The sequence below is a fragment of the Peromyscus leucopus genome, chromosome 1 (assembly GCF_004664715.2).
Source record: "Peromyscus leucopus breed LL Stock chromosome 1, UCI_PerLeu_2.1, whole genome shotgun sequence".
NCBI lineage: Eukaryota > Metazoa > Chordata > Mammalia > Rodentia > Cricetidae > Peromyscus > Peromyscus leucopus.
The window spans coordinates 26,734,355-26,795,302 of NC_051063.1; the positions used below are offsets into that span (position 1 = coordinate 26,734,355).

The 60,948-nt window shown below is 38.8% G+C and overlaps 1 protein-coding gene across 5 annotated transcripts; it reads left to right on the forward strand.

Moving 5' to 3' along the window:
- The first annotated feature begins 18,545 nt into the window (after positions 1–18,545).
- On the forward strand, positions 18,546–51,510 carry Fam204a (family with sequence similarity 204 member A). Of its 5 annotated transcripts, XM_037205680.1 has the most exons (9): positions 18,571–18,620; positions 18,806–19,073; positions 24,417–24,667; positions 25,105–25,192; positions 25,314–25,344; positions 25,534–25,633; positions 32,867–32,956; positions 46,676–46,782; positions 47,255–51,510. In XM_037205680.1, the coding sequence occupies exons 3-9, from the start codon at positions 24,425–24,427 to the stop codon at positions 47,304–47,306; spliced, it is 711 nt and encodes a 236-aa protein (XP_037061575.1). In that variant the 5' UTR covers positions 18,571–18,620; positions 18,806–19,073; positions 24,417–24,424; the 3' UTR covers positions 47,307–51,510. The 5 variants fall into 5 exon arrangements, with proteins under 5 accessions (XP_028736840.1, XP_037061575.1, XP_028736844.1 ...); XM_028881007.2 differs by lacking the exon at positions 18,806–19,073 and having other exon boundaries at positions 18,546–18,620; XM_028881011.2 differs by lacking the exon at positions 18,571–18,620 and having other exon boundaries at positions 18,691–19,073.
- The last annotated feature ends 9,438 nt before the right edge of the window (positions 51,511–60,948 follow it).

Consider the following 60,948-nt stretch of genomic DNA (forward strand, 5'->3'; position numbering starts at 1 on the left):
TACTTAGAAGTCAAAACAACTTATGGGAATGAGAATTTTTTAAAATAATTTTTTGTCCATGGTTAAGAAAATGAATCCCCAGATTAACTTCACTAAAGATCAAACTTGAGAGAAGCATGCTGAGAACCTGCCCCAGACTTCCTGAATCTTCTCCTCATGCCTCCAGGTTACTCGTGGTGTTACATACCCACACAATTAAGATAGAAATACATATGATAAATTATAGCCTGGGAGTAGCATCCAATTAGAGGAACTGTTTAATGTGCCATCTTAACTATGAAACCATCATGCAGATGATAGATGGAGCAGCTGCAATTAACCTGAGTTAATATTTGGCAGAGCCAGATGGACAACTCTTAACACATAATCTCCCTCAAAGTATGATATGCTTTTAAGGAAGGATTACATGTACTTCACTGTAGCATCTTCTCTGGAACACAGTGTGTCTGTCTCATTGTTTCATTTCCACTTATGAGTCCCAAGTGTTTGATTTTTCTCTCACAAAACTAAGCTCAGAAGAATGCAAAGTAGGCAGGGTAGGCTTTCCATACACCAACCATTCTCAGGTCTGTCTCCTTATCTCTCTTCCAGTCAAGCCTGCCTCTTCTCCAGTGCCCTGTGGCCCATTAGTCCTCCATTACTTCATGAAAACTACTTTCCTGAAACAAGTTGGTCATTCAAGCACATTGTCATACAATTAACTAATAAATCTTAGTGTGCTTTCATCCCCAGCAATATTTTCATTCTGACATGGATTAAATCCTAGAGCCAATGTTTGTGAGCCAAGAAAATATTCATATTGACCACCAAATGCCTTGACTCAGCTCAAAGTTCTTAAGCAATTAGGGACATTGTAGAAGTGTTGAATGGCATGTGGAAGACTGGCTTGTTTTCTTGGTCCATGTTGCAACTTAAATTTCAGCCTGGTCTACTCATATAGAAAATAGGGATAATTAAAAAGCTCCCTCCTATGGTTGCTATGAGGATTAAATCAGTGTGTGTGTATAAACACACTTAGAATAGTGCTGACATTTCAGAGGAACTCAGTCCATTTTGTAGTCTTCTTCCCTTTGTACTTCTTCCTCATTCTTTGAGGAAGATGGTGTGGTATGGAGGAACTTACATGGGCTTAGGAACCAGGTGTTCTGGGTGTAGATCTGGACCATGTGATGGAGAGCATATAATGTTCATGAACTCTCATTTCCTTCAGAGATGGTTGAAATATGTCATGGTTTGTCACGAAAATTGAGAGGATAGTGTCTACTTAGTAATATGCTATATACCCAGTGGGTACATATTAATGAATTATGGTTATTGATTCCAACAAAGGCAAAATGCAGATATTTAGGTTCAAAAGTACAATTTTCTAAATGTAAAACTGTCTCTGATAATTATGTAACCAAATATAGGTGTTAGATTGTTGACATTTAAATAGTTAAGTTCCTAGGTTTCTGAGCCAGAATGCCATTTCCTTTACACAAATATTTTCCTGCAATCCAAGACAAATAGACAAATAAAAACTACAATGGTGTTATTTGGGAAAAGTATTCTGGGAATGTTCTAACAAGATGCTGGTGAATGAACTATCACAATAAAGAAAGGTTGAGTATTTGAAGTATATGCTGAAAGACTTCAGTAAACAAAAAAGTCATAAAAAGAAAATATACAAATTCTATCATTAAGCACAATTATAAACAATTTCATTTTTATGTGTGCATAGTTGATTTTAAAAATTATTTTTTATGACAGGCAGTGGTGGTGCACACCTTTAATCTCAGCACTTGGGAGAGTATCTCTGTGAGTTCAAGGCCTACAAAGTGAGTTCCAAGAAAGCCAGAGCTGTTACACAGAGAAACTCTGTCTCAAACAAACAAACAAACAAACAACCCAAAATTACATAATAAAATGTTTAATATTATCATATAATAGTAATTATTAGTGAATATATTATATATCTTAGTATATACATATATATGCTGGCAAAACACAAATAAAATTAAAGTAAATCTTTCTTATTAAATTTATTCATTTATTTTACATCCCACCCCAAGTTTCCCCTTCCTCCTCTCCTTCTATTCCCTCCCCTGACCTCCCCTCTGCCCACCCTGAATCCACTCCTCCTCTGTTTCTGTTGAAAGGGGCAGGCCTCCCATGGGTGTCAACAAAGCATGGCATATCAGGTTGAGGCAAGACTAAGCTCCTCCCCTCATATTAAGTCCTGGGTAAGGCAACCCAGTATGAGGAATAAGTTTCCAAAAGCCTGCCAAAGAGTCAGGGACAGGCCCCACTCCCACTTCTAGGAGTCCTGCAAGTAGATGAAGCTATACAACTGACTGATATATGTAGAGGGCCTAGGTCAGTCCATGCAGGCTCCTTAGCTGTCCGCCCCATGTCTGTGAGCTCCTATGAGCCCAGGTTAGTTGTTTCTGTGGGTTCTGTTGTAATGACCTTGACCCTTCTGGCTTGTACAATCCTTCCTCCCTCTTTTCAACAAAAGTCCCAGAAGTAATCCACCATATAAACAAGCTGAAAGAAAAACAAATCTTTTAAAAACAAAATTCCTTGTGAGAGGTTTAGGAAGATGGCTCTGTCAGCAGTGTTTGTCATCCAAGCAGGAAGACATGCGTTTGTATCCCGAGTAACCACATAAAAATAGATGTGGCACACACACACACAGTATGTGCCTCTAATCCCAGTGCTGGGCAATCAGAGGAGGATTCCTGTGACTTACTGAATGAATCAGGGCTCTCCAGGCTCAACGATAGACTGTCTCTTATATTTTTAGTTGTGAGCCTAGCCTTTAATGGCTGAGCCATATCTCCAGCTTTGGATTGTCCCAAAAAATAAAGGGGAGAGAGGGATTGAGGAAGACTCATGATGTTCACTTCTGACACACACCCCCACAACTCCATGAGAATTGCATGGAAAGATATGCATCTGCATGCACTAGACAACATTTCTACTTGTCATACCCAAATAAGCAGCTTTCTGACCAACATTTGTTCAGATAACACATGTACACTCTGGAAAAAGCAAAATAACTATGTGACAACATCGGTATTGGGGGACAAAATAAAAGCAGGCATATACTGGAAAGGTCAGACACTTTGATGGAGAGGACAGTAAGGTGTAAATTCATTGTTATTTCTAGGCTTTATTCTGAAGGCAAGCTGAAACCAGCATGTTGTAGGGGAATTAGAAAGTGAATAGAATGCTGGTTTTTCTTGGGAAAGAGTTTGGTCCAATAACTATTGGTAGAAAGCACAGGAAAAAAGAGAATGTGATTGTAAATTTTACTTATAAGCCATGGCCTAATCTCTGAACTGACTATGTACTAAGCAAGCAAAGGGCAGACCTTTGAGGAATCCACCTATGCAAAAACAGCAGAACTTAAATCTACACTGCCTCCTATTTCTGAAGAGAGAGCTTACATTTGGTTCAGCCAAGTTAACTCCCTGGATTAAATAGCCAGTCAACTTCTCTTTTGGAAGAACATACTTTAATCCAGAGTTTCTATGACACATCATTCACAATTTCCAGGATAGAATTCAAAATCATTTGCAGTGATAGAGTGTATAGAAAGACACCTTGGAGATTATTAAAACACATCTCTGGGTATATCTGTGAGGGTCTCTCCAGAGAAGATCAACTAACTAAAGGAGGGAGACAGCTGCTGTGGTGCTCTGAATAAAAAATGCCCCCAGAAATGCATGTATTTGAACACTTGTTCCCAGAACCTTAAAGAGATTCAGCCTTGCTGGAGGAAGTACATCATGAGGGTTTATAGCCTCATTCTACGTACGTCCTGCTCTCTCTGTCTCTTTCTCTCTGTCTCTGTCTGTCTGTCTGTCTGTCTGTCTGTCTCTTTCCCTTCCTGTATGTGGATGAAAATTTAGCCAGCCAGCTTCCTATCCCTGCTGCCTTATACACCATTATGGGCATCTCTGAACCATAAGCTAAAATGAACTTCCTTCCTAAGTTGCTTCTGGTATTTTGTAACAGCAAATGCAGGTAGTATCAGCTCATCACAGGTTGCAGATAGGATGAAGGAGGAGAAAGGAGAAAGCCTGTTAGTGCAGGAGTCATTCCTAGCTCTGCTTCCTGGCCACCATAATGTGACCTGCCACATCCTCCTCACCACGGTGAGCTGAAACCTCTGAAATTATAAGCAAAATAAAAATTTTCTTCTAAGGTGTATCTGTCTTGTATTGACAGAAAAACTAGCATACTTATTAAACAGAGATATAAGAGAACATGAATGATTCTTTTTTTTCCTTTTTAAATTGTGTGTGTGCGTACATGCACACGAGAGAGTGTGTGTTTGTGTGTGTGTGCATATGCTCATGTGCACACATGTGCCATGGTATGCATGTGGAAGTCAGAGAACAACTTGTAAGAGTAATTTCTCTCTTTCTAACATGTGGGTTCAAAGGAATGAACTCAGGTTATCAGGCTTACTTGACAGTAAGTATCTTACCTTGATGAGCCATCTTGCTGGAACAAACCATTTTAAACATAAAAATCAATGAATAGTAATCCTGAGATTATCCAATGTTTGAATAAAAAATGAGAACTTTAAAATAATTGTGTTTTAGGGTGGAAAGAAAAATAAAACAATGAAAATATAAGAAACTCTGGAAAGGGACATTCAGGCCCGGCGGCAGCCGGCAGAGACATACAGGCCCAGCGGCGGTCCACAGAGGTAGACAGACCTGGCGGCAGACACAAGCAGACGCAGGTAGGCCCGTGGCAGCGGCCTACAGAGGTAGACGGCCCCGGTGGCAGCAGCCAACAGGGACATTCAGGCCCGGCGGCAGCCGGCAGAGACAAACAGGCCCAGCGGCAGTCCACAGAGGTAGACAGGCCTGGCGGCGAAGACAAGCAGATGCAGGTAGGTCTGCGGCGGCGGCCGACAGGGACATACAGGCCTGGCAGGCCCGCAGAGGCAGACAGACCCAGCAGCAGCTGCCAGGGACATACAGACCTGCAGCGGACCGCAGCGGTAGACAGGCCCGGTGACGGAGACAAGCAGACACAGCGTGGAACAGGGACGCACCTAACCCCAACACCCGGGGAGGAAAAAGCTATCTCCGTGGGATGGAACCAGAACGAATCTGAACACCCCGTCTGAGGACAACCCAGGGCCCAGCTGCTGATCCTGCAAAAACCCAACAACTTGGAGGTGTTGGTGAGACTATCCCGCTCAGCTGAAACCCATCTGGGAGAGAATTCAGATGCCTACAGTTTGAAGTCTGAAGAAACAAGATCAGCTGAGGAGTTGACGAATGAACAAAACGTGACCTGGGAACACAGAAGAAGGCGCTGCCCAGCCACCAAACCAGATCACCAGAATCATAAGTATATACTTCACTGACTGAGATCAGCTGTCCCTGAAGAAACAGCCCAATAGCACCAATTTAACCAAGAACTCCTACTAAACCAAGACTAAAAATTAGAACAAGAGAGGCACTCTCAGACACAGACACCACCTGCACTGAGCAGAGGAAGAGATGAGTAGACGCCAGTGCAAAAGTACAGACAACAACATAAAGACCTATATGGCAACATTAGAATGTAGTGATTCTACACCTGCAAGACCTGAACATACCAAGACAGAAGAAACAGAAGAAATCAACCCTAAAAATGACTTTAAGAAGATGATAGAGGCCCTTAAAGAAGAAATAAAACATTCCCTCAAAGAGGAAATAAAAACTTCCCTTAAAGAGGAAATGAAAAACTCCCTTAAAGAGGAAATAAAAACTTCCCTTAAAGAGGAAATGAAAAACTCCCTTAAAGAGGAAATAAAAACTTCCCTTAAAGAGGAAATGAAAAATTCCATTAAAGAGGAAATAAAAAACACCCTTAAAGAAATGGAAGAAAAAACGAACAAAAAAATGGGAAGAAATCAAAAAAAGCCAAGAAAAAGCAATTAAACAGATGAAAGAAACATTCCAAAATCTGAAAAATGAATTTGAGACAATAAAGAAAACACATGCTGAGGGAATGCTGGAAATAGAAATCCTGACTAAACGAACAGGAACTACAGAAACAAGCATAACCAACCGATTGCAAGAGATGGAACAGAGAATCTCTGACACTGAAGACACAATAGAGAAAATAGATTCGTCAGTCAAGGAAAACACTAAAGACAAAGAAGTCATAACACAAAACGTCCAGGAAATTTGGGACACCATGAAAAGACCAAACCTAAGAATAATAGGGATAGAAGAAGGAGAAGAATACCAACTCAAAGGCACAGAAAATATATTCAACAAAATAATAGAAGAAAACTTTCCTAACCTAAAGAAAGAAATACCTATGAAGATACAAGAAGCTTACAGAACACCAAATAGGCTGGATCCAAAAAAAAAAAGTCCCCACGCCACATAATAATCAAAACACTAAACACACAGAACAAAGAAAAAATATTAAGAGCCGCAAAGGAAAAAGACCAAGTAACATATAAAGGCAAACCCATCAGAATAACACCAGACTACTCAATAGAGACTATAAAAGCTAGAAGATCATGGACAAATCTCATGCAGACTCTAAGAGACCCACGGATGCCAACCTAGACTATTATACCCAGCAAAACTCTCAATCACCATAGGCGGAGTAAACAAAATATTCCAGGATAAAACCAGATTTAATCAATACCTGTCCACAAACCCAGCCCTACAGAAAGCACTAGAAGGGAAAATCCAACCCAAAGAAGCTAAACACATCCATGAAAAATCAAGCAATAGATAATCCCACACCAACATACACCACAGAAGGACAACACAACACAACCACAAAAAATAACAGGAATTAACAATCACTGGTCATTAATATCCATCAATATCAACGGTCTCAACTCACCTATAAAAAGATACAGGCTAACAGAATGGATAAGAAAACAGGACCCATCTATCTGCTGCATACAAGAAACACACCTTAACTTCAAAGACAGACACTACCTCTGAGTAAAGGACTGGGAAAAGGCTTTCCAAGCAAATGGACCTAAGAAACAAGCTGGTGTAGCTATCCTAATATCTAATAAAATAGACTTCAAACTAAAATCAATCAAAAGAGATCAGAATGGACATTACATATTTATCGCGGGAAAAATCCACCAAGATGAAGTCTCGATTCTAAACATTTATGCTCCAAATACAAAAGTACCCACATTCATAAAAGAAACACTACTAAAGTTTAAAACACACATCAAACCCCACACATTAGTAGTGGGAGATTTTAAGACACCACTCTCACCAAAAGACAGATCTACCAGACTGAAACTTAACAAAGAAATAAAGGACCTAACAGATGTTATGACTCAAATGGACCTAGTAGATATCTACAGAACATTCCATCCTAACACAAAAGAATATACCTTCTTCTCAGTACCCCATAGAACCTTCTCAAAAATTGACCACATGCTTGGACACAAAACAAATCTCAACAGATACAAAAAAACTGGAATAACCTCCTGTATCTTATCAGACCACCATGCCTTTAAGTTAGACCTCAACAACAACAAAAATTATAGAAAACCCACAAACTCATGGAAACTGAATAATGCCCACCTGAAACATCAATGGGTCAAGGAAGAAATAAAGAAAGAAATTAAAGAGTTCCTAGAATTCAATGAAAATGAAAGTACAACATACCCAAACTTATGGGACACTATGAAAGCAGTGCTAAGAGGAAAATTCATAGCTCTAAATGCACACATAAAGAAGATGGAGCATCCCATACCAATGAATTAACAGCACAACTGAAGGCTCTAGAACAAAAAGAAACAAACTCACCCAGGAGAAATAGACACCAGGAAATAATCAAATTGAGGGCTGAAATCAACGAAATAGAAAGCAAGAGAACAATACAAAAATCAATGAAACAAAGAGTTGGTTCTTTGAAAAAATCAACAAGATAGACAAACCCCTAGCCAAATTAACCAAAAGGCAAAGAGAGAGCTTCCACATTCACAAAACCAGAAATGAAAAGGGAGACATAACAACAGACAACGAGGAAATCCAGAGAATCGTCAGATCATACCTCAAAAACCTGTACTCCACAAAAATGGAAAACCAGGAAGAAATGGACAATTTTCTGGATAAATACCACATACCAAAATTAAATCAAGACCAGATAAACCATTTAAATAGACCAATAACCCCTAAAGAAATAGAAACAGTCATCAAAAGTCTCCCAACCAAAAAAAGCCCAGGACCAGATGGTTTCAGTGCAGAATTCTACCAGACTTTCAAAGAAGAACTAATACCAATCCTCTTCAAAGTGTTCCACATAATAGAAACAGAAGGAACACTACTAAACTCTTTTTATGAGGCTACAATTTCCCTGATACCCAAACCACAGAAAGATGCAACAAAGAAAGAGAACTACAGACCAATCTCCCTCATGAACATTGATGCAAAAATACTCAACAAAATATTGGCAAACAGAATCCAAGAATACATCAAAACAATCATCCATCACGACCAAGTAGGATTCATCCCAGGGATGCAAGGATGGTTCAACATACGAAAATCAGTCAATATAATACACCATATAAACAAACTGAAAGAAAAAAACCACATGATCATCTCCTTAGATGCTGAAAAAGCCTTTGACAAAATCCAACACCCCTTCATGATAAAGGTCTCAGAAAGATCAGGCATACAAGGAACATTTCTAAACATAATAAAAGCAATTTATAGCAAGCCAACAGCAAACATCAAATTAAATGGAGAGAAACTCAAAGCGATATCACTAAATTCAGGAACAAGACAAGGCTGTCCACTCTCCCCATATTTATTCAATATAGTACTAGAAGTTCTAGCTAGAGCAATAAGACAACAAAAGGAGATCAAAGGGATACAAATTGGCAAGGAAGAAGTCAAACTTTCACTATTTGCAGATGATATGATAGTATACATAAGTGACCCCAAAAACTCTACCAGGGAACTCCTACAGCTGATAAACTCCTTCAGTAAAGTGGCAGGATACAAGATCAACTCAAAAAAATCAGTAGTAGCTCTCCTATACACAAATGATAAAAGGGCTGAGAAAGAAGTCAGAGAAACATCACCCTTTACAATAGCCACAAATAATATAAAATACCTTGGGATAACACTAACTAAACAAGTGAAGGACCTTTTTGATAAGAACTTTAAATCTCTAAAGGATGAAATTGAAGATGATATCAGAAAATGGAAGGATCTCCCATGCTCATGGATAGGTAGGATTAACATAGTAAAAATGGCAATCTTACCAAAAGCAATCTACAGATTCAATGCAATCCCCATCAAAACCCCAACAAAATTCTTCACAGACTTGGAAAGAAAAATACTCAACTTCATATGGAAAAACAAAAGACCCAGGATAGCTAAAAGAATCCTATATGATAAAGCAACCTTTGGAGGCATCACCATCCCTGACCTCAAACTCTACTATAGAGCTATAGTAATAAAAACAGCTTGGTACTGGTATAAAAACCGACATACGGCCAATGGAATCGAATTGAAGACCCTGACATTAATCCATGCACATATGAACACCTGGTTTTTGACAAAGGAGTCAAAACTATACAATGGAAAAAAGAAAGTATCTTCAACAAATGGTGCTGGCATAACTGGATGTCAATATGTAAAAGATTACAAATAGATCCATACCTGTCACCATGCACAAAACTCAAGTCCAAGTGGATCAAACACCTGAACATAAATCCAGTTACACTAAACTTAATAGAAAAGAAATTAGGAAGCACTCTTGAACGCATTGGCACCGGAGACCATTTCCTAAATAAAACACCAACAGCACAGACCCTGAGCACAACAATTAATAAATGGGACCTCTTGAAACTGAGAAGCTTTTGCAGGGCAAAAGACACATTCAATAAGACAAAAAAGACAGCCAACAGAATGGGAAAAGATCTTCACCAACCCCACATCTGACAGAGGATTGATCTCCACAGTATATAAAGAACTCAAGAAACTAGACATCAAAATACTGAACAGTCCAATTAAAAAATGGGCTAAAGAGCTAAACAGAGAATTCACAAAACAAGAACTACAAATGGTTGAAAGACATTTAAAGAAATGCTCAACATCCTTAATCATCAGAGAAATGCAAATCAAAACGACTCTGAGATACCACCTTACACCTGTCAGAATGGCTACGATCAAAAACACCAATGACAGCTGATGTTGGAGAGGATGTGGAGCAAAGGGAACACTCCTCCACTGTTGGTGGGAATGTAAGCTTGTACAACCACTGTGGAAATCAGTATGGCAATTTCTCAGAAAATTAGGAATCAAACTACCTCAAGACCCAGCCATCCCACTCTTGGGCATATATACCCAAGGAATGCTGATTCATACCATAAAGATACATGCTCAGCTATGTTCATAGCAGCACTATTTGTAATAGCCAGAACCTAGAAACAACCAAGATGCCCATCAACGGAAGAATGGATGAAAAAAAATGTGGTACATATACACAATGGAGTACTACTCAGCAGAGAAAAACAATGAAAGCATGAAATTTGCAGGCAAATGGATGGAACTAGAAAAAATCATCCTGAGTGAGGTAACCCAAACCCAGAAAGACAGTCATGGTATGTACTCACTCATAAGTGGATTCTAGATATAAAATAAAGAACAATCAGACCACAGCCCATAGAACCATAGAGGCTATATATATATAGTATGGAGGTCCCTAGGACGACTGTGACTTATAATAAATGTCGGTTCTACTCAATTATTGAAAAAAATAGCCAAATGAATGGAAACACATGAACTATGAACCAAAGGCTGAGGGGCTCCCAGCTGGATCAGGCCCTCTGAATAGGTGAGACAGTTGATTGGCTTGATCAGTTTGGGAGGCAACTAGGCAGTGGGACCAAGTCCTGTGCTCATTGCATGAGTTGGCTGTTTGAAACCTGGAGCTTATGCAGGGACACTTGGCTCAGTCTGGGAGGAAGGGACTGGACCTGCCTAGACTGAGTCTACTAGGTTGATTGCAGTCCTTGGGGGAGGATTTGCCCTGGAGGAGGTGGGAATGGGGGGTAGGCTGGGGGTAAGGGGAGGGTGTGGGAGTGGTGAGAATAGGGGAACCTGTGGCTGATATGTAGAACTGAATGGTATTGTAAAATAAAATTAAAAAAAAGAAGAAACTCCAGTTGAGAAATATAAAGAATAAAAAAACAAACAAACTAAAGAAAATACCAGTTCAGCAATATTGGTATCAATTCTCCCCAAACTATAGATTTAATGTATACCCAACCAAATTCTCCTAAGTAGTTGTTGTAGAAATTAAAAATTCTTCAATTTGTATAAAAGAAGCAAGCAAATTAAGATAATCAAAACTATTTTGAAACAACAATAACAAATGGATGTAAGGTTCATATTACCATGCTTAAAGGTATTATAATGCCACTGTAATTAAGGTGGTGTAACATTGGAGGAGAGGCAGACCAATAGAAGAGAATCCAGGATCTAGAATATATATTCACATCTATATTATCAACTTGAGTTTCAATTAAGGTACACAGTGACTTGAATGAAGGAGTTTAAAGTAGTATTGCTGGGACAGCTGGACAGCTGGGTGCCCAAAATGAACCTTGATTTCTACTTGGCACCATATATAGAACTGACCCAAATAGATTATAGACCTAAAATCTAACAGTATAAAAAGTCTATAAATAAAACAGAAAATACCCTTTGACCTTAAATAAGGTAAAAACTTTTTAACGCACACACATGCACACACACAAAGGCACATGCACACACAGAAACACACCTAACCCCACAAAAGAAAAAAATCAGTAAATTGAAATTCATGAAAAGAAAATCCACTCTTTGAAATTGAGTGTGAAGAAAATCAAAATCTAACCATAGAAGCCATAAAAGAATTGATATTAAAATTAATATCCTACTTATACATATCAACATATTTCTGTAAACAGGTCCAACTGTTTCTGCCTGTCCACAAACCATAAAGCAACATGAGCTCTTGTACATTGTTGATTGCTGATGGGAATGTACAGTGGAATGGTCACTTAACAAATGCTTGACAGTTCCTTAACTAGTTAAGCTTACTGTACAACCCAACAACCACCTATGCAGGGATATTTACCCAAGAGAAATTGAAATCTTTATCCACACACAATCTATGTAGAGTATTTCTTAGCATTTTTCACTGTTATTGCTAAAACTCAAAAACAGTCCAAATAGCCTCCAACTAGTGAACAAACTATATGGTCACTACTCAGGGAATGCTACTTAGCAACAAAAGGTACAAACTTCTGATACATGTGGCAACTTTGATGATCCTTTCCCATGTTATGCTAAATAAAACAAGCCAGACCAAATAATCTACCTACTATTCAATTTTATTTATATGAATCCATTCAGGAAATGCCAAACTACAAAATATTTCAGCTGTTTATAGGAGCTGGAGGGTAGGAGTTCTTCAGAGAGAGTTTCAGAGAGAATCATTACTCATGTGCTGATTATTATGGTGTTTATGTGATTACATATATTTTTTAAATCTCACAGTGTACAGTATAAGGTGTGTGTGTGTGTGTGTGTGTGTGTGTGTGTGTGCAAATTATATCACAGTGTTGAAACTGAGAAAAATAAGGTAAAATAAAAACATTTTCAGATAATAGAAAAGTCAAGAAAATCTAGTGTTCACAGACTTACTATTACATGACAAGCTGAAAGAAATTCTTTAGAATAAAGATAATTGAAAACAGATATAAACATTTGTCTAGGGGATGAGCATAGATGGCTGCAAATAATATATATAAATATATATAATGTAAAAGATTATTTTTCTTCTTTACTCCTGTGAAAACATATATGAATTAAAGAAAAAGAAGTGACCTCGTCATGAGTTCCACAAAGTATGTAGATATAATAAGTAGGACATCTTCTAGGATGGGTCCAAAGCATCATGTAGACTTGCACAGTTCCAAGATTTCTATATTTTACATGAACTGTTAAACAAGTCCTCTAAGTAGTATGTGGTTACCATACCTTTGGTCAAAACATGCTTGCAGGGGAAAACAAGCTCAGACTCTCTGACCTTGAGTCAAGATGAAAACAAGCCACAAGCTAGGGTCTCTGTGGGCCCTCACAGGAGACTCAGAGAATATTTTCAGATCTTTTCTTCTTTCTATAGCAAAAGGGAATATGTTGGCTCAGTCCCCAAAAGTACTACCAAGAGACTATGTGCATGGTCATTAGTCATCTGACATAGCTTTATTGTGGTTTAGAACAAACCAGGAATATGGTACTGTGGGGAGCCAGTGTAGCCCTAAGTAAATTTACAAAGAGTGGATGAAGTCCTGAGTGAATGTGTAGTGTTTGACATGGGCACAGCCATATCAAAAACCAAGTTTAAGACCCATGGAAAATTGGCAAAGTCATACTGGGGTCCAAGTACAAGTGTCTCTGAATAACTGTCCAGTGTGTGCAAGTACAAATATTTATGATTGACCAATATGTGCCAAACTAGCAACTGCAACTTCCTCTTCCTAAGATTGTTGTCTACAGAGATTCCCTATCAAGACTAGCCAAGTCCTCCCCTCTGTGTTATAGAAAGTGAACATGCTCAGGAGGTTGGTACCACTTCATGAGAGTGCATATGGACTACCTGACCCCAGCTATTCTGTGTCCCTGTGTCTGTTATTTCTTTAATGTCTGTCATTTCTCATCCACCATTACCCTTAGTCAGGTACAGACACCAAGCCATGCAGGTTATCATACGGTACAGAAGGTAGAAAGCAGCTCAGATCTGGTGAACAACTTATGGTAGAGGGTGTTTGAAAGTCACATTTAACTAATGATGTTTTATAGGCATTTATAGTAAAGGAGGTAGCCCCTGTGGCTAGACTAAATTCGTAAAACTGAAACAGCATGAATAGAAGAAAGAAGTGCTCAATTATGATGAAATGCAAAGAAGAATGGAAGGCAATAAAAAATGAATGGGAAAATATTTAATTTGATGTTCAATTGCCCCTTACCCTCTATTCCCATTGACTTGTCTAGATGCTAATCATTCTTCTATAATGATCTTCTAGCTATGCATGTTGCTTCACACCACTCCAAGTTTACCTTCCAAATGCACAAGACTATTCAACATTCATCTCCCTTGAGCTCCTAAATCATTATGTTGTTTTCTTGACCAGAATCCTGTAAATTCTTCCACTGGATCAACTAGAGTATCAGAATTTGTCTTAGGAAATGCTCCAAGTCTGGTCCAAGAACATTTTTTGAGATAGGGTCTCAACTATTCATCCCAAGATGATCCTGAACTTGCAATATTTCTCCCTCCCCCTTCCAGGTTCTAGGGTTACAGGTGTGTATTACCATCCTAGTTCTAAGCTGATTTCTTGTTTTTGCTATATCATGCTATTCCTGGTACTCACTGCTTGTTCATGTGATGTTCCTAAGCCACAGCCCCCGTTTCTCTTTATATAATTCATTTTCATCTTCACCCCTGCCAAGCTTCTTAACGAGCCTGTTTATGTACTTCTGCATCTTCACACCTTAGACAGAGATGGCACTGGACATATAATAAAGATCGGAAAAGTGCTGACAGTGTAATCCAGTCATCTGTCAACCTTCATGAGCACCTTGGTTTTTATACTTCAGAAAACTACTTATTGACAACTTCTCAATTACCAGGCTTTGTATTAAACTAATATGTGTTGCTTTATCTAAAGAGGTGAAGTAAGTGTTAAAAAGAGAAGGGAAAGACTAACAGATTTCAGTGCATCAAGCCAGGAATGACCGGAGGCTTTCTGATAGGATGTGACCACTAACTATAGGGTGATAGGAAAGGAGGGAGAAAAGACACCCAAATCTCTTTTTTCATGAGATCCCACTGGTTATGCCGTTACACTAGTCATCACAGATGTCTACACTTTTGACTGTTCTGCCCTGGGATTATTAAGGAACCTCCCCTTATGAGGCAATATGGAACAGTGAGGGAAAGCAGTAACTCAGCATCCTGCATATCACTGGATGTGTGGCATTAGACAAGTTGCTTCAATTACTATCTATAAAGATGATGCATCCATACTACTTCATAGGAGTACATGAGATACTAGAGGCAAAAGATAAACATATACAAATACTCCTTAAATGTCCCTCTTCTGTTGTCTTTCCCCATTAGACCTAAAGAATTTGAAAGTACTAGACAAGGACAATAAGCAAAAGGTGTTCCTCTTCAGCAATCCCGTATATTATGGAAAATGTCTTTCCTCAAATGTCAATTCTTGCTGATATTACAGTGTTAATTGTTAGTTGTTAAGTATATCCTTGGAAAACTTGACATTATTTATAGATGTTTTACTCTGAAAAATGTGAAAAAGGTTCATATAAATTATAATTTCTCAATAATGATGGATAGCAACACAATTATGAAATTCAAAACTCTCTGGTTTCAATTTTTCTACCTAAGTCACTAGACCATATTTTTGCAATTTTGAAAAAGAAGTACATTGTATAGAAGGAAATTAATTATTCTTTCTCAGTTTCAGCAAGAAGTACATTTATTACATGTTCAACAAAGTTGTATTCACTTTATCCAAATGAGAAATAGTTGAGGGACTTCATTATATTTGGAGAACATTTCCATCAATCAGAGATTTAGCAGCCACCAAAAAGAATTAATCTTTTATATCATGGGTGTGACTTATAATCTCTACACTAAAAATATTAAATATGAGAGCAAACTGTTCATAAACTTTAATGTTCCTCAGCAAAGAAAAACTGCTTTGTGTTTTTGAAGATATGAAGAATTTAAATGAAACTTACATGCTTGAAATTATTGCCAGATGCAATAAAATTCCAGCACAATTCACTAGCTGCATGGTATATTTCACTATGATTTACTAAAAAGTATTCAACAATTCTATGTTTCACTGAAATCTCAAAAATACAAGTATTTCATTCACAAAACACATGGTTTGGCAGGTTTCCAGAGTGGGAATTTTCTGGAGGGAAGATAAATTTATTGATTAAAATAAATCAAATAACTGACATTTTCTTTAGAAAACTTGCAAAACATAAAAATGCAGAAATTGACAGTCTCACAATTTGAAGCAGAACAAAACTCTTGAGATATGACTTGTTTATTATCAGACTTCATTAGTATCATAAGTAGATATTTAAGAATTTCATATTAACTTTGGGGAAAATATGCATGTAATTATATACATATACATATGCAAATGATTATAAATCTTTGGAGTTTTTAACCCATTTCCACCCAATGTACAGTAATATGCAGTAAACAATGAGCATTCATGAATGGAATATATGTAGAAGTAATTCAGACACTTAAGTATGCTGACATAATTTCTTTTTACCCCATGCTATGGCTTTTCTCCCTGTCCTCTCACTATTCTGGCCACACTTCTACCTTTAACAATTTGTTATGGGCTGGACAGTTGTGTGCTTTCCCCCAATTCATGTTGAAGCCTAGAGCCACAACACAGTTGTATCTGGAGATGGGGCCTCTAACAAAATAAGTTAAGTAAAATAAGATCAAAAGGATGGGTCCCTGACTTGTGACCATTAGTGTCCTTATGAGGACTCCAAAGAGCTCTCCTAAACTGCGTTCCAAAGAGGTCACATTAGCACACAGAGATTGTAGCTGCCTACAATCCAAGAGACGAGACCTTGCTAGCAGACTTTACAGTATCCAGAGCAGGAGAAATGCATTAATTATTTAAGCTATTCAGCCTATAATATTTTGTTAGGTAAATTTACAGCAGACTAACACAACAATTAAACTAACTCAATGCTGACAACTATAAAACCAGTTTCATATACTTCCTTGATCTTAACATTTTAGGGATTTGAGTAGAAGTAAATCCCATTTAAAAGCTGGACAGTCTTGTCATTGGAGATTTTCACACGAATCCTTGAATTATTTAGCTTAGCTTTTCTCTAAATCAGGGAATGCTTGAGGGGGAACCTCAGTCATGCAAACTTATCAAATTAGGACATATCACTACATCACAAACTTGGCCTATCTTCCAGAAGATATTAGAGGATGGATGCATGGGTGTACTAGGTGTTTAAGTAGTAGGATTAACTACCTAATAATGCTAAATCCATTCATATTATTAAATACAGACAAACATTTTGTACATCAGAATATTTTTAAAAAGGCGTTTGTTGATAATGTTAATAAGTGAAAATTGTGGGTTAAGCAATGTGTACGTTGTTTGGCCTACAATGAACTCCTTGCTTTAAATAACTAAATACCTTCTATTCAGCCTAATTTAAGAGTATTTTAGTATTCTTATGTGTTGCCAAGTCTTAGTCAAATCATAGTAGCTGACTTTCAGCCTAGTCAGTGTGACAGCTGATCAGACCATGTTTATATAAGATAAATGCCCAGATATGACCAACCACACTATTATATCAGTTTCTTTTCCTTTCCTTAATCTGGAAAGATTGTTTGCTCACTGGTGGACCTCTCTGAATTTTGACTGGATCATAACACTACTTCATTCATGAAACAGCTGTTAGTTCAAATAAATTCTTCAAAGTTTAATTTGTCATAGGCTTTTTAAACTTGTTAAAGGCTTTGTATTTTGTGGGTGCATGTGCCCACACACATGATCCAGTACACGTATATAGAGTCCAGGAGACAATTCCCAAGCAAAATTCCTCAGGGGATATTCACATGTCTTTTCTGCTCGCTGGCCTGGAGCTTGCCTAGTAGGCTAGTGCGGTTGGACAAGGAGTCCCAAGAGTCTGCCTGTCTGCCTCCTCAGAGCTGGGGTTACACGCACGGGGCACGACCCCTGGCTTTTTAAATATGAATTCTGGGGATGGAATGAACGCAGGTCCTCCCACTTGCTCGGTATACTTTTCAGTGACTGAGTTATCTCCCTAGCCCTGAATTTTCTCATGTAACCACTACAAGAAAAATAGGAACATATACTCAATCTTACTACGGAACATTACTTCAGAAAATGGACGCAGTTCTGAATTAGTCCTATATTCGTCTCTGTCTCCTTGTCTGTTTTTATTGTCTTCACACGGTGAAGTTTTCTGACCTTTTCATCATTTCATGCCTCCAAGGCCCTCATCAGGACCTATACACTGTGCCAACCTAGTAAACGGAGGAACAGGAATCGGATTGAGAATTTCATGAAGCCTGGAACACAGTGAGCACTCAAATATACACAGGAAGAAAGAAAGAAGAAAGGAATGCGGAAGCGAAGGAAAGAAGAGGGATTGATGAATGAAAACATTCCCCGAAGAGGGCATCCACAACAATTCTAAGCGTGGAAGTGAGCACTTTCCTCAGCCAGACGCACCAGCACAGGCAAAGAGTTAGGAAAGAACAAAGCTTTGAAAAACAAACAAAAAACCCAAACCCGCTGGGTCAAAGGAGAAAGACAGCGAGAAAAAGGAGGAAAAAGCAAACAAACAAAAAACAGCCCCTGTCAAGGGAGATAGGAGATCCTAGGCAAGTCAGGCTGTTGCTTTGGCGACCTCAGAGCCAGAATGGCCGTAGCCTATTGGCTGAGCCGCTTGAGCCAATGAGAAGGCACGATGTTGACGGGGTTCTAAGATGGCTGCTGCGCCGCTGCTTCCTGGCCGGTAAGTTCGGCTTCGCGCTGCTCGAGTTGGCGGCGGGCTTCGTGGCGGGCCTGTCGGGCTTGGGTTCCGGGCAGGGAGGGCAGCGGAGGAGTCTGGGCGGCCGGGCGTCACAGCGCCTCCCCGGGGTCGCCGGAGCGGGCTAGGAAAACTCGGCCGTGGCTGGCCCCGTCTCCGTCCCGTTCCAGGCCGAGCGAGGAGGGGCCGGGCCGCCTGGAGCGCCGCAGGCTCGTGGGTGCTCTTGCCGTTTCGGGGAAAGCGACTGCGGCCAATGGGAGCGAGGCTAGACCTTCGGCGTCCCGGCCGGCGTTCCGGCCGGCGTTCCGTGGGGGATTCTGACGCGGCTTGAGATCCGGAGGTGGCGCGGCCCCCAAACACCCAGAGCCGCAGAGTTCCAGGTTGTCAGCGGGAAGAGGTGTACCTTTTTAGAGCTACCCTGTCGCAGTCTTGAACTTCGTAAGTATTTGCACAATGGCGTGGACTGCATAATTTGTACATCATTCCATACAAGGTAGAGAGGCTCTGGGGGGGAAGTAGTTTCCGGGCTGTGGCTGTAAACAAACATTGTTTTAATTCACACTCACCCACTCTTGCAAAGAAAAAAACAAAAGGAAATCCCGCTAAGTAAATAGTTTATGTGAAATAAATCCGAACTCAGGCCTGTGATCCCCTTGTGTTTTCTGTGCTGTTTTGAAAAAAAAAAAAAAGGAACACATTTTCTAACAATAAATAAGACATTTACGTTAATGTTGATATGTTAATCCGAAAAAGTACATTAACTAATTCCAACGTTCATGAATTAATTAAATACTTTATTGTGATCTTATAGGGTAGAGGCTGATGGTTATAATTATTTTACAAATAAGATTAAATTTAGATGACTGTGATTACTTAAAATTGAATACAAAATTTATGATAAAATATAGCCATTTGATAAAAACAGTTTAAATTCTGGCATGTTGAGACAGGAAATGCTTATCTGTTGAGATGCTCAGATTTTTATCTTTTGGATATAGCTTGTAAGCAGTTGGGAGGTCTAGAAAACACATTTCTTGGAGTACATGTGACTCAGTATGTTACTTAGTGTAATATCTTGCCTGATTTTTTTCACATGCAAAAAGTACTCAAAAATTATTACTAAATTTTTTTAGTAACTTAGTAAAAATTATTACTGAATTACTAATTTTAGCAATCTTATAAAATTACAGCCTAGAATCATTGTTTTGGTCCTTCTCCCAAATCTTTGTCTCCAAGAATGCATCACCAACTTGATGCTCTAAAAGGACATAACTGAAAGCCATCAGGCTCTGCTTTTGTAAAATAAGTGGATCACAATGAGTTAGGTCCCTTGTAAAATGGGTTGATGTTAATTTCTAATCAGTATTGTGATGAGGATTGATGCCTGCCTCTTGGCTTGTGTGCCATGGCCTGCTTTGTTTTTTCCCCTACTGCCTTTGTGTCTTTTGTTGTAACTTCATTTCCTGTCCTTTTTCAGTGGCCTGGGTGCAGAGTGTATTCTTGACTGGGTTGTGAGGTAGAGGAGAGAAACTGCATTTCCTGAACTTTCATCAAGATTTCATGATTGAGTGAGAATAGTATAATACATCAAAGAGTGAGGCAGTTTTGGGCATTTGAGGCACTGGCAACATTAAGATTATAAACATTTTAAAGGTGTGAGACATCGCAGGGGTAGCTGATCACACTCTCATTTTAAAGCTTAGAAAGGATGGAGACCCAGGCAGATGCAATGGCCTGCTCAGGGCTGGAAGTCATCTGAATCCCAAGCCTATTTTATTTTAGCTCCTGTTAGTGGTCTCCAATTCTGACACAAGCTAGAACTTTTATTATTGAGATTTGGTATCTATGGTTTCTATATTTTGAGGGATGATATTTATAAAACTTTTAAAAAAATTATAAAAATGAGGTGTATAGTCAACATCTCTGGTAACAAGTGAAGGATAATAAGGGTTTTTTTTTTTTTTTTTTTTAACCTAATGGTAGATGATAAGTGCTACTAGGGAAAAAATAAAATAATTTTGATTAAAAAAAATACTGATAATTAGCTTAGTAACTTCTAGTACTTTCATTATAAAACTTTGTAAAAAAGAAAAGATTACCAGCTGCTGAACCACTTTGTTTCAAATGCATTGTTTTCTGCCAATGTGTGCTCAGTATGGCTGTGTTTGTTTTTTTGAGGGTAAAGAAAACCCACTTTATTTAGATTTAGAACAGTACAGAAATACATTCAGTTCATAGCAAGTGGTTGCCCAGAACTAAAAGATGTATCCCATGTTGTGTACAAAATAGTTTGTAGAGTGGGATAAATCAACAGTTGCAGTGGTAATGAGTGTATGATATGAAGGTGATATTTGAAACTTTAGAGAAAGGGATCCCTGGATCATTTACATCTTCCTTGAGGCTCTCATGATTAAATTAAATATTATTGAGTTACAGGTTAAAAACTGAAAGCCTACAAATTAATTAATTGGCAGTGCTGTTATAGTCCTGGCTCTAATCTACATAGAAGAATTGACTTTCTGTTTGTCTGTTATTCCACATCTTTTGAGACTGGCTGGATTTTCTCAGAAACTAATTTGGGACTTTCTCCCTTAAAATAAAGACATGCATCCTGAAAGGAATGAAAGAGACACTTCAAAGAAATAAAGAAACTCTGTGCAGAGAAGCCCAAACAAGAGTAGCAGGAGCAGTTGGAAAACGTATGAGTGACACATATTGATAGGAATGGAAAAGCAATATCTTTAAACAGGAGCCCATGACAGAAATTACTAAGCAGCCTCTCCATGTTGGCTGGTTTACAGTTGAGCTGCTGCTTCAGTGGACAGCTCCATTTTGCAGGCTCATTACCTGCAGTTAGCTAAGTTTATCAGCAGAAGCTTGAATCTCCCTAACATGGTTTTATGTTTTCTTTTTGTTTTGTGCCACACCTCAATATCACAGGAAACTGACATGTGGCTAAAGATTTTTAAGGACTGAGTTAAAAAATATACCTTATTTGAAGTTTGTATTATAGATTTGGCGGTTCTTTTAACTTTTTTTTCTTTAGGTACATTTAAGGAACTTTCAAGCTAGGAAAATACCATATTGAGACCAGTTTTGGATACCATATCAAGCAGTAGATAAAAGCAATTTTGAAAAAGTTCAAAAAGCCATGAAAACTGTATAGCTGCCTGGAAACTGATAAGGAAAAGCATAACTCCTGTAGGGTAACTGAGACTGCTCTCCATGGGGAAGCACATTTGAATGCCGAGAATGTAGACTGTGAAACTCCAGACATACTAAAACAGAGGTCTACTTGTAGGTGGCATATGCTATTGAAATTGAAGGTTCAGGTTGAGTAACATTTCCTTGAAATGGTATAAACATTGCTCTGTGAGGCTACAGATTCTATTCTGTTTTTTATACTTTTGTTCCCAGGCTCTTTGAGAATATCTAGCATGTAGTGAAAAATGCCATGGGAGTACTTTCTACAGTAGGCCCCAAGCATGCTTTAAAAAATGTCTGAAATTTGTTACAGTTTTAGTATCCTCAAATGGATAATGACCCTAAAGATGTTTTAGAGACCATTGCTATTCTGCTCTCCCTACTGGCATATTTTACCGAGTATCTCAACCAAGTTTAGGGGTTGGTGCATGTTTTATAAGACAGAATATGTATAACTTGGGGTCTTTACTTTGAGTTGAACTTAAATTCTGGATAGAAAATTACACACAATGGTTAGAGAAGACCTTTATAAATAAGGAACATTAATGTTTGAGTTCCATTAATGGTCTGGTAATCTGCCTCTTGTTTTATTGCCCTATTCGGAGGCTAAATACCAGGTTTACTTAGAGAAGCTTCATGTCAGACTGTGGAGATAGGGAGGAACATGATTTGTATCAGTTGATAAATGAAGCACCACAAATATCAGAAACTTCAAAGGTATCCTATGGGCCCTTCTATCCATATTAGGAGTGATAAAAATGCATTTCATGGCCTCAGAAATATTAGCAAGAACCACTGAACATTTGTTTTTTGATGCACAGTTCAAGTTTATTAAAAAATAAAAAGGTTTTTAGCACCAAACATTTATTGAGCCCCTAGACTCTCCTAAATGCTGTTGAGTGTTGTATCTCATTTAATACTCAGACTAACCAGTGTAATTATCCTGTGTTGCAGATAAAGAAACTAAGGGTCACAGTTGTTGAGTGAGTTCCTTCTGCCTCTAGTGGAACTGGAGTCAGGAGTCCATTCGTCATGGTCCTTTTAAAAAGCCAAGAGAATGTTTCAGAAAATCAAGTACTGGTAAACCTGGCCTAAAAACACAAAAATAAACCCTGTTTCTTTAAATCTGAGAGAGGATTCTTAAAAGAAAGCAGAAATATATAATTCAGAGTAATGCAGAGATCCTTGATACCCATGACCTGAAGAGAATGGGGTTGGTTTTCCTGCTAGATTAATTGCAAAATAGGCCAGGAGACCCAGCAAGACGGCTTTCTGTTCTTTTGTTCCTTCTTACTGATAATGAATCTTGAGAGATGTAACTGTTTTTGGTTCATTTGTATGAAAAAATAGTTTGTACTATGGAAATCAAATGAAATGATTACACTAATTCTAAAAGACATTTTCATGAAACTTAGTGCTTATACCAGTGAGCTATACAGATATTGTTGAATACTGTTCTGAACTTTTTGTTTCCCAAATACATAGTATTGTCATTCATGAAAACTGTATGCTTGTTAAGTTTTGGAATTATATTTCATTTGGTTTATTTTAGCAAACAATATAAAATTTAAAGCTAGGATATATTTCCTACCTACCATACTTTTTATTTACTGTTTTTTTAAAACACTTATTTATTTTGTATATACTTATTTTGTGTATACAAAATAAATAAGTGTGTATGTTTGCATACACACAGGTGGAGAGAGGTCAGAGGACATTTTACAAGAGTTGTTTTTCACCTACCATGTATGGATGGAACTCAGGTCATCAGGTTTGGTGGCAAATGCCTTTAACTTGCTGAGCCATCTTGCTGCCCATACTACTATAACCTTTAAAACATATGTATACAGCTTAAAGTTTTTTTTTTTTTTTTTTAAACTGTTAACCTACTCTTAGACAATAAGGCTTTTGAAAGTTATATGTGCTTCATTAGATGATGCATCCGCCCACCTTTATTTCATCCTTTAATGGGTACAATGTGAAGCATGTTATTTTAAGCCTTAAACTGGCTATGATGTTTCGTGCGTACAATCGCAGCACTTAGGAGGCTGAAGCAGGAGGATCTTCATGAGTTCAGGGCCAGCCTGGGCTCCAGAGTAAGGTCCTGTCTTAATAAGAACAACAAAACAAAATAAAATTTAAAAAAAATACGTTGTTTTAAATTCCTACAGAGTATATTGTTGTGTTTGGCCATGGGTGCTTTACTAATGATTACACTAATTCTAAAAGACATTCTAAAAGAAAAACTTCATAGGATTATCTGCTCTACTTTGCCTGCCATGATCAATGTTTCATGTAGGCAGAATAATCCATACTTTAGAGAATTCATATTCTGTTTTATCTGGAGATGTGTGTTGTAACATACTTAAACTGTTAAATTACTTTTAAACTTTTTTTTTTTCAACTTAACACAACTTATTTTAGCTATTTTATATGGAGGGTTCATCTCATTTTAGATTTTAAATTAAATTGCATTGGTAGACATATTGGTCTCCTGGGAGCTCTTGTTAGTGGTTTTAAAATAGTTTCTGTGGCTGCTATTTGAGTTTGAATTCATCTTTCCCTTTTTCCTTGTAGAAGAAAAGATGTGGAGTGGGCTGTTGCCTCCTGGGCTAAATGAAAGTGATGTTGAGTCAGATTCTGAAGAGGAAGCCACACCAGAGAATCCAGGGCTTACGGAACTTAATTTGCAGGAAGATGGAAAGACTGACAACAGTAGGAAGCCCAAGATGCCAGATTTCCCAGCAGGCGAGCCAAAAGCTGAGACAGAGGCTGATGCAAATGCATATGAACAATGTCCTTCTGGGATTCCCTTAAACATGTGGAATGTAGGTTTCCTCTGTGATGTTAGGAAAGTGTGCATGTGCATGTGCATGTGCATGTTTTCTCTGTATTTGTGCTGTGGGCAGGATATGTTGGGATATAGCAGACAGCAGAGGGGGCTCATAATATTTTCACTGTTCTTATTAGCCATGTGGATGCTTTGATTCTCGTTTTGTTTTACATAAATAAAAAGAAAAACTTCATAGGATTATCTGCTCTACTTTACCTGCCATGATCAATGAGTTCATTCTCTGTTATCAAACAGCTTATATCAAAACCAATGAATATCCCAGTTCAGCTGAGAGTTGTGAGGACTGGAGTATCTCAAGAGCTTTAGAAATGGCAGAGCATAAGGAGTTTACTTAACATATCTGTTTGTTGTTAAAATGTATGTTTATCTCCAGCACACACACACACACATGCTTTTTTTCTTTTTACATAGAAATTTCAAGAATTGCATAAAAAACATTCTGAACAGAAAAATTCAACGTCAAGATTCAGACAGAAAAAAAGAAAACGCTCCAAAAAAGGTGTTTATTTTTTAACTTAGGTTGTTAGTTGTACTAACTCTAAATGGACTAATTGAGTTAATTTCTTAAAACATGATTTTGAAATAATAGCTGAAAATTAAGTATTCTAAATTCCTTTTAGGCAAATTGAAGAATGAAAAAGAATCTCACAGGTAGGTGGAATTTAAAATAGTTACTATTTAGCAGTTTTGTGGAACTTTCTAGATTACTGCACTACTTACCTTGATAATGATCAGACATGAGAAGTAGTCATTGAAGTGTAATTATTGCAACTAGTTAAAAACAGTCAAAATTAAAAGAGTCATAATTTGTGTACATAGACTTAATTTATCTTCTTGCAGTGAGCAGTCCTCAAGTGAAACACAATGGAAGGAACTTACTCAGTATTTTGGAGCCAATGATAGATTTGAACCCCCAGTTAAACAGAAAAAAGTTGAGAAGGTAAGAACCATCTTATTATATATGTATTAATCCATCATATATTAGCTAGCAGGACATATTTGTGACTAGTCTTGCCTAAGATACTAGTTCATTAATTTATATAATTAGAAACAAAATATCTTGCTAGTTTAAAACTCATCAGAAGAGTAAGTTGTGAAAGTATTATTGTGAGGGCCTCACTCTTTTTGCCTTGTAAGAGGCTGTCTCACTGAGACCTGAAATGTAGCCGGAAAGTTTCTCTGGCCCCCACTGTCACGCAGCCGTTTATAAAATGATCATTCAGAGGCTTATATTAGTTACCAATTGTATGGCCTGTGGCAGGCTTCTTGCTAGCTAGCTCTTAAAACTTAACCCATTTCTATTAATCTATAAGTTGCCACATGGCCATGGCATTACTGGTCTGCTGGCATCTTGCTTCTCCACGGGTGGTGGTTGATGTCTCTCCTGCCTCTCCTTTCTTCTCTCTGTGTATCTGCTTGGATTTCCCGCCTGCCTCTAAGCTGCTTTGCCATAGGCCAGTGCAGCGTTATTTATCAACCAATCAGAGCAACACATATTCAGAGCATACAGAAAGACATCCCCCAGCACCTGAAGGGTGGTGAAGGCTGTTTACATAAACAATAGTCACTCGGAGGCTACTGAAACATAAGTGAAGACCCTAAAGGAGGGGTTAATGGGAGACCTGTTTGTTTTTAGCGAGAAGGTTAGACTGGCTGGAAGTCAGTGAGGAAGAGGGTAGCTCAGACTCAAGATAACTTACAGAGCTGCCAAAACTGGGGGGACCTCAGCGCTGCTAGGAAATGGACCTTATTTACAGTGCACTTTTAAGAGAGTGACATAATCTAGTGACATGATCTAACCTAAGTTTTAAAGATTCCCTGACTGTTAGATGGAGAATAGATGGTGATGTAGCAAAAGTAAATGAGAAAACGGCAGATTCGGCACAAGATAATGGTCCGTTGAATGTCAGCGGTGTTGATGAAGATGGAGAAAAGTGTGGGTGCCTTGAGGTTTTAATGTGAAAATAGAATTGATAGTATTTGCCTTTGCATCATTTGTCAGGTTTTTCCTCAAGTGAGTTAGAAAGTTGAGAAAAGTTAGGGAAATAAAAGATTGAGAGTAGAACCTATTCAGAATTCAGTTTGGGACATGTGTTAATCAGAACACAAGAAAAGAGTAAATAATTGCTATAATATGAGGTGGGGGCTCAGAGTATGCAACTTGAGGTATGTAATTGTAGTTGTTACTTTTTAGGAATTAGAAAAGGCCTTGAAGGAATAGTGCACATATTCATGGTGGGGGTGGAGAGTGGTGTTGCTGGGGTCTAAGAGCATGTGAATCTGTGTTCCATGGTAGGTTAGAGACCTATGGGGCCTAGTGGGACCTTTGTATCCTGTGCTTGCTTTAAAGAGATACACTTTACATGGGTCACTGCTGAGGACTGCTCAGTATACCTAAAAAGGCCTTTGCTGTTTTCTGACTGGTTGGTATTTCTTGTGAAAAACATCTCATATTAAATTCATAATTAGGTGGTGATATCTCACTGAGGAAATGTAAATTAAGGGCCTATTGCAACCAATTTTGTATGTGATGTGTTTGTAGTTTTGTTCTGTTTGAGATGAGGTCTGGTTATATTGCCTAGGCTGCTATTGAACTCCTTATCTCAATCAAGTGATTCTATTGATTCAACCTGTGACTGGGATTATAGTCATAACATACTTCATGTATCTTTTTCTCTTCAGTTTTGCAAAGAATTATTAATTCTAAAATAGTCCCTATAAAACCAGGTACTTGGCCCTGGGTGCATTTTCTGCACCTACTGCTGAGCAATAACGTTTAAGCAGATGCAGAAATAATACATTTCCCACAAAGCCCAGTGGTAGAGTTGCAAGTGCCATCTGAGTCTTAAGACATCAGGCTGATGTTCCCTGGGCGCATTATGGAAGGTAGTGGATATCTGAACATGTTTTTGTCATAATCTTGACCCTTGTGATTCTTGTGTGTTGGGAGTAGGTCATGTGACTTTGACTTAGGCTGCTCTTGACTGCCAAATCTGTTCTGAAGCAGGGAGGAAGACCTTATTGACTGTCCTGAGCCATGGGCCATCTGGTAGACCTGTTTTGGAGTCCCAGCCACTGACTAGACGACTGGTTCTTAACCTGGGAGTCGAATGACCATTTCATAGGGGTCACCTAACACCATCAGAAAACACAGATATTTACATTACAGTTCGTAACAGTAGCAAAATTGCAGTTATGAAGTAGCAATGAAAATAATTTTATGGTTTGGGGTCACTACAACTAGAAGAACTGTATTAAAGGGTTGTAGCACTAGGAAGGTTGAGAACCACTGGACTAGATCCTTCAGGACATGAATAATTAAGTATTTGTTCAACTCTTTTTTTAAACATTTGAGTTAAATGGCCTTTGATTTTCAGTTATTTGCAATATTTACTATCTTTTCTCATAACAGTATTGACTTCAGAGTATCTAATTATAAGAGACATTAAAGTCATGAAATGAACTTTGTAAACATTCCAAAAAGCAGAGATTTAGAGAATAATTTTTTTTGCAACCTACTGGAATCCTGTCGTTACGCTAGTGTTTGAAGTTGTACAGTCTGAGTATTGGATAGATGGGACTAGCTCCTCTAGAGGTAGAAGGATTCTTCATAGTTTTATTCGAAGAACTCCATCTTAGGACCTAGCACCTTGTCTTACCATTATGTTACATGCATTCCAGAAAAGTCGAAATAGCAGTTAAAAGTGTGAACTCTGTTGAAGAGAAATTGCTGTGGGTCTGACTAATGTGCATCCATTTTGTAAGTTTGGGCTCTTTTTCTGCAGCTATTCCTCTGCATAAATGACGCCCGACGAGGAAAGTTACGGGTCTTCTAATCAAGGAAACTGTTGTTGGCCAGGCTCATGTTGTGCCGACACTTAATATTCTACAAATAAATGCAAGCATGAAAGGAAAGGAAGGATTTAGTGAAGCTGAATTACTTCAGCTTCTCTTGGGAGTTGCGTGTAATTGCATGCCAGTAGTTCTGGTTGGGATCATGGTTTTTACATGATGCTTCTTTTGCTGTCCTGTTGCGGTCTTTACTGTGAGTCCAGCAAAGTAAATAAACTTAAAAAAGCAAAAGCAAAATGTCCACATTGGAAACACCACGATAAAAGCTACAAGAAACTGTAAGTCCAACAGATAGTTAGGAATCTGGTAGCACTATGCAGACACATGGTGCAGTGTGAACAAATATGGATTTCCAGTCTAGCATTTTATTCTCTGGAGCAGAGGCTGATCTGTTTCAATATCAGAAAGTCTTTTTCACTCAACCCTTAAGAACAGTAAAGCAAAACAAAACTTCTTAATCTCATGTCTATCATACACCCCACTTTGGAGTCCTGCCAAACAAACTGTTGCTCAGCCCAGAATGTGTATTATAACACTGCTGTCACCTGTCTGCCAGACAGTGCAGAGAGGCTTGTATTTTTTTTTTTTAAATATAGTCTTCCTAATATCCAACAGTGTTTTAAGGTGTTCTTTGTATTAAATGCAGCTATAGTTGTATTTCTGGCAGCAGTTAATGGGGCTTATTAATAATTCTGTAATCATAACGTAAGTATTTTAAATCTATGTGGGAATTTCTATAGAATAAATTTTGCTCCTTCATTTCACTATAAATGTCTTAAGTATTCCATAGTTGACTCAGTTTTATTAGGTAGCAGTCATTATTGAAGTAGTCCTGAGTGTGTCAAATGGATACTTCTGACATGAAAACTATGGATACTTTTATTACTTTTTAGAATTACTGTCTTTGATGTTTGTTTAAAGTTTTTCATAAAGTTGTTCAATTGCTGTTGTAATAGGCTTTTTCAAACTTGTTCTTTTTTTGTGGTAGAGTACTTTTTCTATCTAGACCTTTATATGGAACTTCAGTATATAGATCACATCAAAATCTGGCTGCCTTGAGTGCATTGAGAGGGTTAGCACTGTAGCTATCAAGAGTAGCCTGCAGCTCCTGCTGCTCTGATGTGGAAGATCCTGTGTAAATCAGAAGCTACTTTGGGACCTTCCTGAAAATCTTAAAAAGCTTGGATACTTAAATCTTGTTTGATGAGACAATTTACTGGCTCAGAGTTAAATTCTTGATGCTTGGATCTAAGCCCCCAAAGAAGTATGGTGAAGTCCGTAACCTCACCTGAAAGTCATCTGATATTAGTTAGAGATAAGAGAAACAGTTAATCACTACTAGGTGGTTACTGTATTGTAAATATTGGCTAGATAGTTCGTAATTGTTTTCTTGACCCTAATCATCACTTTGTAGAGAGCATAGCTTTATATTTACTTGACTTCAATGAGAGAACTACAGCCATACAAGTGTAGAGACCCTCCCCAGATTGCTCAGTTCCTAAGTGGAAGTTCTACTTCATTTTACTTTTTCACCAGTGTTCTCGGCAGAATCTTGTGAACTTGTCTTCTTATGGTGATGGGAGTGTTTATAATACAAGAATTTTGAATGTATTTGGAATGCTCTAGACAGAAGTTTCTGCCCCGCCTGGTCCCATAGCCATTCAGTCCCAAATAATCACACAGAGGCTTATATTAATTATAAACTGTTTGGCCTATTGCTCAGGCTTACAACTGACTGGCTCTTACAACTTAATTCAACCCATCTTATTAATCTATGTTTTGCCATGTGACTTTGTGCGTGGCATTACTGATAGTTTTTGGCCTCCTGAAGGCCTCTCTGCCATTGCAACAAACTGAATCAGACCAAATTGGAAAGCCCAGGTTTAATGGGTAAAGTGCTCCCCAGGCGATTCCCGGCCTCGGAGACAGAGACGTGAGACTGGAAGAACCACAAGTCTGTTTTCTGGGATGCTGCTTATGTATCCCCTGTGCGAGTCATCCTGAGCCTCTCTGGGGGAGGAGCTGTGTTTGGCGGGCTTTGAAGGGGTGGGTTTAGGGAAAGAGATAGGGGAAGGGAGCCCAGGTGGATCTTCCAACAGACTCCTCCCAAACAATTAACTGTTCTCTCATATCTTGCTTCTCCTGGTGGCTACTTGGAGCGTTTGCCCTCACTCTGCCTTTCTTCTCTATCTCATTTGGATTTCCCTCCTGGTTCCATCCTGCCCTGCCATAGCCCAGTGCAGCTTTATTTATTAACCAGTGGGAACAACATGTATTTACAGCATACAGAAAGGCATCCCATAGCAGGATGCTAATATGTCCTTATTAAATACAAAATAGAATAAAAAATTTTCAGAGCTAGGCATCTTACATAGATTAAGCCTATAAACTCAGTACTGTGGAGGTTGAGGCATGAAGAGTGCCAGAAGTTCCCAGCCATCCTGGGGTACAGTGTGAGACCCTGTCTCAAAACAAAACTGAAAAAAGAAAAGAAGAAAAAGACAAAAGTATTATATTTAAAAAAGAAAAGAAAACAAACTCACTGTGTAGACCAGGCTGGCTTTAACTCACAGAGCTATGCTCACCTCGCCTCCCTTTGCTGGGATTAAAGGCGTGCATCATCAGGACCTTCAAGGACCTTGAACTTCTGATCCTCCTGTATCCACCTCCCAAATGCTGGGATTACAAGTGTGTGTTACCTCTACACCAGATTTGATGCAGTGCTAGAAATCAAACCTAGGATTTCCTGTACTCTAGGCAATATTACTTAGAGATACCCCCATTCTGATTTAATTTTAAAGTGAAACTTTACCTTTATTTAAGCTTAGCAGTTCATAGGAGTTTCTGGGATAGGGGAGTTTTCCCTTCCCTTTGTGACATTAGTGCTGAGCTATAGCTCTATGCACCAGGGGGACATTAATAAGTTGATTCAGTAGAATGGTTCATTGTGTGGACTTACCCAGGTTTGAGGATCTATGGGTTACTCTGGGCACTGTATACAGGAAGGCAACACCCAGGTCTTTAAAATCTCAAGGAGCCTTGATAATTGGAAGGGAGCACAGCTGCTGTGTATAACATACATGTCTTAAGAGAGGATTAGTGGACAGGTTACTAAGGGGAACAAGTGAAGCTGGTCTAGGTGATTGCTTGTGTAAATACTGAATTGAGGTATCTGGCTACTTCATACTTTGTGATATAAGAAAATTGAATTTGGTTTTAATGTTTACTTCATCTGTCTCAGAGGCATTTGAGGAAATCTCTGTTCTGCAAAGGGAGTAAAGACTATTGTGTTAGCATTTTGTAAAAAAATAACTTCATTTCCATTATAGATGAAATATGAAGTTCTAAATGGAGAATCTATAAACTTCTAATTGTATTGCTCTGGGAGCTCAAGATAAAGATACTCTTGAGCCCCGGAGAAATACAGAGCCAGAAGAAGTGTCAAATTCTCTGGAACTGGAGTTCCAGGTGGTTGTGAGGAGTCCATTGTTGGTGCTGAGATCTGATCTTGGGTCCCTTGGAAGTGCAGCAGTGTTCTAACTGCTGAGCCCCAAGAAATACATTTTTTATTTGTTGCAGATAAATTTGTATAAATAATCATGACAGTATGTTCCCCCTTTTGACTGGAAGGGCATCATTACCTCAGTGTTACTATTGTGGAATTCTTATCAGGGGCTGCCAGTGTACTTGGGTTCCTTCAGTCTTAATTATTATTATGGATTATTGCACTGAAACTTTCAATGCAGTTGTATAGACTGAGTGAATTCCTCCTGTGTGGAAGGAACTGGGTGGGATTTTGGGATACTCCAAGCCAGTGACTGTACATAAGAGTTTGCCTTTATTGAGCATAGTACCCAAGAAAGGAGAAAAACAGTGTGTTAGAAGAACAAGTGCTACAGGGAGACATGAAGTCTAGTGATGCAGACAGGAGAGAAATCTGGTGTGGGATATAAGAAAAGGTGGCACAGTCAGAAGGTAGGGTACTAGAGAGGGTAATATCTGATGGGAACCTGAAAAGATGGGAAAGGTTTTTTGTTGCTGTTGTTTTATTTTTTTAAGGTATGTCAGAGGCACTAGGAACATTAGTAAGATGGCACTTGTAGCCAGAGATTAGGAAATAAAGCACTGCTAAAGAGGCTAAGAAAGTTTAGGAAGTGTCTTATCGATAAATAGGAATTGATGTAAACTTTTATAGGATTATTGAGAGGACTGAATGGATGTCGTATTTGCTATAGTCCTGTGACATAGTCTTAATTAGCAAGTGATTGACTTTCTGTCTTGCCAATAATTTGTTTTGTCTTGTTTTTTTCTTTCTTTCTAGTCAGGCCTTGAAAAGAGGATAGACCAGGCTGTGGAGGAGTGGGATGTTGAGAAGGCTGAAGAGCTCAGCAACCAGCTAGCTACTCGAGAGGTAAGTGAGACTGATTCTGATTTTCTTTTTGCCCTTATTTTTCTCTCCCTTTCTACTGTTTATTTTGAAATGATAGGTTTTGTGCTGACTTTAATGCTTTAAATTTATTCTGGCCTAAAACTTAGGCTGAATATTATGCATAATTGATATTTGACCCTAGTTTTACCTGGCTTCAGCAGGTTTTTTTGTTGTTGTTGTTTATTTTTTTTCTTTTCTCTTTCTTTATTTTGTTTGAGGTTGGTGTTGCTCTTCAGGTATGATTAGAAGGGTGCCTTCATTTTTCCTTTTTGTCTGCCTTAGTTTCCTCACGAGGACATCTGTGTGTTCTGCAGTCACACTTTGCAGCCTTTTCTTAGTCCTTGTTTACAGTCTTTTATTGTAGATTCTGTACATATTGCTCAGTCCTACAGGTTTTCAGCTAATTCTCCCATAGTTTGCAGTGTAAAATTAAATAGATACATTTAATATCCAACTGCAGGTCACAAGATACTTCTGACTCACCCTTGGAGGTGGGGTTCCTGTACACCTATCACTCATAGTTGATATATTTTCCTGTTCTATAGTTCCTTTCTCTTTATAGACTAAAAACATGAAAATCCGTATTCTAGTTTTTATTTTTAGTACCCAATTCCCTATAGTCTTAACCTGTAATACTCCTTGGTGTTTAGTTACATAAAATGCATCAGAGTTCATTCATGAAAATTGCTGGCCCTTTCTAGAGTTCTAACTCACTTGCAAGCTTTTTGTTTTGTTTTTTTCTTTTTCCCAGTCTGAAATTAGAAAGTTCTATTTCCATCAATTATTCTGTGGAAATACTGTTGCATTCTTCCATATCCGTTGTCTTAAAAAAAAAAAAAATCATTTTTTCTTTTTATTGTAAATTTTTTGTGTGTGTGAATTTTTGTCTGTGGGCCTTAAAAATCTTTTGGATTTTGGTGTATGGAGTAAACAAATTCAAATGAAAGGCTGAAGGCTGATGATTCCAAAATCACCTAAGACACTTAAGAATTTCAAAATTGACTTTTTTTTTAAGTCTTTAAAAAGAATTGGTCACATCAAATATTTCTGTGTATAATGTTTATACATGTGTATTAGTGGCTAATATAAAAGAAATTATAGAGCTGTGGGTATTAAGGGCATTGGCTAGAAATAGCATGAATGAGAGTTATGTGGCTTTGAAAAACCAAAAAATAAGTTGATGTTTTAAACTGGGTATGGTGGTGCATGCTTGTAATCCAAGTACTTGGGAAGCTGAGGCAAAAAGATTACTATGACTTCAAAGCCACCCTAGGTTACAGGGTGAGACCCTATTTCAAACAAAACAAACTCTTCACGTTTTGTGAATTGCTCTATTGTGGTAAAGTACAGTAGAATTTATGCTTGTAGCCATTTGAGTGTGTAACTGAGTTGCATTGAACACACTCACACTGTTGTGCAGAGTTTCCCACTACTCATCTCCAGAATTTTTTGCAAAACCGAAACTCTACAACTTAAATTGTTACTCTGCGGTTTCCTCTTTACTCTGCTTTGACAGCATACCTTTGCCTCTGCATTCAGTTTCTGTAGATGCTTCATACTGGCATAACAGGTTTAGAGATCATTGTGTTGTAGTGTGTGTCAGAATTTTCTTCCATTTCAAGACTGATTGATACTCTGTCTCATTTGTGCCATTGTTTGTACATTTAATTGCTGGAAGACAGTACTCCACAGTTTGACATAGACTTGCTACTGTAAACATGAGTATACCAGCATCTGTTTGAATCCCTGTTTGAACTTCCTTGTGTATATACCCAGAAATAGAATTGCTACATCATTTAAGAAAAAAAATAAATGCATGTCGGACATTTGGTATGTTTTTAATTTGTGAGGATGCTATCAAAGCTTTGACACGGTTACCTTGCTGAAATATACTTGTATTTGCTTTTTTCTTATAAAGTATTCTACTCTTCCCATCTTCTAATGCTTCATATGCCTACAGTTTGACAATTGCTCTACTTTATAAAAAAACAAAAGTGTCATATTTTGATTAAATGTAGCTCTTGTTGGATATAATAGTATTTTATCACAATTTTGAAGGGTAAAGATAAAGTTCATTTAATAAAATGAACTTGAAGGTGTATTAAATTGCGCCCCAAGTTCAGGAGGATTTCCTGTTAACTGTTGGTTATCTATGGCTTCTTCAGTATGAGTAAGATCCCTATATGTCAATCTGTGCTTTCACTCAACAAATGTGTGTGTGTGTGAGGGGGGGGGGTAAGTGGTGGTAGTATGGTCCTTGGAACACAGCCATAGGTGTGCAGTTGTAAGTAGTGACTTAGTTTCTTAAAAGTATAGTTAACTGCTGAGATAACAAGATTATACCACTTAGTGAATGTCATCTGCAGATTTTGACAGGGTGGCCATAGAAACATGAGGAAATGGTGGGGAGGATCAGTGCTTGTGGGCTTGGTCTGCCACAGCTCTAAGGATTCAGATAGAGGAGGACATCAGGGTGGGACTAGGGAACAGTAGGATCTAGGGAGGCTTTCGAGAAAGCACACAGGGAACTAATAGTCAGTCAGTAGGCTACACCTTTCCTAAATTGGGTGTAGAAGCTAGTGGCAGCCTACTGTGGATCAGGAATGAAACCTTTGAGGGAGCTGGAGCTTAACTGTCTCTCTACTGAGGAAGTATCTCACCCTGTGCTAGTTGTTGACCAGGTGTCTCTCGAATGGCTTGAAAGATTCCAGGGCTGTTTCGTATTGGTTTGGGTTGCTGGTCTGGGTTTGCTGGTAGTTTGTAGTAAAGCCCAAGACACAACTTAAGAAAAACCAGCAGGACTATAGTTTGTGATTGCTTGCTGATTTTTAGAAATGCTACGTCTGTCTTCATTGCACTCTTCAGGATTACAGGACTCAAACTTGTGCTCTCTTGCCTTTTTAATTTCATCCTGTTTTTGGAGGATCCAAGCATTGTGTACTGTGACCTCTTCCAACTACAAAGGTAGCTGCCACAGCAGACCCCTTCCATCAGTCAGTTGTCTCTAACTTTTTGTCTTGTTAAGGAAAAGATAAGACAGATAAGAAGATGACCTCTTCTACCTGAAACCAGGGAATTTTGCAGAGAAGCATCTGTTTTATTGCAGGTTCTGAGTTCCTTTTAGCAGAGTTAATTATTTTGTTTGCTATTAAGGAAGTTGTGCAATTTGAGGCCAGAAAGATGACTTGGTGGGAAATGGTGCTTACTATACAAGCGTAGCAGCCAGAGCTTCGTCACAGGAATCTATGTGAAGGTGAGAGGAGAGAACTAACTTTGTAATTTGTCTTCTCATCGTCACACACTGAATGACCCCATACCCACACCATACATACACACATATAAAGATGTTAATAAGAAAAAAAAATGTGCCAACAAGTTGGCTCAGTCGGGAACCTGAGTTGGATAGCATCAACGTAGAAGGGGAGAAGTGATATGGGTGTGCACATAAAGACATTTCAATTTTTAAGAGAAACCTACAAAATTTGTAACTTTATTTAAATTTGCATTAATGTCCATACTAGCAAAGGCATTTCCTATTCTCTAACACTGCATTCTGTTGCAATATTCCTTTGATCTAGAATGGCTGCTCTGTCCTTATTTTTTCAAGACCTTGTTTTTGAGGAGAAGCCAAGTAACACACACCCCTCAATTTTGTTTTGTCTAGCATTTCCCCATGATGAGTCACAGCAGTGACCTTGGGGCCTTCTCAGGCTCTGCAGAGGCACATGCTATCTATCTCTTTGTGCCACTTTTTGATGGTTTTACTTTGATGAGGGTGATACCGCTGAGTTTCTGCACTGTACAACTACTGTTTTCTCCTTTGTGATGAATAAATACTTTATGGAGAGATAGTTTAAGGCTTTACATCTTTCCTTGTTGTACTTTCATCTGTTTCAGCATCTGTTGCTGGTTCTTTTCTTGTGTAGGGACGTTATTATTGTGATTGCCAGATGACTTTAGATCTTTAAAGCAATGTTTGACTTTACTTTTAAAAAAGATCTCGTTTTAATTTTAATTGTGAGTGTGTGTGTTCACTTGTTCATGTATGAGTGTAGGTGCCCAAGGAAGCCAGAAGAGGTGTCAGATCTCCTGGAGCTGGAGTTAAAAGTAGTTGTAAGCTGCCTGATGTGGGTGCTGGGAACTGAATTCTAGTCCTCTGTATGAGCAGCAAGTGCTCTTAACTTTGAGCCATCCCTCCAGTTCCACTTGAGAGTACTTTTCTTACATGGCATACCAAGATTAAAATTTAGTTTTTAAGTGTGAGGAATTAGTTTATAGATTTTTAAGTGTGAGGAGTTAGATTATATATTGTTTTCTGAATCCATATTAAATCTCATGAACCTGGATAATATCCCAAATGGTGTGATAGGTTGGGAAGGAGTTCCATGTATATTCTGTGTCAGCTTTGTTTTATTAATTCCACCCTCACCTTGGTGAGCTGCCTTGCTATGTACATGTTTGACTGCCTGAAAAGTTGTCTGGAGCTATACCTCTAGTGTTTTAGACATTTTTAGAAATAGGGATTCCCCACCCCCCACCCCCCACCCCGAGATAGAGTTTCTCTGTGTAACAGCCCTGGCTGTCCTGGAACTTGCTTTGTAGACCAGGCTGGTCTTGAACTCAAAAAGATCTGCCTGCCTCTGCCTCCCAAGTGTTGGGATTAAAGGTGTGTGCTACCTTGCCCGGCTAGAAATAGGGATTTCTTTGAAGATACTGGTATTGTAGTTTGGTGTTTTCTCATCTTGCTGTTTTAGAAGTTGTAATTTTATAATGCTGACTAGGAGTTTTTTCTGACATACTCCATGACAAATGAAATTGCTTTGGAAATACTGTTTTTAGCACATGTGAGAATAACATTTTTCTCAATTGTCTTTTTACTTTGATATATATTTAAGCTGTGTTCTGGTAAATTCAGATGACTTATTGTGAGTTTAATGAATTCTGATTAAAAGAAAAGCCAGTAATTTATCTCCTGGATAACTGAAAGGACAGCTGGGTCATGTTTGCTGTCCTGACGTAGACTAGGGAAGACACCAGTGCTGTGCCCACCTTTTGAGCACCTGTGAGGAGCTTTGGCGGGGAATGATGCAAACTTTAGATTCTCATATTCACCCCTTAGTGCCAGTCACTGTGATGATGAGATGGGATTTTAGAGAAGTATGAGTTTGGGGCAGAAACCTTTTATGAATAGAGTGTATATATGCATGGTAGGTGTCCTTTTGAAATTCAGGTAGATTGGTTTTTAATAACAGCACCGTTTGCTTTTCTCAAGAAGCAGTGACTGGGACCTGCTGATAAAGCCTTTGCTCAGAAGCACAGACCCCAGAGTTCTTAAAGCCCTTTCCAGCCTTAGGTGAAGTTCATTTTGATGTTTAACATTTAAAAGCCTGTGAAGCGAGTAGGGCAGCATCAATTTTGAGAAAAAAGAAGTTAAAAGTAGAACCACGTCTGTGAATAGACCTAGAAAACAGTCCTTAAGGGGAGTATGTCAAAATTGGGCTGTTGGTGTGCTCTCATTGTGACGCAGCAACCTCATAATTTCCCAGAAACGTGTCCCTCAAATTTGTGGTGACTGAGTTGTGTGGAATCTGGTTTGGGGGAAGGGGTGGCTTTAGTTTGCTGTGCAGCTACACTCTGCTTTGAGAGTGCCCTCTGCCCTCTGACCATTCAGTGCTTTAGCAGTTTCTAAGGAGAAATGGACACACAGACTTGGACTGGGGTTACACCGATGAAACTGTGCCAACTTGAAAGAAATGTTTCTTTCTTTAAACTCTTGTTTGGGGCATGTGTGTCCGAACTGACCTCTGACTGGCAGGGCATTCTGCTCATCTTTCACCCTTCATCGTTAGCTGCTGACTTTTCTGACTCATTATCTTTATAAAGCACACTTCAGTTTAAAGAGACCTGTGGAAACAAATACTTTGAAATTCAGCTCTAAAGCCTGAATTTAATTTAGTGGGCAGCAGTTGGAGCAACTGTTACATTTTGTAAAAAGGACTTTTCTCTAAGCATCTTTCTGTGGAGATAAAAACCAACTTCAGTTGGTTGCAAAACAATATGTTCCCACCCTCAAAGGAGTCACCCCTCCTTTAACTACATGTATTCCTCAGATGGACTTCATTTCCACCTGTCCAGTGTCAGGGCAAAATAGCCCTCTTCCTATTTTCATGAATACTCTTTTGGGAAGAAATATCCTGAAACCAAGCTTATGTGTTAAAACTGCTCAGATACAATGCTGAGCAGTATATTCCAATTAACCATTATAAAGATACATTGCTGGAACATCTAGCCCTGCTGAAGAAGGACAGATTCTTTCTATAGTTGGAAATATTGTGATTTCTTCTGGCATCTGAAGAGTGGCTAAAAGCAGTAAAAATATAGTACAGATTTTCTACATACATATATATACCCACACTAAGAATAATAAATAAAATATTGGTTGGAATAAAGTATATATAATACATAGATATATTAAGAGTAAATGTCATATCTTTATTCCAACCAATATTTTATGTTTATGGAAAGGATATATTGCAGTTAGCAGTGACAAATGCTGTCAACCATGAATTTTCTCTAAAAACAGATGGTAGGTTTTACTTACAGTCATTTTGTGTGGATATCTGCAGACTCTGGAAAATATATTTTGTCTTTTAATACTATTCTGCCTTCCAGTCTTGATGTTTTTTTGATTGACTTCTCTTTCTAGTAGTAACTACAGTTTAGCACTATTTCTTTTTGGTATATTTCGCTGGTGGATTGGCAGTAGGAAAGGATAGGGCATTGGGGAGGAAAAGCCCTCTCAGGTAAGGGGCTGTTGCTACTAGGCAGCTGCACCAGTTCCTAGAGGAGATGGGAGCTCTCTCCTTGGCAGTGTGTGTCTGCTGAGGATCATCCAAAACTGACTCCTTTTCATTAACTTTGGTCATCTCTCTGCCTTTTAATTCAGACGTTTTTCCCTGTTAACCTCTTGTCAGCACATAGTTGTAGGGGCTTTGACATGGTAGTTTTAATTTTTAAAAGCCTTATTCTCCTTAACTCTAACAAGTAACTCAGTTGTTACATGTAGAACTTAGCACAGTGTGTAGAGTAAGCCTGTCTGACCCTGTGAGAGAACGTGGATGAATTCCTTCACATCTAGTTTAAAGACATTTTCTTCCCATAAAAACCCTGTAGCTTCGAAGTCAAAGCATGTTGGCCTCAGAAAAGTAAAATTGGAATTGGTATTTAGCAAAGGACATCTCTCTGTGGTTTTCAGGTGTGCTCATTCGAATCTCGTTGCATTGTGATGCTTTCTTGTAACCTCTGGGGTCTAGCTGGGTGCTCACCTCGAATGGCATTCCTTATGTGCTGTCTTAATTATGTTTATCTGTGCTTTTAACTAACCTTAAAAAAGATTTCAGATGTTACAAGTCTAATTAAAGAGACAGACAAAGCACAGTTTATACTGTAGATTTTTTCTGCAGTTCAATTAATCAGCATGTTTTCTCTTTTAATTAAAACCATTTTAGTAAATTAAAGCCCACAGCAAAACACATATATAATTTGTTTGTAATTAGCTCTTAATTGGTGGTAGTTGAAGCTTAGCACCCTTGGTTTCTTTCTTCATGATTGCCATTTTATTAGCAGCCAGTCATTAATTAATCTTTTTCTAATTAGCTTATAAAACTGTTGATGGCACATTATTGTAAATGTGATTTTAAGTTCAAAGCTTGTTAATAGGCTTTCTTACTTAGAAGAACAGAGATAAAGAAATTGCTGAAAACAGTACTACAGTTCTTTCAAAAAACTGTCTTTCTTATGGGGGCTGTGTAAAACATCTAACAGCTTATGGTTAATTTTTTAATGCCTTTTTCCCCTTTATGAATGGAATAAGTTGTTTGAATATAAATGTCAATATCCGGGAGTAATTTCAACAGTGTAACATCTTTTCCTTCTGCTTTGGAATATTGTAATCGATGTATAATTTGAAGTTATTAAAACAGGAGTTGGGTAAACTATTTATTAAATCAAAGTTGAGTATATGGATCATATCGAATGCATATGTATATGTGTATATGTGCATCTATCTTCCTACTGTGTTTTAAATCAGGATTTGTTGGTTATGCTTTGAAATAAACTGGCAGGAGTTATAGGTATGTATAAGTATGTATCTGGTTGTATGTCTAGACACTAATGTGATACACAAACATAGGCAAACATGTCAGCCTGTGTATGCACACATTTCAAGTTGACATTGAAACAAGATGCCAATGATACAAAGAAAAGAACTTCATTGAAAATTCAGTTAATGGTGAGCTGTGCCATAGCTTGGGCTGTCGTCAGAACACTGGCATCCCAGGTGTAACCATGGAAAGACCAATGTAACCTTTACTGCGGCAGATACCACCTTAAGCTGGGATTTGCCTGAAACCTATTAGCCTTGTTACATCCTTTCTTGAAATACACTGGCATCCTGAGTTTTTTTTTTTAAATCAATTATTGCAAAGTTTTGAAACTTAATTTTAAAACACAGCAGAACTGGCCATTGGAAATGCTTGTTTTTCCGCTCTTGAACTTTGTGTGTTATTTCAACTTTGACTGTTTCTTTGCTTGTTTTTCAGAAGGCATTTTACGATGGCATGCGAGAGACACTAGAAAGGGATAGCTGACAAGGAAAAAATTAAAAATTGGATAAAAAGTAAATGAATAATGTCATATTACTAAAAAGATGAGAGGCTAATTTGTGCCGACTTTTTGCTAATTTTGTTCAAGCTTCAAAATGAGGAGCTGTCACCCGTTCTGTGTAGCGCTGATGACAGTGCCAATGATCCATGAAATAAGCTGCCGCTGGCTTTGTTCTGATAAGAATGAACAAATCTGCACAATGTTCGGCTCCCAGAATCTCATTTTCATACTTGCATGCAGGCTAAAAGAAATAAGCTGTTTGCAGGCTTGATTAATCAGACATTGGAGGGTTTTTTGTCTCTTTGATCTCTTTCGTCTCCTAGGTAACTTGCTTGACATTAATGTTGAGCTTGAGTAAAGACAATCAGGAATTGTCGACCAAACTGATATAAAAATTAAAGACCTTAACACTTTAAGTACTCCAGTAATGGTTCCGCTTTACTTCAGAAAACATCTGTTTTCATTTAATTAAAGAACAAAAGAGAATGGCATAAATATTTTTCATAGAGACCTATTATTGTATAAAAAGTTAAAGTATGATAATTGGTATTTTTAAATAAGTGCCTTGAAAGTGTTCAAAAGAGAGGAAAACTTCATAACTCTGTTACAAGCTAGTAATTTTGAGATGACTAAAATATTTTATAAAATGGATAAGTAGTTTGTAGCTGTGCTAGATTAAGCTGTTGGAATCAGATGCTTCCAGTGATTATCAGGAAACTTTATGACATTTGCAAGAGGTACTAACTTGATTTTGAAGGTTTTTTTTTTTTTTTTTAAACCTGCACTGTGTTTATAAGGATGTGCCATTGTATCTATTTTACGACCCAATATGATTTACACACACTGAACCTGTAAAATTGAAAGGAATTAAAAAAATGTCGCGGTGCATTTGCTTGAGGTTGTGCAGGCGCTTTTACAAATCTTCCAAGTGGCTGTAAAGATGAATGCCTCAAGGGTCCAGCCAGGGCCCTGCTTTTCCAACCAGCTAAAGCCCTTATCTTAAATCCAAGCAAAGTACCATTAATCTTTTTGAAAGACCTTTTATGGCTTTTAATATATCCCAAATTAGAACATTTTACACCCTTGGTTCCTGAAATATGGTGATAAAAAGCCTTTAGAGCTTAATTTTCCTTACCGCATGCTCTGACCAATTTGCAGTTCTTTGTGATAATGTTTAGACACCTTAATTAAAATGCAGCAAAATATTGGATGTTCTATATGGAAAATGCTGATACTTTGGCTACACATACAAGAAATTCTGTATGTATTTTTATTCATTAAAAAAGTCTTCTCACATTGTGTTACTATAGTTATCTGATGACCCCAAACTGTTTTTTTATTTATTTTTTTATTTAATATAAAAGCCATTGACCAAGCTTTTGGGATGTTTACATTGGGCAGGAAGGTGCATTTTTCTTTTATAGAAGTGAAAGGGTGATTCTTGTCTGCCTACTTTATTTGTTTGTCATAGAGAAATACAGCACAATATTCTTTTATATTCTGAAACTCAAGTTTGTCATCTTGACTGAAGAAATACATTTCTTCTCAACTGCCTCTTCATTGAAGGCCTTATTATCCTTTTGTATTTCCAGATATCTTTGTTGCATTTATTTCTCCACAGAAATAGTAAAACACATTAATTTAAGCATTCGAAGGTCAAAAACTATGGATTTTCATCATTACAAATCATGTTTTTTTTTTTTTTTTTTTTTTTTTTGTAAAAAAAAAAAAACACAGTACATGGAACAACCTTGTTTTAATGTTTATTGGTTGAAGAACATTCCATTTAATCTGGCCCATGGTCTAAAGTAGGTAGATAGTACGCCCTTATAGGAGCATTGTCTGAAAGTGCACCTATGAACCTGGTAGTTTATTAACATAGTTCACAAAGGGATGGAGCCTACTATGCAGTGTGAAGAATTTCTAAAAGTCTCTACTGTGTCTTGATAATGGTCTCTGTAACTTTGCCATGATGCTGGTGGTTCTGGATTTGGTTTTATTTTTAGCTTTGTAGGAACACTGGAAGCATTTCTATTTGGCTGTGGTTGCATGGAGAGTAGTCCATTGGAACACCAAGGTGCTCCTTGGCTTGTCTGTCTTATATCTGGGGAACTCAGATTAGGAACTTGAGTAAGTTAAAAATACAGAGCTACAGCTTGATTTTACAACAGTTTGGGAAAACAACTTTCACTCATGCTAATGGTATATAGCAGATATGGTTCACATTATATTGTTTCTTATCCAAGGTAGAGGCTGAGTTTAAATATAATGAAAAGTAGCTGAGAGGTAAATAGGACTTTGACCTGGGGGAGTTGGTAAACTGTATCATACATCATTCTTATATTTGGTTTGTAATGTGTAAGAATGGAATTAACAGAGAAATACAGATTTAGGGAATGAGGCAGGAAAGAGATTAAATCATCCAAGTGAATGTTGGCATCTTGTCGTGCATCTCAAACTTAGGTCACAAGCTGCTTTTTGTGACAGAAGACAGCTTCTTAGGTTAACTTAGTGCTCCCCATGTATCCAGTTTTACCCCCACACTTCCCAGTCCCCTTGCATTTAGCTGCAGCTATGTGGTTAACTCTGATCAGAAACAATGTCTGTGTTACTTTAAGAGCCAGTAAGAAACCCTCCAGTTCTGCCACATAAGGAGATACTGGCACCACAAGATGTATGAGGGCCCTGCTGTCTTCAGGTTAAACTGAAACAGAAATCATTGATATTTAGGGATTTGTGTGATACTGCACTGGCCATTGCACTAACCTGAGCAGCAGGTTCTAACTTAATTTTTTTTCATGTATGACAAGTACATAGGTTTTCAGTGGATGGGAATTCCGTCTTAATGAAAAATGATGCCACAGAACTTTCTTTGAGTTTCCTGTTCTGAGATGTAGTGTTACCCAGCCCCTTGATTAGTCTTTTTTTAATCTGTGTGTGTGTGTGTGTGTGTGTGTGTGTGTGTGTGTGTGTGTGTACGTAACTATGTACTATGTATGATACAGGTGTAGAGAGAACAATCTTAAATGTCGGGTCCTCACTTTGCATCTTTTTTGAGACAGGATGTCTTGTGTCATGGCTCTCTGACCTGCCCTTTCCTGCCGTGCCCTTCCCTGCTGTGCCCTACAAGCTTCTGGGGATTCTCCTGCCTCTGCCTCCCATATTCCCCATAGGAACAGAATTACAGATGCATTTGCTGCCATGCCTGGATTTATGGGGGGGGGGCAGATTTTGAGCTCGTGTCCTCACACTTGTATGGCAAGTATTTTACCCAGGGAACCATCTCCCTGCCTAGTTCTTCGACTCATTTTGCAGGGAAGGGGGAGGTTATCTTAGATGAACTTTTCTGTGATAAAGAACCGGAAAAAGAAGAGAGTTAACAGAACAAAGCCAGCATTGAGGCAGCCATATTTCTTTCTCATCCATTGTGTGAAAGGATGTCCTATACGGCTTAGTGCTGTGTCTCCAGTGGCTGGCAGAAGCAAGCATCTGTGCCTTCATGAAGGTTATGGAGTAAATGTTCTTGCACAGTTGCACAACTAGAATTGGTTTGGATTTTGAGAAGATGCTGAGTTTGCTCTGCTGTGTCAAGTGGATTTTCAGATCCTACTTGGTCCTTTCAGTGGCCTTACTGCTGTTAACCATTTCAGCACCTTGGTTTGATTGTTATTTTTCTTCCATTGAGAGAGAAAAAGACAAGAGTGTTTGTTTCCTGAACTGAAAAACCAGGTCTCTTTTTCTCACTTTTGTAAATTCCAGACAGATCTTGATTACCACTTGCTCTAGAGGCGGTGTTGCCCAAGATCAGCTGAGAGATGTGTCAAGCATTACAGACTTCATCTTGCACATGAGCTCTTCACTTCCAACCATGCCTTCACAGGCTGTCAGCCAAGCAAATCTCTGAAACTCGGGTTTTGATAGGCTAATTTGAATGGCTTCCTATGTTTCCTGTCCACGAGTCTGCCTGTCTTCTAATATGTGTTTAGTTGAATGAAGGAATAGAAATGCCCAGAAACATCTGAAAGATTGAAAGCCTTTGATAATTTAAAGCTTTCTTTGTTTCTGAGACAGAGTCTGGCTATGCGGCCCTGAATGGCCTGGTGTTCATTATTGCAGCCCAGCTTTGTTTCACTGGGCAGCATCCCTTTGTTGGATTCCAGGTGTGTCCCACAACCATACCACCTGACTTCACCTCAGTTCTTAATGGATCTTAGTCATACACATGGATGGATAGTTATATTAAGAACCTCTTTATTATGTATTGGCATTGCTGTTCTGGGGATGCTTCCTGGGAAATACTTTGCAACCTGGCAAAGAAGTACAGAAGCAAGAACTTACAGGCTGAGCTAAAGAAGTCATCTGGATTGGGGTTCATGCTAAATGAGTCTTGGAGGGCCAGCAGTTAGCAGTCAGGGAAGCATGAACAGGGCTGCTGCCCAGGGAACAGCTAGGTCCTGGAGTCCAGCTTCTTTACTTTCTGACTCCCCTTATATTCTTTTCTCTCTCTGAGACTTAAAAGCTGTTGCCCATCATGCAGAGTGCATTTATGAAGTAGTAATTAGCTTCCCCATGTTTCATTAATCCCATCTGTAACTGCCAATCAGAGCTTCTGATCAGCATGAGATAACTGGTGTGACCATACTGAGTTGCTGTAATTCTAGCCCAGAGCAAAGAAAGTTGATGTCTCTGTCAGTCTGTTTGCAGCCTTATCAGGGTAAATTCCTGTTCAGCCTACAGAATTGCTGAGATAGCTTGAAGGGCCTCATTACTACCTTTGTGGACCCTCAAAGGGTCTGAGTTTGGGAAGGATTTCCATCCAGGAGATGGTGCAACTAGGGTAGAGGATCTTTGAGTAGTGGAGGGAAATACCTATGTATTTGTAATGCTTTGTTCAAGGGGACGAAGCATAGGATTTCTTATTTCTTAGACACAGCTCCTGAACCATGTGCTCCCAATTTTTTTGTACTATTATGATTCTTATATTAGCTAGAATATTTCTTTTAACATTTGTTTCCTTTTTTCTTCCATAATTCTTAGCTCGGTGTAAAAATTGCCAAAGCAATTGCCTGCCATAAATTTGTTAAAGCCAAAAAGGAGGCTGAAAACTCACAGGCTGCTCGAAAGAAGAAGAAACTGGCGTGGGGGTAAGTTCACTTAAGACTTCTGTCCTGAGGTGGAAGAGATGGCTTAGCTGTCAGGAAGACTGGGGTTCAGTGCCAAGCACACACATGGTGGCTCACAACTGTGCAGTTCCAGGGGATTCAATGCCCTCTTCTGGTTTCTATGGGGACCAGGCATGCATATGGTAAACAGACATACTTGCAGGCAAAACACTCAGGCATGTAAAGTAGTAATAATGTTTAAAAATTGAAAAAAAAAAAAGTCATGATTCTATTTACATGGTAGGAATTTCAGGAAGTCTGCTTATTCATCGAATCCACTTATCTAATGTTTTATGTCTCAGTGGAATAGTTACGAGGTTGTAAATCTGGCAGCATTTCCTCAGCCTGTAGTATTTGTGAAATTTGAGACACTTTGGTCACTTACTAAACATGTTATTTTAGTAGAGTATTTTATTTTAGAAATAAATTGAGATTTTTATGTTCTTCATTTTAGGTTTGAAGCAAAGAAGAGATGGGAAACTAAAAGCAACATGGGATATATGTAGCCTTGCAGAGTTCTTCAGGACATTTATTGATAGGCTGGCATGCTTCATTTATCAGAAAGATTTTTTTCTGCTTAGGTTAAAAATGTCAGAAAATTGATAAGGGTAGAAAAAGATAAGCCTAAAACTTGGGAGCTGATTATAAACTCTTTGTGGTCTTTTTTCTAAGAAGTTTGTGAAGGAAATGAACATTTTTATATTTGTGTAAGAAATTTTAAGCATATATACAAGAAAAAAGGATAAGGTTTTATTTATTTGTATAAGCCTACAGTTTAAAATTAATTTTGTGTTTCATCTGTCTGGCCTAGTATAGCCTGTGAGGTCCTTGTACTTCCTTATCTGTTCTTAGCATGACTGCAACTGTTTCTAAAATTTGAGTTTTTCAGAATGGCTTTTGTTTATAATGGATTAGTCATAAATAGAAAAATTCTCAATTGTTACTGACTTTACAAATGACTTTAATTGCTTTAATGCTATAAGAGTAATTATTGATTCTTTTTGGAGGCAGTAGAATTAATATTTTGTAGTCACATAGTAAAAGCAATTGATTAATTTTTGTGTAATGTCAGTGGAAATAATTATAGTAAAAAGTGGACATAGTGTATCTGGAGAATGATTTAAATTCAGCTTTGCCTAGAAAATGGCTTTCTAAATATCTCTCAGCCATGTTATTCTTTAAATTACGATTGTTCTTTGAAAAGAAAATGGTCTGATTGTGTTAGACAAATAATTGTAACTCAGGATATCATAACTTTGGATCGTCCAACAGCTCATTTGTATTTACCTCTTCTCCCACTACTCCTTAACAGATGGAATGAATTAATGAGGCTAAAGAGAGAACTATAATACTTGGGAAGTCATTGTCCTTACAGTCCTAATGGGAAGAGGCTTTGAAAAGTAATTTGATAACTGGCAAGACTAAATGTGGACACTGCGAAAAATTAGATCATAATTACATTATTTTTATACTTAAAGAAGTAACAATTTCATTAACTTATGGTGATACGTAAATTTTCTTTATATAAAGAATAAGTGAATAATTTGTTGCTCTTTAAGAGTTCAAATGTCGCCTGGTGGTCTTGGTGCACAGAGACAGGTAGAACTCTGTGAGATCAGGACAGCCTGGTCTATAGAGTGAACTTCAGGATAGCCAAGGCTACACAAAGAAACCCTGTCTCAAAAAAAAAAAAAAAAAAAAAAAAAAAAGTCTAAATGTTAAATCTTTTTTCCATTTAACTAAGAAAAACCAGGGTACAAAAAGCAAGATGTAGGAGATTGGATATCCAACCTACTTGTCTTCATACCTTTAAAAGGTATCCATTTATAAATGTTCCTGAGTACTGTTTACTTATAGTAACCTACTTCACACTCTTAGTGAGTGAACGTATACTTAACAGTATAGGAATATTTTCTCCACCCACTACACATAAGATGTAGTATCTTTGAGAAAGTTCTTAGTATGAATAGTTTCGTATGTAAGGCCTCAGAACATGCATTCTCCTTGGGCCTCCACGCTACTTTTCTGTTTTCTTGTATTCACCTAGGTCTCGTAACTTTTGTTGGCATATTAGGGTCAGGTTGTGGAGCCTCTGACTCAGTCTAATCAGCAAAGCCCTCCTCACCCACACCAGTGTGGCACTTTACCTCTTGGTGCCCATTCTGGTTTGTGTTTGCTTTTAAGATACATTTATTTCCATTTTATATGTATGGGTGTTTTGCCTGCATGTATGTCTCTTGTACTGTGTGCATGCCTGATATGCATGGAGGCCAAAAAAGGTGTCATATCCCCTGGAACTGGAGTTATAGTTAGTTGTGAGGTGCCTGGATCCTCTGGAAGAGCAGCAGTGCTCTGAACCAGCGGAGTTTAACTGAGTGGAGAACAGTCAGGAGGGAGGGTGGTCAGAGAAGAGGACTCAGTTGGCAAAAAAAGTTACATCTCCCAACTCCCTCCTCTTGTGGACATGGATTGCAGGAAGTTTTAAAATATATTTCTGTGGCCAGAAAGTAGGAAGGAAGGATTGGGTGAGAAAGCGGCACAGTGCTTTTGCTTGTTTAATCTGCTGGTCTCCTATTTGGTATTAGTTTTATTTGGGATGAGTTTTAATTTAACTTAGATATTTTATTCATTAGAACAATAAAATGATAGCATTATTCTTAGAGTGTCAGTGTTGCCCAAGGGGTATAGTCATGGCCACATTGAAATAAGGGTTCTTTGTGGATCAGTAATAACTATGGTTCCTGAAGCTTCAACTTGTTCATTTACTACCTCCAGAATGCTTGAATCAGATTAGTAATGTGATTGTCAGTTACTGTTGAGTGAGATTAATATGTTTTAGGCCATTGGTATGGCATTAATGTAACATGATTTATTGTCTAAGTACTTGAGGCCAGAATAGCTTACTGAAGAACAGTAATTTTGAGCTTTTACTGCACTGGTTTTGAGAAGTAAAGTTGGTAGTGCATTCTTGTTTAGGAGCCCTCAGGATGTTTCTGATTTCAGCAGAACATTCTATTTCTTTCACCAAAAGGAGAGTTTGAATATGTAATCTCAAGCTTGCTATAATTAGTTCTGATGACAGTTAAATACCTTAGCCAAGACTGTAAATCAGCAGCTAAACTCTGATTTTTGCAACTGATCATAAATCTCAAGCACTGTGTTTTGGGGCAGGCGGATAAAAGAGGGGCAGGCCTCGAACAGAAATAAAGTGTCATTGGAACTTTTGGTAACAGCTGTAAACCCCATACTTAAAATCTGATACCGCTTACACTTTTTGTCTAAACTATCTTTGAAGTCCTGTTGTAACTAGGTTATTTACAGCCGATAAGAAAGTTGAATCCTTGTGTGTGTGTGTGTGTGTGTGTGTGTGTGTGTGTGTGTGTGTGTGGTGTGGTGTGTGCTGGTGCACACCTGGGTGTTCTTTAGCACTTTGTACCTCATTGTAGATGAGGCCTCATTGAAGCTAGAGTGAGGGGAGCCCATCAAGCCTTGTTCTTATCTCTGCACTCCCAGCACTGGGGTGATAGGCCTGCACATGGCCATGCCCCGCTTTTTACAGGAGTTCTAGGGATCCAAGCTTGGGTCCTCCTGCTGTGCAGCAAGTGCTGCTACCCACTGAGTCATCTCCCCGGCCCAAGAAATTAAAATTCTTAAAATATGAATGTATTACTTTCAGAATGTCTATATTCACTTTGTTAGGAAAAGATTAAAAGATTAATGCTATGCATTTGGAAATATATGTTTTAATTACACAAGGCTGATTTTTCAAACAGATGGCAAGTGTGGTGGGTTTTTTGTTTGTTTGTCTGTTTGTTTTTTTGGTTTTAAGCAATAATAAGGTTTAGGAAAATAAATTGATGTTATGTCCGGTCCCATTTTGGAATGTGGTCATCAAATTCAGAACCAACTGATACAATTCAAGTTTTTTTGTGTGTGTGTTGGCAGAAGTTGCCTTTATTTTTAGTCTCTGGCAGGGGTAAAAACACTTTGCATGTCAACTTAATATTTTTTAAAGCCAACTGTTTATTCATTGGCTTAAAATTTACACTCTACTAGAGTCTTAGCTCTGACTTTGATAAAATAAATAGCAATATTTAGAGAAAATGTACACATGAACACCTTTTTCCAAAAGCAAATGTAGATTGGTGTTTGTGGCATCAGTGCCTTCTAACCTAGTAACAGACCTAAAAGTACTCTGTAAACTTGGGGGCTTTATAAACACAGGGCAACACATTTTATGTGCTTTTCCCCACTGACTCTGTGTTTGTGTATATGTTTGTGTGTGTGTGTGTGTGTGTGTGTCTTGTCTCTGCTTCCTGAGTGCTGGAATTACAGAAGGCTACCATGGCTGCCCAACTTTTACATACATTCTCAGGATCTGAACTCCAGTCCTCTAACTTGCAGCACTGAGCCATCTCCTCAGGTCACTTGATATAATTTTGTTATGGAATAATCAGAACACGTTTTTAGTTTTCAAACATAAATTAACTTTATGCTAGCAAGCTCAGTGTGGCTCCAAGTTTCAGTGACGTGTTGAGGCATTTTATTAATGTGTATGTATACCTTTTTTCGTGGTTTGAATACTTTTGTTCTTTGACAGTTTCATGTGTATGTGCAGCATATCTTGATCATATCCACCTTAACTCTCCCCTCCCATTCTCCAACATGTCGCCCTTACCTTCATGTACTTAAAGATGATGGTGATGATGATAACCTACTAAGTCTTATTAGTGCTACCTACATACATATGGGTGTGATTCCTTCCACCAGAGCATGGGTAACCTACAAATGATCACTACCCCAAAGAAATGTCCTCATCAATCACCTGTCAATAGCTCTTAGCTAGGGGTGGGGCCTCATGAATTCCTTCCCATCTATGTTGGAATGTGGACTTTCTTGATCTTGTGCAGGCCTCGTGGGTTCATATGTGCACTGTTCTTCAAGTCTAGAAGATAGCATGTTATAGCACTCTTCTCCATCCCCTGGCTTTTTCTTTGTTTCACCTCCCTTTTCTATAAGTTCAGTGAGCCTTGAGCATATATGTTCTTAACCTTAGAAGGTACTAAAGTAAACATTTACCACCTTGGAGATTGAGTACTCCATAGGTTTTGATAAATACGCAGAGCTGCATTCTTTAGTCTGTATTTTTAATTTCTTCTCTATACTGCCCATCTTGAAAGAAAAAAATTCCTTACATACATGTTAGTGTTGTAGCTGTAATCAGCAGACTGACTGGGGAAGGGATCCTTGACCTCAGTGAAGAACAAGACAGTGTGGCAGGTTATGATGGCCATAAAGAAACTTAGGCATCACTACTCTTTCCTTGGGGTTGGAATGAAGTATGTTGCCTCTTTGCCATCTCTCTCTTCTGCTCACTGGTTAATGTTCTGCAGGTGAGTGTTACTGTTGCCAGAGTGTCTTCAACCACAGCAGTGCCCTGAGTAGCTTCTTGACTGCTGGCTTTGGCAAATCTGATCTCTGGAATCCAGCTACTGGCTCTGGTGGGACAGTTTATGAAATGCCACACAGTACTTTGTTTTCAGATCTGCCTGTAAAATTAAGAATTAACTGAGACATAATTACATTTTATTGGTATTAGTAATTCCTTTTTAAATTCAAGAAAAAGTAATAAAATTTTCCAAGTGAGATGGTATTTTCAAGCATTGGGTGTTCAGTGTATGTCTTTAACATTCAGATCAGACTTATTAGGGGGATAATATTCAGGAATGAAAGGGAAAGTCAAGGGCAGTGCCTCCACCCACTTCAAAATGCTCTTGTGGAAGGTTTCTCCCATGTCTTGTACCACCTGAGCAATTGCTGCCTGCCACCTCCTGAGTTTGTGGGCCACCTCTTTGTTAAATTGCTGTGAGGGGCTTACTCAGTTACAGGTATGGAATGAGGTAATCCTTTCCCACCTCTCATTCCTGAAGGGTGTGTTTGTCCAGTTATTACTTGTTCATTGAACCTGGAGCTTTAGAAACCAACTACAGTACAAGCTGTAATTATTGATGTCTGTTTCATTTTCATCTGTAAGCTCTGGCATTTGATCAAGAAGTTAATATATCACTTTATCTCCAGGCTAAATGTCTCATCTCTCGAGGTTTTATTATTTGACGGATAGCATACAATTATGACTGCCCAGAGAAAAAATGTATTTATTTGTGAGGTGAATGATACTAGAAGTAATTATGAATGTCATGGGGAGTGGTGAAACAATGAAGCTTTGAGTTCCTTTGAATTCCTATCCTGGTAATATCTGAGAAGCATTTCTTGAACACCTCTCTTTTAGCTTTGAACATGGAAAGATGAGTAAATGCAACCTAGTAGAAAACACTATAGACTAAATCTTAGACAACTTAGCATTTACATAGTTATTAGTGACTTGGCGGCTTTGCTGAACACAGAAATAATCCATATGTGGTAACTTAAGTAACCCAGGCCTACATATTGCAGTGTCTGGTTATCTATCACATATCCCCATCCCTAGCTGGGCAACTGGCTATAGTAGTTGTCTATCTTAATGACTGATAGATGCTCTGGTGTTCCTGGAGAATAGGTGTGTTGATGTCCTCACTTTCTCAGCTTCCTGTGCTCTAAGCATTGGTGGTATGTGACTTCGGAAGGAATGTACTTCTTTGTACATTCTGTCATCATTTTAAGCTGGGAGTTTTTCCTCGATGGTATCAGCATGTTCCCTACATTTAGAAAGGTTGTCTTAGTGCCTGTCCATGTTAGGTATTGTCATGAATGTGTATTCAAAATACAGTAACTCAGGCACAGTAGGAATTGGTTTCTTATTCACTTGAGGGACAAAGGCTGCAACCAGAAGCCTCTGCTCCATGCAATCTGTAAAAGATCTAGTCTGCCAGTAACTTTGCACCTTTGCATAGGAAACCTGAGTGTCACCTCTTTAATCTTCCAGAAGTTCAGACCTGGCTTGGAAATAAATCTGGCTAATCCTGCTCACTCTTCCCTGGCTACGACTTTATTACTGTACCACACTTAATAGCAAGGGAGCTGGGAAATATAGACTGCTGTTTGCAGGAAGGAGAGGAAATAACTTTAGGTAGCTAACAATCTGCTGCATTGCCTTAATCACACATGACCATGCTGTGGCAAGGGTAAGCTTTGCTGATACTGTGAAACAGACTGCTACTTATGGTTTGATAGAGTAATTTTCACTTGGACATGTTGACAAAGCTGTGTCAAAATAGCCACTTGGAACAATGTAGAGTGTGGTGGCAGAGTAGAGCAAGTGCTGAAGGGACATCACTGTGCTCAGTGAGTGAGGCAGAGGCAGTTGTGAGGGCCAAGTTGTGAAGGACTGTTGAGACTGTACCAGGCAGACATTTGAAGAAAGTGTCCCAGGCAGGAGCAAGAGACACTTGAGAAGCAACAAGAGACTTTGCACAGAGGAGGGTTAGCAAGGCCATGAAGCTGCAGAGTTGGCCTGAACCAGCTCCCTCTTGTTTGGATGCATACCTGGTTGGAATGGGGTTTTTCTAGGCATCCTCATATGTGGCAGGAAGATAGAAGGATGTCAGGCTTCTGTTTCTAAGTAATATCAAAGGAATGTCAGTCACAATTTAGACTTGCTACATCAAGGTTCCTAGGGAGTGCACTAGAAATGTCAAGTGAACAGCTACAGAGAGATGTGGGGGTCAGAAAAGGTTGCTGCAAAAGACAGATCAAAGTGAAGTTTCTAAAAGGTGGCATGCCATCAATAGATGCCACTGAGCTTTCAGCAAGAGGACAGTGAAAAGGTGGCTGTTATTTGCATTCAGATGTCATGTAGTCATGGTCACAAGAAACCTTAAGCTGGGGTGGAAGTGCATGGTGCCTTGGGTGGGTTTCCTCAAAGTGGTGCCACAAGTCTCTTCTGAAAATGATGTATGCAGACAGGTGTGTATTTGAAAAGTCTGAGCTGACAAGATGGAAGTGGCTCAACAGATCAATGCTAGTGCCCACAGGCAGAACCCCACATGAATCCTGCATTTGTAACTTCACACTGGAGTTATATGGTCAGTGCCTTGGGAGAGGCAGCTTCTGGTTTAGAGGTCTTCCTCAGTGAAGGACATCTCTAGAATAGGGGCTGGTGAACTTGGCAAGCAGGACAGCATTGAGGAGTAGACACACTGAGGTAGCTATCTGGTGTGTACTGAAGATAGCCACCCTGAAGAGGAGAATGCTCATGTGTGCAGCAAGCACCCGGATAAGCCATCCTGGATGTGGATAGTGGGACAGCATCTGTCCACAGGAGATCTATTTAGACAAAGCAATATGCGATGATGATCTTAAAATCAAAAGGGTTTAGATAATGCCCAGTCTACCTAGTGGCTAGGATTAAGTGAGGAATGCATACACTGGGCTAGATAGAAACCTGCTGGGTCTGAAACTAAAGTGTGACTAACTCAAAATACATGAAACTAGGTCTCAAATCCCCTTAGTCCTCTAGATTTTGCTTGGTATTTAGCATGATGCTCACATCCTCTGACCCCAATCCAGGTAGACCCACTAAATCAAACAATTTATTGCCATGTCTTTTTAGCTTAGAGAATCTACAAACATTGTAGAAGCAGCAGATTAGCAACCCGGAACTCTTCACTCTTTGCATACAGAGCCCTTGCAACATCCTTCTAAGCAAACATTTGTTCTGTAGATGAGGAAGTTGGGGTGCTAGGAGGATTAAGAGCTCTAAGACAATGTAGCTAACATGAAGGAGCCAGAATTAGAATCTAGGCCAGGCCTTTGGGCTGTGCCCTATTATGGTGTTCTGTGTGCCCCCTAAAAATTGGAAACTTAATCCCTAACAGTGTGGTATTTGGAGGAGAAGCATATGAGAGTTGGGCCTGTCTGGTTTCATTAGTGGCTTTTTAAGAAAAGAGACTAAGCTAGCAAATATGCTGTATCTCACCGCGATGTTGTAGGCCCTCACCAGATGCTGAGCAAACACCACTGTCATTCTCTTGGACTCCTCAGCCTTCAGAACAATGTCCCAAATAACCTGCTTCATAATGTACTTGGTTATCAGCACCCACCTGTCACAGAATCACATGTTAAAATGTAAATGTCAGGGTCCCTCTTTGGGGTAGAGTAGTTTAGTTGGAAAACTCCAGGCCTGTCTCAAAACATAAAGGCAGGTGGCACAAGGAACAGCACCAGGAGTTGTCTTCTGGTCTCCACACAGGTGCACACATGTGAATGAATATACAAGCTGGTGACTAGTGCATCCTAACAAAGGCAGGCTCTTTCCTACATGAAGAAACTGGAATGGGAAAGAAATACATACCAGCCAAACTTGCACATTCTGCCAAAAGCAACAGGGAAAAAAGTGTACTATGTAGTGCAAATATGAAGTCTATTACTGGCTCCACTCACTAAAACACTTAGATTGCAAATAGAATGCAAATAGAAGAAAAGAAAGCAAAGGAAGGCTCCATCCCTGACAGATTCGATTGGAATCCTCACTTGACACTTGCTTCCTTGCCAGCTGTGCTCCTAAAGAAAACAGGAAAAGGAAATCTAAAGTTCACATAAAAAAAAATGTTTTGTTCCCAATGACAGCTTAAAGTCCTCAGATGTGTTTGTGCACCTTGGAAGACATTTTTATGAAATTAATATATTACCAGAAGTGGCTGCAACTATTCTTGCAGTTGGAAGCCTCGTAATTTTTTTTTGGTCTGTTAGAATCAGTCTGCCAGCTGCCACCTGCAAGATCCTTGTCCAGTCTCTACCTCTCCACCCTTGAGGCAGGGGGGACTACCCAAGGCTCTTAGCTGCCAGGGTGCCACTAGAGGATATTGCAAAGTTGGATCAGATAACAGACGCTGGAAGAATATGCTTGTCCATTTTCTTGATTCAATAAATATGTGGTGGAAACCATACTGAACAAAACAGCCACAGGTCTCATAGAGCTTCTCTTCTAGTAGGGAAAATGGATAAAGGACCATGGTGGTACCCAAGCAATCTTTGGCAGCAACATCAGTATCAGCTAATATAAGGTCTAAATTAGATACCATTGAAACAAGACTTGCAAGGTTGAGACTGTACCAATGAACTATAGATAAAAAGAGGGCCATATTGCTGGCATGCAAATGTTATAATGAAGCAGCTCTGGACCACAGGACAACTATATTCAGATCCCAGCTCTACCACTTAAGAACATGTAACTGCCAGGCGATGGTGCTGCACACCTTTAATCCCAGCACTTGAGAGGCAGAGGCAGGCTGATCTCTGAGTTTGAGACCAGCCTGCTCTACAGAGTGAGTTCCAGGACAGCTAGGACTGTTACACAGAGAAATCCCATCTCGAAAAAAATCAAAGAAAAAAAAAAAAGGTAACCTACACACTACACATCAGGGATCTTTCTCTGTGTTAGATTTTTCTGAAAAAATTGGAGGTGGAAGTAGCACCCAAATGAACTAATACTGAGCACAAAAGACTTACATGAGAGTACTTCCACATAGCAGCTAGGATGCTTGTTGGAAGAGTTATACTTTGGCACCTTACACATTGTACCTCCTTTGTTCTGTCTCTACAAGGATAGGCAACCAGGGAGACAGGTACTCGGTCTAGATCAATGGTCAGCCAGCTATGTTTACTCCCATTTCATTTATTCCCTAAACTCAAAAGTTGCTATCCTTTAATGAAACCACACAGTGTACAGATACTGTCCCACTCTCTTAGACTCACTAGCAATCAGGAGAAATGCCAAGACTATCAATACTACTGCTGTCACAAACTTACCCAGGAATCTAGTATCTTATTGGCACCCATGAACAGGCTAACGGTAACTTAAAAGTAGGATCGGATTCAAGATCTTTCCTGATTCTTGACAAAATTGTATTCAAATGTTTCATAGCATGATTATGTTGTACTCCACCCTGCAGATTTTGTGGAAGAAACAATCATGAATATAGTGATTCTATTTTCAAAGACTTCCCAGATGAGGCAATGGTAGATTTCTTGAATAAAATTGACATTGAAAAAGGTTTTGGAGGCTGGGTGGTGGTGATGCACACCTTTAATCCCAGCACTCAGGAGGCAGGGACAGGTGGATCTCTGTGAGTTTGAGGCCAGCCTGGTCTACAGAGTGAGTTCCAGGACAGGCTCCAAAGCTACACAGAAAAACCCTGTCTCAATGGGAAAAAAAAAAAAAAAAGTTGCAGATATAGCTCAATTGGCAGAGTGCTTGCCTAATGTGTGGAGCACTAGGTATAATCCCTGAAACCACATTAGCTAGGCATCATGGAGTGTGGGTATAATCCCAGTACTCATGAAAATCAAGTTTATCCTTTGCTGCGTAATGAGTTCAAAACTATCTACTTGGGATACATGAGACTGTCTTTGAAATACAGTGTGAATGAAGATATGATGATAGGAAAACTCAGGCTTTGGAATAAAATGAATATGGCTTTGGGTTCTGGGCACTAACCAGCTGCAGACATTCTGGTCTCTGTGAAATGTCCTGAGCTTACACTGTAGAGTTGTTGAGACTAGCATGCACAGGACCAGGCATGGATAAGAATTCAATTGCCAGTTAGATTCTCCATTCCTTTATTTTAAGACATGGCCAGCTCACACAGGAACTTCACCCTGGATCATCAGGATAATAAAGCCCTCATGACTCTCTTACATTCCAGGTAGAATCTGTTTCTTTGGAACTATCTGAACCATACCTGAGACTTTACCACAAAGAATTCCACAGTTCTAAGTCCCTATGATGAACTAAGAAAAGGACTGCCTTTGGAGTCAGCTCTTAGTTTATATGATATTTAATATGATTGTATAAATAACATCTAGATGGCTTATGCAGATTTTATAAATGGGCACAAGTATTGTATGCAATATGTGCTCAGTCAGTGCAAGTTCTTGCCTATGTCTATGACCCGTAGTCTAACAGGCCTTTTACTTTTTATGCTGTATCTTCAGGACCTTTCCCAGTGTCTCATGTACCAGGCTTTCTCTTTTTGATTTACCAACCAGCTCCCAAGTCATGACATGGTGAGTTCTTATTAGTTATTAGTGCTCAGCCTCGCTTAGGCTCATTTCTGTCTAGCTCTTTTAACTTAAACTAACCTGTTCTCTTGATCTACCTTTTGCCTCCTTTTGACTTTCCTGTCCTTCTGTGTCTTACTTTCACTGCTTCTCATGTCTGGCTGCCGACTGCCTGGCTTCTGGCTTCCTGCTGCAGATGTGGCCCCCTCCTTCTCCTAGTTCTCTTCTTTTTCTTCTTCCTCTTCTTTTTCCTAAGCCGAGATTTCTCCTCCTACTTATTCTCTCTGCCTACCAGACCCTTCTATCCCTCTCCTGCCTAGCTATTGGCCATTCAGCTTTTTATTAGAACAATCAGGTGCCTTAGGCAGGCAAGGTGAAACAAATGCAACACATCTTTACATAATTAAACATGCAGCATAAACAAAAGTAACACATCTTTACACAGTTAAAGTATATTCTACAGCATAAACAAATGTAACACATCTTTGCCTAGTTAAAGTAATATTCCATAACAGTCTCATGTGGCAAGTGTTCAATAAATATTCACTGATAGAATTAATGAACTAAGGAACAAACATTAATTTTACCTGTCCTGAGATATTTCTGCACTAAATTGTCCTTAGTATATATTTCTGAAATCAGAGATCATTCAGAATAGTGTTTTCTCATCTCCTGTGTTGCTGATTTTTAAGCTATAGAACTTTTCTGTGAGAGAGATGTGCATGTGGACATAAACACTGATTTTCACAGTTAGCCCTCACATACCTTCTAAGTTTCTCACATCTATGGAAACACTTGTTTAAGCACACCTGGGTTGTCTAGCTATACTATAGTTGACAATTTGGCTACTGTGTCCTCGCCCCTGCTCAGCAGGCCATCAAGGACAGTCACACTTGAAATTGTGTTCTGGTTCAGGGCACATAAGACCCACTTCCAGTCACATTGGAACTTAAGGACGGCAAAGGTAAAGTAGTGTGGGAATTTTGAGGCTCATCATGATCATCAAGACAAACTAATGTAAATGTTATAAGAAATGTTACCCTTCATTCCCCTACCTCCATCCAGGCTGAGATTCGGGGAACTGGCTCTGCCGCTTGCTAGCTTTGGCACTGTGTTGGCCCTGCTCCTCTACAGGGCAGTGTTGGAGAGCTGGTCCCACTTCTTGCCAGCCAGCTGCTGCAGGCAGGAGAGGTGGGCTAACCAACTCAGCTACCACCCAGGCCCAGATCCAGGGCTTTGAGTTGGCACACTCCAATATCTACCCCATCTAAGAACTGCTGGAGTGTGTGAAGGGGCTGGTCCTGCAGAACCAAAGTGGCAGGATCTCCATGACACAGGTCAACAGTATATCTAAGAGGCAAGGATCCAGATCCAGTATTGATAGTGTAGCAGGAGCCAGAGATCTCAGATCAATGACTAATTATAATGAACATGCACAAGTAAAGCTGTTTGGGCAAAAGGGTATATACTGTGTGACATATTGACACACTGCAGCTACCATGACGAGATTTTTTTTTAAATTTTGTTTTGTTTTGGTGGGGAGGTTGCAAGGGCAGAGAGCAGATATGGAGGGACATGGAGATGCATGGGATTGGGGTGCATGAATTAAAATTCACAAAGAATAAAAAGTAAAAAAAGAAACTGTGTTCTTTCTTATTGTCTATGTTTACAGTCCTGACAATTCTCAGTGTACTTATCTCTTCATTTTTTTTCTTTTCCTCATTCTCTAGTTGTAAGAAAATCCAACTGTCAGAGAATTATGGTTTTCTTTTACCCTTAAGGAACTGAGCATTCAAGACTTTCTTGGAAGGAAGGAAGATAAGGCAAATAACCAACCATATCATGTACCTTGTTTGACCTCTAAAAATACTTAATCAGGATTGGTCATTGATCAACAGGAAGAGGAAACCAAAGCAGTGGGGAGGAGGATGCAGACCCTTAAGTAGTGCCACCCAAAGGAAGATTTGGAAAGTTCAGCTAGAGTTCTGGAAAGATGTAAGCATTAGAATATTCAGGAATTAAGCAGTGAGTCTTCTCTCTTTGGGGTTGAAAAAGGAAGCATCCACAAAACAAAGAATGGGATTATTTGGGCTCAGAGGGAATTGTCATGCATTGCACACTGTCCAGGGGGCTGCAGAAGGATTACAGCCA

Coding starts and splice junctions, on each gene's coding strand:
- Fam204a (XM_028881007.2), top strand. CDS start 18,560: ATGAGAAGGCACGATGTTGACGGGGTTCTAAGATGGCTGCTGCGCCGC. Junction 24,668..25,104: donor TTCCCTTAAACATGTGGAAT/GTAGGTTTCCTC, acceptor CTTTTTACATAG/AAATTTCAAGAATTGCATAA. Junction 25,193..25,313: donor AAGAAAACGCTCCAAAAAAG/GTGTTTATTTTT, acceptor AATTCCTTTTAG/GCAAATTGAAGAATGAAAAA.